Source organism: Blennius ocellaris (genome assembly GCF_963422515.1).
Source record: "Blennius ocellaris genome assembly, chromosome: 13".
NCBI lineage: Eukaryota > Metazoa > Chordata > Actinopteri > Blenniiformes > Blenniidae > Blennius > Blennius ocellaris.
In genome coordinates, this window is record NC_137662.1 from 4,790,854 (window position 1) to 4,862,942 (window position 72,089).

General features: G+C 41.3%; 3 protein-coding genes across 3 annotated transcripts; 2 read left to right on the forward strand and 1 right to left on the reverse strand.

Moving 5' to 3' along the window:
* Nucleotides 1-754: 754 nt before the first annotated feature.
* nphp1 (nephronophthisis 1) lies at nucleotides 755-7,283 on the reverse strand. The gene is made up of 20 exons (XM_080507679.1): nucleotides 7,151-7,283; nucleotides 6,729-6,790; nucleotides 6,526-6,586; nucleotides 6,160-6,293; nucleotides 5,507-5,714; nucleotides 4,520-4,621; nucleotides 4,305-4,402; nucleotides 4,176-4,221; nucleotides 4,004-4,091; nucleotides 3,350-3,444; nucleotides 3,121-3,249; nucleotides 2,897-2,971; nucleotides 2,710-2,820; nucleotides 2,545-2,627; nucleotides 2,224-2,300; nucleotides 2,030-2,129; nucleotides 1,727-1,839; nucleotides 1,573-1,646; nucleotides 1,337-1,381; nucleotides 755-1,068 (listed from the first exon to the last, which is right to left on the reverse strand). Exons 1-20 carry the CDS (start codon nucleotides 7,214-7,216, stop codon nucleotides 790-792), a joined length of 2,046 nt encoding a protein of 681 aa, XP_080363805.1. The 5' UTR covers nucleotides 7,217-7,283; the 3' UTR covers nucleotides 755-789.
* Nucleotides 7,284-8,850: 1,567 nt separating this feature from the next.
* Nucleotides 8,851-11,213, forward strand: LOC308138424 (C-signal; the record flags this gene model as incomplete). Its single annotated transcript, XM_080507525.1, has 4 exons — nucleotides 8,851-9,177; nucleotides 9,861-10,038; nucleotides 10,572-10,666; nucleotides 10,786-11,213. The coding sequence occupies 4 exons, from the start codon at nucleotides 8,851-8,853 to the stop codon at nucleotides 10,975-10,977; spliced, it is 792 nt and encodes a 263-aa protein (XP_080363651.1). The 3' UTR covers nucleotides 10,978-11,213.
* A 2,012-nt stretch (nucleotides 11,214-13,225) lies between these two features.
* pank1a (pantothenate kinase 1a) lies at nucleotides 13,226-27,816 on the forward strand. The gene is made up of 8 exons (XM_080507952.1): nucleotides 13,226-13,585; nucleotides 21,693-21,839; nucleotides 21,929-22,134; nucleotides 23,278-23,531; nucleotides 25,265-25,441; nucleotides 26,045-26,168; nucleotides 27,282-27,407; nucleotides 27,597-27,816. The coding sequence occupies exons 1-8, from the start codon at nucleotides 13,306-13,308 to the stop codon at nucleotides 27,654-27,656; spliced, it is 1,374 nt and encodes a 457-aa protein (XP_080364078.1). The 5' UTR covers nucleotides 13,226-13,305; the 3' UTR covers nucleotides 27,657-27,816.
* Nucleotides 27,817-72,089: the final 44,273 nt, after the last annotated feature.

The following is a 72,089-nucleotide window of genomic DNA, read 5'->3' on the forward strand; positions in this document are numbered from 1 at the left end:
TTGAAAATACAACAAAATGTATGGTGTTTGGAGGGGCTGCCAATAACGATGAAGAAAAACTGAAATCGAAAGAGTATCTGACACAAAGTGTCGATGAGGAATGTAACTTGCATAAAGTGAGAACTAATCCATGATATACAGCAGATTGTTCGTAAGCTGCGCATGTTCTAGTTTATTCATTCAGCCAATTCCTTTTCTTTGTCATTTAAAGTGAACACTATTTTGATTGTGTTTGCATTTTATATGTGTTGAACTACGACCAGAATTAAACCATTCATTCATGTATTCTTTCAAAACAGTTGTTGGGGGGGAGGGGGGGTTCCTGTGTAGCATTTGCATGTTGTCTATGCAAGCAATCTTGCAATCAATTCATGTAATAAAGAAAATGCTTAGCAGTGAACAGCCATCAGCCACAATCAGTGCATTTGTAAACATATAGTAAACAAATATGTTCCGTTTACTTCGCTTGAGTTTTTTTTTTTGCCAAACCGGTGTCGTTTAGTTTCCCAATGCAAAAGAGAGTATTTATTAATATTTTTTATTTTGATGCAGTGTTGTTGATTACAATGTGGAATGTAAGGAAAGCAGTGAGACGTGTTCTTTACATGCCTGTGAGTTACTGTGTTGAATCACTTCAGCCTCAGTTGGATGAAATGTTTCAGAATGACCAACAATTTGTACAAAATTATTTTATTTAGAGCACACGGTTCTTATAATTCTATCAAACAAAAAAAACAAAAAAAGTAGTGTAAAAAATATCAAAGCTCCCTCAAATGGCTTCTGTTTCTGTCACCGCCCCGTACTGACAAGGTCAAAGGTCAACTCGGTCACGTCGAAAGCCAGATGCGAGTGTGCGGGGCTGACGAAGACGTCCAGACCTCCCATCTGTCCCGCGGTGTGCTGCTGGCTCTTCAGAGTGTCCAGGGTGGCGTAGATGACCCGGGCCCGCTGCTCCTCGGAGGGCGGGTCGGCCCAGCGGTGGCCGGGCAGCGACGGCGAGTGCAGGAGGAAATACACCGAGGACATGTAGACTTTAGCAAACTGGTGTTTCAAAAAGGACGAGTCTCTCTGTGAACAGAGGGGAGAGGAACTGTCCATAATCACATCTACCGGTACTCATTTTTTTAACTCTTACGAGAGGAGCTACATCTCTTTGTCCAGACTGACAGCGCCCTCTACAGGTGCGTCTTGCTATTACAGCGACATCAGTTTTCATCAACAACACTGACTCTACTAAAAGATACTACTTATTTATAGTCTCTTTTCTAACCACTTAATTACAGTGAAATAAATAGAATAGGATCAAAATGTTTCACATTATGACACACAAGCACACCTTCTGTGCTCGGCTCATCTTGGCCTTGGCGTCCATCCAGGCACTCTGAAAGAGAAGTCATGATTTTAGATTTGACACAATCACTATGTGATGTAAGTCTAATCAGTTTAATGGATTCTGCATTTAAGATTTCTCTTTTCAACAATTGATTTTAATTTTTCTTTCTCATATACTCAGTCATTGTTTTAGCATTGGAACAAACAACATTACAATATATTAGATTTCAAGTTTCTGACTCTGAGTGCATCCAGGAGGTCTGTTTGTTCCAGCAGCACAGGGAAGGTTGAAAGGATCGGGCTGCAAATTAGATCTGAAATAGAGAAAAATGCAAGAATATACTCTTGTTTTTGTTGTTGTTGTTGTTGCTGTGAACATGTTAGAGTCTGTTACCTGCATTCTGCATCGTGGGCCTGTCCATCAGCAGCGTATCAGCCAGCAGCTGCCTGTGGAAGGCCAGCAGATGGACGCTACTCTGACAGTGTAATAGAGTATCTGGAAGAAGACTGGGGATGAAAAGATACTGGTTTTGTACATCTGAGGCTGGGACGTCAACGCAGGGGCCTTATGTTTGGCACCCCTGATCTAAGGTGATCCATCCATGTATTCAAATACACCTAATGAGGAATATTTGCACTAAATTATTTGATAAAATACACTGTGTTTAAGGTACAAGGCATATTTTTTCTGGCTCACTTAAGCTGCGTTCTGGTCTGGTTGTTGGCGGTTTTCAGCTTTACAATCAGTTTCGGCTGCCGCCTGGCCTGGAGCATCTGCTGGAGAACACCGCCTGGAGCTGGGAGGAAACAGACACACTGATTATAACACAATTCTACCTCATTTTACCCTCACATGAATGTTTTGATATTAGGTTTGTCCCATTTTCTTACATCCTCTGGTAATTGTTGGCTCCACTGGTACATCCTCCTCATAGGGAGTCCCACCGTTCACTGGGACCTCGTACGTCCTAGACACAGAAAGCATTTTTCAACACTGAGCAGCTGAAAAAGTCAAGTTCAAATTCAGTGTGAGGATGAAGCATTTCAGAATATCTTTCACAAGTAATACACAAGTATCCTTTTGTGATTTATTTGTGGATATAAATAGGAGTGAGGTTATTTTGGGTTGGGTTTTTTATTTTTTAAATAAAAGATTCTGATTTCGGTGCATGGAAACGTTAATTGCAAATGTAGTTGTATTTGTGTATTTACCTGTTTGGAAGTGGATTTCCTGCTTCATCGGTCAGTTTTAGGAAAGCCCAGCCACAACTCAAGTCTCCTCTCTCACCTGTGGACTGAAACAAACACGCATGCTCATTAAGTTCACATGACAGCAGAAAAACCTTTCCATCTCTCTTTAGTGTTACATGTACATACATTTCTTATAAAAGTGACTCCAAGTTCAAAGAGGACGCCGAGGTTGGGAGAGACAGAGTTGCAGCGTAGGAAACAGTCTCCATTCATTAACGTGGGCAGGATGCCGGTCATCTGGAACAAATGGAATTAGGATTTGCTGAATATCAGATGAGGTTTTGTTTAACGGTGACGTGAACGTTTCCGATACCCTTGGAGAGAAGCTCCAGGTCTTTGGGCTCTTGGAGTTGTAGGCTGCTCTCACAGTGTGGATGTTGCTTAAAATCTAGATCACAAGCAAAGCAACTATCAAACACAGCTGTGGTTTTCAGATTTCAGAATGGACAACAATTATTATCTGTAGTGGAAAAAAAAAAAAGAAGAAGATTTTAGAATTCAGGGCTGAACAGGCCACAGAGGTGTAACTCCTGATACCTGAGTGCCATCGAAGGCACAGAGTCGAACGTGTCGGCTCAGGACCTGAACTCCGACCCCCGGAGTGGGAATCATCCGGCAGTTCCATAAAGTGAAGCAAACACACGTCTTGACCTGCCGTGCACGGACCTGCATGCAAGAGAACTCTCGCGTGAGCAAAAACATTTTAACTCAACAAAGCCTACTGGAGGCCCAACGTCACGTCTGAGTAATGTTTAGGAAGACTCACCCTGCCAGTGTCAACGTCAAGGAAGAGATCCTTAAAGGAAAGCTGTGACTGACTGAGCTCCGGTTGAATGTAGTGACTCCCTCTGTATTTTACACCTAGAATAACAAAGTCAGTAACAGATATGCTCTTTAATTACAGAGCATTTGTGAGGTACAGACCTAGGAGTACCACAAAACAAAAAAAAACAAAGAGAAGCAAAACCATAAAAGAAAAGGGACATGATCTACAAAAAGACATAAACAAGTGCAAAGGGACACAAAACAACCGTGAAGGGATGAAAAAATTGCATTGAGAAAAATCTTACTTTGGTATTTTGTCACTTGAGGGTCATCGTTCACTTTAAAGCTCAGAATATATCTTTTGAGACAAATACTTCAATCTATTATCTATTGATCGGTCAACCATGAAGCATCTCTCATGTTTGGAGAAGCTCTCATTCAGCTCTTATATTTCATACACAAAAAGCAGAAACTGGCAAAGTGTTGTGAATTGTTATGAGGCTAAAAACGATAAACACCACTGGGATTCATTCGGCAGTATCCAGCAAGTAAAACTTTGCCACTGCTGCTTTGCCAGGCTTGTGGCAGACTTTAATAAGTATGAATGGTTGTGTTTTGGGTTTGAAATGAACTAATACGTTTCCCCCGTACTGACCTTCCTCCACCAGAAGTTTATTGAGAGTTGATGGTCTGAATCCGGAAGGGATGGCCCCCATGGCTGACAGCACATCGGTCGCATCAATCTAAAACAATACAGAAGTCGACATCATGCACAGTTCAAAATTGTACATTTAAAATACTTCAAACAGTAGAAAATGTAGTCCAACCTCAGTCAAGGCCTTTCTGACAGTCGACCAGTTTGCATGTGAAGCGCTGACGGAGAAAAAGAAGCAACGTGGGTTTACAAATATTGACATTCATATGTTAGAGGTGGTTGACGGTTCAAAACCCTGCACCTCTTCTTCTCTTGTTCATGGGTCACTTCTTCATCCGATTCCTCGTCATCGTCACTTTCATCGTCTTCATTTTCACTGTCTTCAACGCCAGAGCCGGTCTAACACATCACAGGTGTATTCGCTGAACGTCTTACAGCCGTTATGAGTACGGCTGGCCTCCTGTGAGGGCAGCTGCTCATACTGACAAGCTGAATATTGGAATGCAGCGTTTGTACCTGCAGGAAGGTTTTTGGAACAACTCCTCTGTTGCCTTTGCTGTCTTGAGCGAGCCACCATCCATCTGACGTCTTCCTGATGATGCTCACGGCCTCCCCCTGCTGAAACGCCACGACAAGGGAAACGTTAGGGAACTTCATTAAAACTGCTCACATGGCAAACCCACAGACGAGTTCCGCTCACTCAATTCATTTACATGGTGAAAAAACTACATTAAAAAAGATTTTAATGAATGAATGAATGAATAAATAAAATTTAAAAACCGCAGTTGTATTACATTCTTTTGACAAGGGGGTTCTAACACTACATTTTTGAAGCAGCTTGGCAACAGTTTGTATTTAATGCCCCCTGAATTGTGAAACACTTCCACAAAAAAACAAAAAAACAAACAAAATTGTACTTAATATAATTAAACAATCTACTGCAATCTGCTTGTGATGACTTCCTCATATTAAGATGTGTTTCTTACATTTCAACCGCACCATTAGCACATATGTAAAGAATGAGGTATTAGGGGCAGATGTTGATATAGAATGTACCAGTAAGCCTATAGTCACCAGAAAGGCACTCTCTCGTTACTTGGAACAGCTCGTGACTCCGTCTTGAGCCTCAGTTTTGTTTTAAATTTGACATTTTAAGACAGAAGGAGGAAAGTGTGCATGCTCCAACAAGTCTCACCTGCTCATGGCTTCATAAATGTCCAAAATCATATAAGATGAATGTTATTTTGTGTGTGACACGGACAGTGCTTTTCTTTTTTTAACCTTTTGCATCTCTTACAATAATATGGTATTTACAAGAAGTGGGTCCAGATGAACGGATACAAAGGATTTTTAACGTAATTGAGGCGGTTACGACAGTTAGTCAACACGGGCTTCACTCAACCTTTAAAAAAAACCTTTGTGAAATTAGCAGTTCTGTCAGTACAGCCAAACACACAATTCCAGTATGCTTTCAATTCGTCTCAGAATGAAGAACTATTGTACCCGAACAGAGAGATCGCCCTCCTCCTCTCCTTTAAAGTCACTCAGGACGGTGTAGATGCGGCAGTTTGAATGAAATGGCGGCTTCATTGCTCTCTTCTCCTTTTCAACATCATCGTCTTCACTACTGTCTTCGTCACTGCTATCTTCATCATCATCCTCATCATCCTCATCGACAACTGCATTCTCACCGTCGTCCTTTGAAACATCACTGTGAAGCAAGTATTGGAAATGTTAAAAGCTATTTGAAGTTTTAAATAAGGTTGCAAACCTTTTCTTCCCCCCACAATCTAATAAAAACATTTCAAAGTAGCACTTCTATTTGCTGATGAGAACAAAAAGTACATTTTATCTTTTTTATGCTTTACATTGGGAAATGTTGATGTGAGATGGAACAACTGAACCACTTTGTTTTGGAAGATCAGGCTGTTTATGGATCGCAAAAGTACGAAGCCCCAGACATTACGTCTGACATAATGTTACACTGAGGCCACAAATTGACTGGTATCCAATTAGTATTTTAATGGTCACATATGCTTTATGGCCGATGTCACATGTGGGGCTTTGTACAGTAGAGTCTTAATATCTTAAATACTCATACATGACCCATGTCAGCTTTTTTTTCTTTCTCTGTGATGTCCATGGAAATCACTGACCCTGTGGAGGTGCTCGGTCCTGGTGGTGAAAGCTCCAGAGAGAGGCTGTTCAAACGCTCCAAGATGCTTTGCAGTCGTGTTTCTTCTTCCCGTTTCCTCTGATCATAGTTGCCCACTGGAGCCAGCTCGTCTGCCTATTGAAAATCAAGCAACAAGCATTAGGAGTTATGTGTTTTTCCAACTAGTTCATGGGTTTTAATGGTGGGAAATGAAAAGCACTGACTCAAAATCTCAACCACTGAAACTGTACAGGATCATGAGATGTTCACTTTTAAAACATAGTCAAGTTATTTTGAGATTGTATTAAATATTATTTCTGGGCGGAACTGAACTGGTTTGCACAGATTGAATGCATACGTCACCAACCTTTGTGAGTTTCTTCAGCAAATGTTGTGTCTTCTCCACCAACATCTGCAGTTCTTGACATCTTTAGCAGAGGAGACATTCAGACTTTTAGACATTATGTTATCGAGGGACTGAAGCCCACTAAATCACAACAGGTGAAATGCAGGCTGAGGAAAACAAGCGAAGCCCTGATGAGGAGGAGTTTATAAATCACAATCATTTACTTTCTCGATGCATCTTCAATAGTTGTGACTTGATTCTTTACATCCTTCACGAGGCTGTCAACCTGCACCAGAAGAACAATAACAGGAAACATCACCAATGCAAAGAAGACATACACAGCTGATTATTTTCCGCATGTAATAAAATTATGTAACTTGTGTTGATTATTTCCAGTTTATCACCACAGACAGAATCTCTCTGCAACTGTTCACGGATAATGTAGCGAGAGCAATACACAACTAAAGACGGCTCATATTACACAATATATCGACTAGAGTTCAAGCCTTCATTTTACTGCGTTGATAAAGAGATCTGACAGTGTTTCCGCTTCATCACATTAAGTTATCCGATCACAGTTAATCGAGACATTAACTTTCCATCAGCTGTGATTCACGTTACGTACAAGCGCGATCCTCTAACAAACCTGCTTTTCAATGTTGTCCACTTCCCGCTGTGCGAGCTGCAGCGGGCCTCTTCTTTTCAGCGGCATTTATTCTCTGTTTATTCTCTGCTTTGAGTCATAAAGTCCATGCGTTAGCTGTTAGCTTCGTGCTTAGCCTGCGAGCTGACGCTATACGTCCACTGGTTGCTTGGCAACCGACTTCTTCCGCGGATGAAGTGTACTGCCTGAACCCTTCAAATATTCACATTCGTCATTTTGAATGCGTTTCAAATCATTTAGGGAAACATTATAATATACATATTAATATAATAAATGATAAAGGAACAGCAGCAAATATCTAACAATCTTTTCCTTGTAAACAATGGTAGTTTTATTGCGCGACTGCCCCCTGTTGGTCTGGAAGAGGAACCTAAATTTAAATACTATTTCTAATTGTTAAACGTGTAACTAAATCGTTCAAACCTTGCTACAGTTTTATGGAGTTACTCCTGATGGTTTTTCTTTTTATATTTTTTGTAAGGCAAATTTTATGATCAAGCCATATTTTTTATTGCATACATAATATTATAATAGCATGATATTGTTGTTGATCCTGTACTCCTCAGTGGACTTCAAGATAATAGTTAATCTATAAAAGCACTGCAAACTGGGGATCCTGCTTTTTACAGACTCAAATCCCATCAATTACTGTATTTGAGTTTGAAAAACAGAAAATGAATCATGAAACACTGATACTATTTTCTATATTGTCGACTGACTAGACTTCACCCCAGTCATGTTTCAATACAAACTCCATAACTGAAAAGTTGATAAACAAATGTGCAGATGCCAGACTATTCTATTTTTTTCTATAGAAAAGTAATGTTTTTGTATAATATGGCATCATACGTTATTGTTCATCTTACATATACTTGATATATTACGCCCAACTCTCATACAGTTACAAATATGTACATTACCCCGGCATGACATAAACAGACGTTTTAAGAGTTACTCAGGTGGAACATGTTCACTGCAGGGTCTCTATACTTAATGCTTTCACTCATGTTCATATTTCATTTGTTAATTTCCAATGATATATGACTTTAAACGTTCCTGTTGTGATGTGATATTGCTGTATTGTGTTTTGGATTTTAGCATTTTATTTTATTTGTTGCATGTTGTTGGACAACGCTTTGGTACACTGTTTTGTTTGTTTGTTTGTTTGTCTGTCTGTTTGTTTGTTTGTTTGCGGGGGGTTGTGCTACAGGAATAGACTTTATTGCCATTTGTTATTTTGGGAACTTTGACTCACATTGTTCCTGTACACCAATGAATCCCAGAAAAAGAAAATGTGTTGAGCAACGCTTTAAAAGAGTATCCCACTGGAATTGATCAAATGTGTTCTTCCAGACTACTCCAATGCGGTTTAAAAGTGGTGTAATTACACATTTGAACCAGCAGAGGACAGACTTTGATTGTTATTAAATATGTTACCTTCATGGTTCCTCGTTTTTGCTTCCACTTACAATATTATCTTTAAGATTTGATAACACAATCTTCCCTTTTAGGTTATTTGCGGCCTTGGATTTAATAATGAAGACCTTTTTATTTAATAAACGCAACAATAGAAATAATATATCAACATGTATATTTTTCCAATTTTAAAAGTACCATTTTCCATCCCTTCGTGTGTGAACCTGAAGGCACCACGGCTCCTGCTGGTTATGTCACTTGGCAGCATGGCGGCGCCCGTCGCTCTGATCCAAGGAGCCAGCAGAGGACTGGGGCTGGAGTTCTGCAGGCACATATTGAAGAATAAAGGCCTCGCTTCTGTAATAGCGACATGCAGGAACCCGGACGGTGCGGCCGAGCTGCGGGGCCTGTCCGGCCAGCACCCGGGCAGAGTCACGATCCTCAGCCTGGACGTGAACCGGGAGGAGGACATCCGCGGAGCCGCGCAGCGGGTGAAGGAGAGCTTCGGCCGGCTGGATCTGATCGTGAACGCCTCGGCGATGCTTCACCCCTCTGGTAAAGGAGAAACCAGCCTAAGGGACGTTTCTTCGCAGGTAAAGACGACTTATGGCAGTTTAGTTCATATTTCATATTGCTTCATATTTAAAGTTTAGTATTAAATTCACCTGTAACCTTGGTACTGTCAGATCATTCAAATAAATTAAACATGTACACCAAATTAACACGTTTGAAACCCTCATAAAGGTTTTCCATATTAACAGTAATAGCACAATATTGTGCTGTTATTGCAAGGACTTAAATCCATTGTCAATGTTCATGGGTAAAAATAAAATCCCTCGTATTTCCACCCATGTGCACCTTTATGGAACCTGAACCATTTGATTAGTTAGTGCAGATCGGTGTCAAATATTCCATATATTAAAAATGCAAAGCAGTCTATCCATACTGGCTTATCATGTGCAAGGTTTTGGGGAGCAGGAGCCCAACCCAACTAACTATGGGCAAGGTCAGGGGGGACCCTGGACAGATCAGCAGTCTGTCACAGGGACAGACTAACACATCTTGGGGCAAGTTAGGGTCATCAATTGGACTATGGGAAACCCCCACACACATGGGGAGAACATGCAGTCCTCATGTCATCATAATTTCAGTTACTTGGTTATATTCCCCTTGTTTTGCTTGTGATATTCACATAACATCAATTTAAACGTCAGAAATACGTCTCCAGAAAACACATGTACAGTGTTCCATACATTTGATTTATTTTCTGTTTCAGGGCATCATTTCCACCTTAACAACCAACACAGTGGGTCCCCTGGTCATGGCTAAATACTTTGCGCCACTCCTGCAAAAGGGCAGCGGGGGTTTTGGTCAGCATCCTGCGGACAAAGCCAAGCAGCACAGCGGCATCATCGTCAACATCACAGCCAAAGTGGGATCCATTGGAGATAACGGTATCTCAATAAACACTCTGCATACAGACGATGTTTGTTGGCTTCACCACTGCTGCTTTGGGGACAAGCCGCTTGAATTATTTCAGTCAAATACAGCAGATGGATTGAAAAGATTTAGATAAATGTAACTATTTTTACATGAGAAATCATTTATGGGTTATAAAGAACTCTGCTCTGACATGTAGGGACCACAAAAACAGAGCCATACTCAGTGATGGCCAGCCCATACACCTTGTCCACATAGCACAGCCCACAGATCGGAGGGACTTAAAGAAAGAATAAACTTGGTGAAGAAAAGAGTTAATGTAGCACATACACACATGCGTGGAGTGACAGGGATGATCCAAGCATCATAGAAAATCCCTTTGCAGTTCAAATCTATCCCAGCATATCTAAAAAAATAATAGGTCAGGGCCCATGTGGATTCACAAATATTTCTTATCAAATAGAAACATTGAAAGCACAACCTATTAAAGTACAGCAAAGCGGTGTCAAACTTGGTGCTTAAAACCAACCTCACCCTCTCCCCTCAGGTCTCGGCGGCTGGTACAGCTACCGAATGTCTAAGGCAGCTCTCAACATGGCCACCAGGAATTTGTCAATAGAGCTGAGCCGCAGTCGACCCAAGGTGAGTGCAAACGCTGGGGGGAGGGGGATCTATTGCAGTGCTTGTTGTGAAACTGATGGACAGCGTGCTTCCAGATGCCTTTTAACCCACAGCTTGTCGTCGTCTACGCTTCTTTCCAGGTGGTGTGCGTGTCTTTACATCCCGGAACCGTCGACACGGACCTCTCGCGGCCTTATCATAGAAATGTGCCTAAAGACAAACTGTTCAGTGCCGAGCACTCGGTGAACTGTCTCATGAACGTCATCAACACACTGAGCGTCGAGAAGACTGGGAAGGCGTACAACTGGGACGGGTCCGAGCTGCCCTGGTAGAGTCGGTATGACAGGATGGGTTTTATCACTGGTGTTCTTCAAAGTGGATCTCAGAAGTGATCAGGGCTGAGGCTTCTGGCTGATTCAAAATAGGTTTGCATATTTTACTACCTCAAAGCCAGCAACAGTGTCAGCATTTCTTTTAACACTTTGCTGATAACACGCTTGTCGAAAGGCCTTAAGATTTATTACTCTGTAACTGTATTCTTCATGCATTGTGGTACAGTCACACTTCATTTTGGTAATAATGACAGTCTGTATTATATTGAATAAAAGTCTTGAATTCATCAAAGTGTGTGTGTGTGTGTGTGTGTGTGTGTTGACCATGATTAAACCTATACTTTTTAACCAGAGAAGTATATTTCTAAAAAGGCATATTTTAAGGTTTCAATGCAAATATTAAAAAGAAAGAACATCATCATGGTAGCATTTATTATTTTTGGAGCGTCTTTGGTGGCTGTGGCTAAGTGGGAGAGCCACAGTGTGTTCCATTCATAAAAGCAATAGATTACACTGCCAACCACATTACCGAAGCATGTTAGAGGTGATTTAGTCAAAATTCAAGTCAAGTCAAAACGTTACAGGACCATTATTTCTGTCTTTAGATAATAACAATCATACGTAATTGTATATATTCAACAAGAGTTACATTCCGCCATTTAAACTGTGGGGGAAAAAATGGTATAGATTGCTGCACATTTTCTATGAGTTTCTATGTTGCAATTGACATAGAAGAAAACATTGAGCGAATGGTGAGACTGAACTCCTGCTATGGGATTTGCAGTGTTAAACTGATTCCAATCAAGTCTGTGTTATAATGTTCATTTATTAAACTTCAAATGTAATAGAGGCCCACTTTAATTCCATCTTCCATGTGGATCAATTACAAAACTGCCAAAATTATCCAATGTTTTGATGAGAGGATAACAACATTTCACTTAATTGACTTCAGCTGTATTGCTTTGGTCACATGCTTCTAAATCAGTTTTTCTCATGTAAGATGATGGACTTCATCCTCAGGATGCCAAAACAAATTCGTTGTGTTTTCACTGACATTTCAGAATGTTATACCATGTTTTTCTTCTTCGTCAACCCACTACATTTATGATTTGGACATTCGTATTCATTGAAAAACCATTTAATTTCTATCGTTCTCCTTTCTTTTATAATGTTAATAAGCACAATATAGTTCTAGCTTTAGGATTCCATGACACGGAGGGTGAAAGAAGAAAATGTCCCATTGTTTTTGCTTTATCTAGCCGAACATGTTGCTTGACCTTTGTATCTCGACTAAAGTATGCCTGTTTATCAGTATCGGGTCTCTTTTGTATTCAGTTCTTTGTTACTGCCGTTGATTGTGATATAGTTTAACTCACCACTAACAATTCTTCATATCATCGTGTCAAAGGTTGAACACAATATATACACCACTCCTCATATATGCATATAGTTTTTAATTTATTCCTTTTATTTCACATTTATGTGTCAACGTTGTTCTCAACCGACTAACATATTTTCTTTCTATTGTGGCCAGTGCGATTAATGCAGTGGGTCAGTGTCCCCAAAAGGTGTTCCTATCTAACAAAACAAAATAAACAAACAAAAATATACATGTTTTGACATTTGATCGGGTTACTACAGTTCATTTCGCTGTCTGATTTATCGACTGCATGTGAGCTTTGTGCGCACATCTCGCAGAGGACTGCGGGGAACTGGAGGGGGTGACAGCGGTGCGCGTGCAGGCAGCGACGCTTATAAATAAAGGGCCCGCAGCTGCACACGGAGCGCGGCCGCAACAGCAGCGGGGGGGCGGGTGAGCCACAGCGCTTCACTGGAGCTCTGCAGGCGACTCTCAACTGACCCTTTCTTCTGTGTCTTTTGTGTCGAATTACGGCGAGAGAGGCAGAGGAAAACCGGTCGGAGGAGGTGAACGGGTTCGGGCCTGAACTGGAGGAGCTGCTGTGACGTAGCCGTCCACACGCATACACAGACACAGAAACATACACACACACACACACACAACGGCTACCGCTACCAGGACTCAATGTGGGGAAATGACCGAGAGTGACCTCAACGGAAACGCCGGCTTTTAGCGACTGTTTATGTTTTCGTTTTCCCACCCACGCACACGCGGAGATGAGCGCTAAATTCTAGCGTGCAATTTTACCTTTAAATACGGGACATCGAGGCGTCAGCCGCGCGCACAGTTCTCTCAGTAGCTTGCAAGCGGGGCTAATAGTAGCCCAGCTAAGCTAAAGCTGCCGGCGTTCACGTTTCGTTTGCCCGCAGATGCTAAGCTAAGCTAAGGCTAATTGCTATCTGTTCGCCATGGATCAAGCCAAGTCGATGGTCGACAAGAAAGGAGCGGTGGGGCCGTTTCACGTCAACAACGGGCAGAGCCAGAGGGGGTTTCACGGTCATGTCGTCGTGGCCGCAAACGGCAGCTGCTGCAGCGGCGGAACCAACAGCAGCGGAGGCGGCGGTGGTGGAACCACTTTCGACGGCATGCATCACCTGCACCGCGGGGATGATGCGGAGTGCAACGGGTCTCCGGCGAAGAGGTGCCGGCTACGGAGGAGGACGGAGTCGGTGAGGCGGCACAGACCCCGTAAGTGCTTTTACCCGCAGCTGTTATCCAGCTACTTACAATTTATTGCGAGAACATCATGCACGGTTGCGATAGTGTGACAGACCGGTGTTCCGGATTAGCTGGTTTCCCTGTTAACTGGTGACAGCCTTCTTTCAGCGGAGCTGCAAACCACAGCAGGTGTTAAATAGACTGATTTAAGCACTTTCATATTTATTGCAACAGGTTTTTCCAGGGCAGCTACGTATTTCTGCATTTTATTTTATTCTATTATATCTGTTGTTACTAGCAGCAACAAGGGACGCGAAAGGAAGTCTGTCACCAGCGACCAGTAAAACGGGTGCATCCGAAACACCGTGTGACCGCGACACTGTCCAACCCCACTTTGCAGAACCACATCGTGTTGAAACCGTGTTCTGCAGTTTATAGAGTAACCTTCGTGTCAGATGACATTCTTGTCTTCCTCCTCCTCCTGATTGTCTCAGGCTGATCTGTCCAGTCGGTCGTCAGGGAGACCCCGTCTCTGTGTTGCATGAACCCTCAGGTTGCATTTGGAGCGCTCTGATTGGTCGCTGCACGGTGGTGAAAAAGCTCCTGATAAGTGGGCTTGGCTTGTCTCAGCCAATCACGAGCCGACTGGATGTTCCGTGGTCACGCCCTCTTATTTACCCAGTATTTGTGATGAAGTGACTGGAGCTGCTCATACTGCTTAACTTTTCGGCTTTTACACAGTATGTGTGAACGTGTCGTTTCCCCAAGTGTCTAGAATCATCCAAAAACTTCAAATCTTTATCTGCATCTGAGTTAGCTTTTTTTTTTTTTACAGTTTAGCATTTGTTGTTGATACTCTGCTTCACAATGAAGCTTATCACTGAAAAGAAACCCGGTAAGTGTAATTTTGGTCGCTTTCAAGTGAATTGCATTGCAACACATGAAGAAAGGAAGTAAGTTTAAGTTTCCATTCATATCTTTTATCAGTAAATGTAAGTATATTTTTTCCAACAGTGACTGAAACAAATGTGTCACTTTTGCAGATAAGGTGTGTACTCTGTGTGAACACAGCTGATTGCAGGGCAATTGTTAAGTCTAAGCCTCCAGAGTTTGTTGTGGTTAAATGTTTCCTACTCTGTGGAGGTATTTGCACAGATTGGCTGCATGTTTAGCCGCCTTGTTTCGAGGTTAACCCAACAACATTCCTGCCACCTTTTTAGTCATTCCATTAGGGCGGGTTCAGAAGAAATGAGAATGGTATGCATTCCGATTTCTGCTGACGAGGAATTTGTTTTTGTCATGCTGTTTCAAACCAGACTATTGTTGGTAAATATTGTTGGATTGAATCATTTACACCATGTCGTAGAATAACCTAAGCATTTCTTTCTGTGTGACTTCTAATCTTTAAGTCTTTTACACTTGGTTGTAAGTTAATTTGTTGCTCTTTATTATAGCTTTATGCTTGCGTTGCTTTCACTAAGTCAATTTGTGTCTAAAACGTGATACTTGTGTAACACTACCGGTAGTTAAACTGCTGCCTTTTGCCTTAGCTGTTCTGTCGTCTAACAGTATGCCAATAGGGAGGGGAAACAGTATTTAGCCACATGCAAGCTCTGTTATAAATAATATAATCAGACTTTTGCAGAGCAAAAGCAATCACTAAAATGTTCCCCACAGCTATTTAATGATCAGTGTTTTGTTTTTTCTTGCTTCTCTCCACAGTGGTTATTGATCTAAGAAAGAAAAAAAATCACACCTCCACAGTACACTGTGAACCCAGATTACATAATTAAAGGACCAACTCCTCTGTCAACTTTGAAATCTTTTCTGCTTTCTGGCTGAATTATCTCTGGATGGATGCCAGGTGTCTTGATAAACTTAGATGGCCCTCTGAGCTTTTTCCTCTTTACGGACTGACTGATCCTGGAATGTATCTCCTCTCGGAGATTTGATTTTTCAGCATTGTCCCAGAATATTTGCTTTGTACTCTGTGCTTGAGGTTGTTCAGGATCGGGGTTACTTTTGGGTAAAGTTGGCCTTTGTACCCTTTGTTTGCACCAGAAGCAGCCAAGCTGTGGTTCCTCATTGGTTCGTTTCTGAAGTCTTCCTCGTGCTTTTTGTGCAAGATGACTTTTAATTCACCACATTATCCTCTATCGACCCCATATAAACTTTGATATGTCATATTTCACAACAAAAACAAGACTTTTGTATCGGCATGATGTGCAGAAGAATTTGTCATTTATTAGCACACCAGGTGTGTCTGCATGATTCGTTCTCTCCCAGGTAGCTGTTCAAGACCAGTGCATGTGTGTCCATGTTTTCAGTGGGTCATAAAAATGTGATAAAGACATGTTTCTTCCCCCGTCACATTAATATACAAATGCGTAGCTCTGCAGTGTTGGGCGCCGTGCGATCGTCAGTTCACACAATTAGGAGGACTTTCGGCATGACTGGAAAGTATTGTCGGGTAGAAATGTAGTCTGCTCTTTGGATGGGAATTGCACATTGTTTAAACTCTACGCAGAGTTTTTGACATAGATGTGGGTGACTTGATATTGGCATGAGCTTGTTTGTTGAAAACTGTCAGACTGCGTTAGTTTGTGTCAGGATATCGGACGTAGGATATCATTTGGGTCTGACTGTTTTTACTTGGATAGTAAGGAGATAGTGTGGATAAAAAATAGATAAATGTTCTGTTCTTCACATGGAGAAATTTCATGGGAACATGCTTTGCGACAGTGCTTTGGCTCCTGATAAAGGAGTGCAAACATTGGCTCTATAGCTAAGGTTTGAAGTTTTGCTATTGAGTCTTAAGTAGTTGCCAAATTGAAAACACAATAACAACTGAACTTGGGTGGAGACGTTTACCACGTCCTTCCATGACCTTACAGCTTCTCTGTCAGTGCTCTGTTAGTAAAAGGATAACTCCAATAAAGGAATAAAGGTTTTTCAAGGTCGGCCACAGGTTGAGTAAATATTGCACACCATTTATTGTTGAGGAAGCGGAAAAAGACATCCTCGCAAGTTTCAGTGTGGGTGGAAGAAGAGGGGATGCTGTGTCAGAGGTCATGCAAATTGAAACAAGGGGCGGTGTCTCACCTATAACACACCCAGAAACCAGCCAAAGACAGGTCTGACCAGATTTCCATATGTCAACATGGTTTTGAGAATATGTAGTGTTATTGTTATTATAGGTGACTTACTGCTGGCGGTATTTTGATTCGTTGGTGCTTTATTTCTTACAGTGGCATGAAATCACAAAACGTCATGTACATGATACTACATTAAAACTAATGTCCTTGTGATCATAACTTGTTTATCAACAATACTTGGGAGCCAAAGGAGCTTTGAATAGAGATTAAAACTGTCTAAATGTTTGTAATGTCTCAGCCATGTTCCATTGTATCCACTCCTTGAACACGCAGTGCGCTGGTCTTATCACGCAGCAGAAACAGGACAGATGTTATAGAGCTGTCCTGCACTTTTTCTTTTGACAAGCGTATGCACTAAGTCCTGCTGTGATACCGGAGGTGAAAGTTCAGGCAGCTCTAATCAAAGCACGAGCGGCTGTAATGATTCTCAAAGTTTCTCAGCAACTGTAGTGGACCAACACGTTGGTGTACATGCAGCGAGGGACGGGTATGCCTTAGTCCTGAAACCTTTCACCCAGATGGACACAAATCACTTCTCGTGTCCTACCAGGGCTCCTTGTAGCACCGACCTTTGATGTGTTGCAGCATGGTTGTGTCATATTTGCATCTGCGTGTTTCCAAAATAGAAACGCTGCAGAGAGAGGGCTCCTTTGATGACTCGGGAGTGTAGTTGTCGAAGAGGTGCACAAAGCGGCAATGACTGAATGAAAAGTGGGGATAGTAGGTATGTCTTTACAGACAATTTGTTTGTGGATGAAATATAAAGTCAGATTTCAGATTTTCATTCATATGGACCCAAATGTGGGGTGGCGTTTACATGACACTGTTTTCAAATGAAAACGCAAGACCTTCGTTGTGTCAGTTTACACAACAACGGTGTTTGGAACCTCTAAAGCACAACTTTTTGAAAATGGCTTAAAATGGTGGAATCTTCCTTGTGAATGAACATGGTTTTCAAAACATTGCTGTCCGGGGCCGGGTCACGGAGGCAGCAATCTAAGCAGGGTTGCCCAGACTTCTCTCGCCCCAGACACTTCCTCCTGCTCTTCCAGTGGGAGCTCAAGGCGTTCCCAGGCCAGCCGAGAGACATAGTCCCTCCAGCGTGTCCTCGGTCTGCCCCGAGGCCTCCTACCGTGTAAACTAAACACTACTGTATAAACCTGAAACTTTTCTGAAACAAAAAAAAAAAAAAGATGCATTTTCACTTGGACACATTTAAATAAGGTCTCAGTCAACGACCAAGACAATCACACAAACAAGTCAGCTGCTGTCCATTATTCTTTTTCACAATCACCCCCCCCCCTCTTGTAAAGAAATGAATACACAGTAAGTTAATATACTTGCTAAGCGAGTCTCAGCCTCTGGAGCCCCTTGCCTGATGGGAAATCTGCACTGCTGAGAACCAAAACAAATTAGTCATCATTAGGGAAATGTATTTTTTACGAAGTGGAAACATTTGGCCCACTGTAGTGGACTTGTCTTGAGTCGGGACGGCCTCAGTAATTCACAATTGATGTTGGTTGGCCATTGCAGGATTGTCACCAGGTTACAGGAGAATTACCTTTGCATTGTTCTGTGATGAGCAAAATGCAGCGCGCCTTGAGTAGTCTAACAAAAAGAGGGGAAATGAATGTCAATGTGAGTTTTCAACACCATCAGGGACTGTAAAGTCACATTAACTGAAGGTACTCGAGAAAGTTATACCAGTATTAGGGAATGCTTCGTGTTTTATATCTTATTCCCTGTTCTGTTCTCGCACTCCCTGACGACAGCATTTCCACTTGTTCAGCTAAATGAAACCAAGTGGCTTGTCTGGTTTTATCTCCACATTGTCTTCCAGTTTGTAGGTATGCTATGTATGAGCACGTGTCTATTTGCACGTGTCGAGGTGTACCTGGCAATCCTGGAAGATGGAATTACTGAAAGATTTTAGGGGGAACCAACTTGTTTTTCAGCTTAATGGACTTTGATTCCTGGTAATCTGAAGATGACACGCCTGGCTTGAAGAATAAAGACTGTGAGCTTCTTTATTGTGTATATGTATCTACTGTTGTAGAACGATGAAAGGCCACAACCAGTTGTTTTCATGCTCGTTGTTATAGTTGGTTTCCTCTGAGTTCCGAGCTTCATCACAGTAGTTTGAAGAGGCGCAGCCGGTTCTCTGGAGCACACCATGTAAAATCAATGCTGTCAGTCTGTGTTTACAGACAGTGGAGCAGGTCAGTAAGTGGAAGAAAAGGCTAACAAAAAGTTGACCACACATAAAAATGAGGTGATGGGTCACTTTAGCTGAAGGTAATGCTGACCATGACCTGGTGGAGCCATCGGTGGTCTGATTTAGAAAACTGATTTAACTGATTGTTAACTGACAGACGTAATTCCGATGTCCCAAATAAGATTTACTCCAAACGCATATAAAGTTCAGTTAGTCACTTGACACTTGTAACAGTCACGAATATGCCACTGTGACAGTTCCAGTCAGCAGAGGAAACTGTAAAAGCACAAAATACACGCCCACAAGTGGTTTTAGTTTTACTGAGGCCTGGATTCTTAAATGTGTTTGCTCTGATGGGAACTTTGGTTGCAGCATTCCCTGCAGATGTCTGTTGTGAAAGAGTCTCATCATCTCCTGATCACCAGGCCACACGGCCAGGACATTGACTTGGGAGGGAGAGGGTTAAATGCAGATTTACTATGTAGAGTTTATTCATGATTGGCTATTCTTTGTTGTGTTGCAGATATTTTTCTTTTTTTGGGGGGGGGGTCTTCATCATTATAATGTAAATAAAGTTGATTGGCCGAGTAGCTGTATTGAAATGTGGAGGAAACCTCTGAACCTCCAACCAACGTTTGATGGACTTGAAATTGAAACACTTCACAGCATGACTCCTTTTCTCACTGCTGCTTCTATGTATTGAATTTAAACGTCTATTACTTTATCATCAGCGTGTTGCAACGATGGCGTAAATGAATAATATAGCATCTTATTACGAGGTAGCAAAGTGCTTAGTTGGCAGTCCTTACACGGTGAGTGCAGTTCAAAGGTCGGAGCTCTTCACGTATTTCCTATGGTGGCTAGATATATAATATTTATCAATTACTGAAGAAGTTGCACGAATGTATCCAGTGTGTTTTGAATCCTTCCATCGTTGCTGATCCAAACTGCTGAAACGCTGATTCTCAACCCAGCAACACATATTTAAGTGAACACGTCTCGAGCAGCAACACAGACTTTCTATTGTTCTAAACAACGCAGCACATGTTGAAGCTGATGTGTTCATGTGCTTCTCTAAAAGCTACCTGTGGTGACCTCGCTGTGCTGCCATGCTTTCAGGCCACACCATGCTTTCACTGAACGTTGAACCAGAACTTTGGTATTTGATGAGCTGCCAATGCAAACATGAGTGGATAAGTGCATCTAAAAATAGCAATATATGATCTGCAGAGCCCGGGATGGGGAACAAAAAAAGCCCAAACACAATTTGGAAACAAAAAGGCAGCAGCATAATAATGGGTGGTCATGTTGCTTAAGGTGTGGATAAATCTGTTGACATGTGCTCAGTTTTCTCAAATGAATTCTTCGTATCAAATATATTTCCATACTTCTATTTAAAACATAAGTGCAATTTAATCTGCTGATGACTCTTGCATCCAATTTATTTCTTTAGTCTGATTTATAGTTTCACTCATATTCTTTTTGATGCTGACAGTTTATTTCTTTATTTGAGCTCTAATAATGTATTAAGTTCCCTGTAATGAAGCGAAATACTGGAGATGGTGTATTGCATCGGAGAGTTGAATATATTTTTGCAGCGCACATAAGCATCCGTCCATATCCCTCCTCCTATGAGCGTATCGGTAGATCTCACTGTGATTGAATTAAATTGATCGAGAGGCGAGCCGCTGAAGACGAGGAGGAAAATAGGACATCGAGGGAGTAAGAAAACAGAATCGTGTGAACAGAGGGAGGTGGAGGTGGGGGGAGGGGAGGGACGAAGAGGGGGAGAAAGAAAGATGGATGTGTGAGACTGATGGAGGCTGAGGGATGGAGAAAATAGGAGGTTGAAGAGCGTGTGTGTGTCGGTGGTGGTGGTGGGGGGGGTCTCCATGGCAACCTTCGCTGTTGCCAAGCCTGGCTAACATTTTGATTCATTCATTCATTCCAACTCTAATCAGACCGTTATCCAGCCCTGAACTTGTGGTTTAAAGCAACACTACAGTGGTAGTATTGGATTCAGCCTGATCTTGGCCTGGTTTATTTGGGTAAATGAAGAGCACCTGCTCATCATACTGTATCATATGAAGACCTTCATCTGCTGCTGTGTTTAAATATTCCTCCTCAAGCGTTTTTGAGTGACTGAATATACAATTTTATGGTGAAAGTAGGTAAATATACCAGCAGCACATCAAAAAATGGTGATTGAAATCCAATCAAGACTGTTATTTTGTCTCATTCTGTTAAAAGATTAAAATCCCCACCTTTCTTTTTTGTTTTGGTTGATTGACATGTTTCACATTTTTTGGGGGGGGTTTTCTGGAGTAATTGTTGAAGCTTCTGAGATATTCACTTGAATTTAATTGATTTGTTGTTTTTCTGCTGCTTTGTTTGGGTGTAATTTTAAAGAAAACTGGACAATTGTTTTTGCTTTATGGATTATTTGATTAAAATAAGCCACCTAAATATGACAACCATTTTAGTGTGTCTTGTGAAAAGGGAGTTCAGCATGTTGTCACGATGAAGCCTAAAAAACTCTTTTTAGTTGTTTTAAATTAAAAAAATGTTTATTGTTGTAATCAATAACATCAACCATAATGTGTCTTAAGCCACACCGATATTATAAGGTGCTATTAATTGGAAATGTGTATTAAAGGCTTCCCTTTCTGTAATATGTAAGCTGTGTATTTATATTTAAAGATATTTAGATTTTGTTTTTGAAAACCAAAATAATCATACTTTTTTTTTAAATTCCTGCTTCCCCCAGCATTTCCCTGGTTCGGGATGGACATTGGTGGGACCTTGGTTAAGCTAGTGTACTTTGAGCCAGTGGATATAACTGCAGAAGAAGAACAGGAAGAAGTGGAAAACCTCAAGTCCATTCGCCGCTACCTCACCTCAAACGTGGCCTATGGTATGCCTCCCGATTCCGAGTCTTCAGCTTTAATCGGAGAGGTGCTGGTACTTTAATAAACTTGGAACGTTCCTCCTCCCCCTGCTCAGGTAAAACGGGCGTTCGTGACGTCCACCTGGAGCTGAGGAACATGACCATGTGCGGCAGGACGGGAAACCTGCACTTCATCCGCTTCCCGACGCAGGCCATGCCCCGCTTCATCCAGATGGGCCGCGACAAGAACTTCTCCAGTCTGCACACGACGCTGTGTGCCACCGGCGGAGGGGCGTACAAGTTCGAAGACGACTTCAGGACGGTGAGCGCAAGCGGTCGTGTGTTCAAGATCCGTTGGAGATGCAAAGCTCAGGACGTGGATACAGAAGAATTCTCATCAAATTCATTCATTTTTCTAAAGTAATAAATTGTTGTCGTAATGCCACGTCTACAAGACGGCCTTTTCAAAGTGAAAACGTAAAAGTTTCACTATGTTGCGGGCGTCCGTTTACATGACGAGGCTCCAAGCCATTGAAAATGCAACTTTTTGAAAATGGCTCCTAAGGTACAACCTTTTAAAAACGCTGCTACTGTGCATGCACACCACAGCCGTAGTTCTTCTGCACATGTGCCAGTCGATGGACAATAATAATAATGGCGGACTCTGGAGTGTCATGACAACGTCGATATTCTCCTAGGACTTTGGTAGTTTTATAGTTTTCTGTCACATAATAACAATAGCTTTGTGGTTTGTCCAGACAAATGTCTGTGCACTCGCCATTCGTACTGTTTATCGCGTATTGTTCTCTCAGCCACATGTGTGCGTGCTTTCATTACAAACAACAGCATCAATTTATGTTCTGACAATAGAGCTCCATTATTTTTCTGTGTAAACAGACATTGTTTTGAAACCGTTGATGTGTAAACATGAAACTTTTCTGAAAGGAAAATGCAAAAACAATGCGTTGAAACCTTGTGTAAACGGAGCCTAAATCAAGATTCTAAAAAAGGTAGAACTACCAATAAAGTTACTACTACTACTAATTACTTTTCAATATATCTGTAAACTGAACTGCTGGAGAGACAATAAATCCATGTTGGACTCTAGACAATGACAACAATTTGTTGAAGATAAATTAATGTCAATATGACGTGCTCTTGATTTCTCACCAGTCCATTTGAATATTTAAGCAGATTTGTCTTTTGACCCGAGTCAGCCACTTCTCCTTTCTGGCGATCCCCTAATCTTTAACATAGTCAATGTGCTTTCTGATTACCTAATGGGTCAAGAGTTACCAGAGTTCTGTGACCCCGTCTGTCTGCAGTGCAGCAGGGTCGCTGCACTCGCTCCCGCCACCAGTTCCGAGGTCTTCAGAGGACCCTCTGAAAACCGCTCTTCTAGGGATTGTTTATTTTCTTTGAATGACTGTCTTGTCAACATGCTGAATGTGCTCCCGTTCTGCAGATGGCCGACCTGGAGCTGCTAAAGCTGGACGAGCTGGACTGCTTGATCAACGGGCTTTTGTTCATGGACCGCGTGGGCTTTAACGGTCACCCAGAGTGCTACTACTTCCAGAACCCGTCAGACACGCAGAGCTGCGTGAAGAAGCCCTGCACCCTCGACAACCTGTTCCCCATGCTGCTGGTCAACATCGGCTCCGGGGTCTCCATACTGACCGTGTATTCCGAGAACAACTACAAGCGGGTGACTGGCACCAGGTGAGGCCGATCGGTATCTGTTTATCGGCACGAGGCTCGGCAGCTCAATCAATGGAAGGTTAATTTTGTTCGTGATGACTCACCCAGATCACAAAAGGAAGGGAAATAGAAAGTTAATTATCGGAAAATCCTAAGTAATGAGGTAAATTTAATGACTCCTTGCATTTTCTGGATTTGAAAAGCAAGGTTTCCACGCCAGGGTGGGGGCACTTGATTAGAGCGATCCTGCCTTTTGGCCAAACAAGTGACCGGCACAGAGAGTGGACATCGTACATGAGCCAAAAAATTACCAGCCGATGCAGAGGGCAGGAAGTCACACATTATTGAAAGGTTTTCTCTTTCCAACAGTGGGTGGGAAAAAATTAAGAGGGACTGGATATACGATGTATACGATCTCCGAAATATCCTTTTTTTGCATGTTCTCCAGTGAAGTAAAGGGAAAAGTCAACCAGCGCACGAACTTAAACAGATTGGATGAAAACGGTTCAGCTCATGCCATTTAAAGTTGCATTTAAACATCCCACCAGCAGCAGCCTAAAATACAAAGATAAATATTCATTTGTTTCCTGCTTGTGTCAAAATCACAATACATGAGGAGTTTATTGGGAGGGGAGGGGAGGTTACTACTTACACCCTCACTAAACAGGTAAACAACTCGGCCTCACTCAACTAGAAATTCCCATTTTCTCATGTTAACAAACTCGGTACATAACAACTTTACAGTTTCACTGTCTCATATTCTAATTCAAAAATACCATTAAATACAAAATATTTCTCCTCTTAAACTAAAGAAGCTTAAGTAAAAATGTTACAAGACTTCCTGTCTTTTGGTCAAATTAAAATAACCACATGAAAAGAAGCAGCGATACGGACGAAGAGATTTCACAAAAATGTTGACGGTGCAAGCGACAAGTCTAATCTTTGTCCTGTTCCACCGAGTCAATGTTTTGCTTGAAGGAATGTGTGCAAAAGGTGAAGGTGGCTAAATGCCTTTTTATAGCCGTGTAGATGTGGTAGGTGAGGCAGCAGTTTGCGTTCCATCATAACATCTATTATCAACCCCTGTACTTTAGTGCTCATGTAATCCTAGAATCAAGCGTGATTAGAGGGAAAAGTAAAAAGTAAAAAATGGAGTCATATTCATATGAATTATACAAATTATGCTACAGCTATATTCTATAAGACCATTGACTTTATGTTTAATCTCATTCAGCCTTATCGGTATGCTTTACATTCCAGATTTTGGTGAAACTGATTTGGTGACACTATTCTACCTTGTTACTTGTTGTCATTAAATTTCAAGCCATTTTATGCATCTCTGTTGTTTGAGTTTAGGTTATTTGTATTGTTATGTAAGTAGTATGTATGGTAATGGTTGAGTAACAAACCTGGAAGTGGATTCAAGTCACTGTAACTTCCCCGAACTTGAAGATAAAGACATGACGAAAACGAATAAGGAGATCAACTTAATCAAAATAAACATAGAAATAGTGGCAAGTTATTCATGTGTTTGCAGTTTTACACTAGTATGCAGTACTAGTATAATCCCATGCTCAAGAAAGGCCCTTAAAGCCCAATGTAGAGTGCAACCTGGATGTGCTAACCACTTCTTTATGTCAATTGTAAATATTTGAAATTAATTTACATTCATAGTTGCTGCTTCGTAAAACAGACTCTGTCGGCACGTGGACCCGTTTTCCCCCCCGTCATGTCAGCGCCATTACTTTTTTCAGTCTGGGAGGCGGCACATTCCTGGGCCTCTGCTGTCTGCTGACGGGCTGCGAGACGTTCGAGGAGGCGCTGGAGATGGCCAGCAAGGGCGACTCCACCAACGTGGACAAACTGGTGAAAGACATCTACGGCGGGGACTACGAGCGATTCGGCCTGCAGGGCTCCATCGTCGCTTCCAGGTGAAAACAAACGCAAACAAGAGCTGGGATAATAATCTGTCAGTCAGGAGACAAACAAGAGGAACCCGATGTTAGTACAATGACTTGCAGCCAGCAGGTTCTTCAGGGTTGACTTCTGTCAATCATTAAATTGGCTTGTGACATAACTGAAGCTCCCGGATGTTTTTCAGGCCTGAACCATTCAGAACTGTATCGCTTCACTTTCACCGGCTCACTTTTTGTGGAAATACAGACATTTTCCTCATGTGTACTCTGCACCACAAGAAATAAAAGCTTGAATTTAAAGGTTCTTTTGGCACGATTTTACTGGTTCCGGCCCACTCGAGATGAAATTGGGTTGTATGTGTCCCCTGAATTAAATAGTGCTTGACACTTACTCAGCATATATACAGAGCAAACCTGCCACTCTGGATTCAAAAGCTGACCCACGAAAGATTCTTCCTCAGTCATTTGTTTATCATCAGATACAGCTCCAGCCAGCGTTGGTCTGCTGTCACTTCTGAAGACTGCACGACTGTCTGTCTGTTTGTCTGTCTGTTTGTTTGTCTTTAAGCTGTTGGAAGGTCACCTGGCTTCTCAAACATACAAACGTTTGTTTTCCAGCTTCGGTCACATGATGAGCAAAGAGAAGAGAGACAGCATCAGCAAGGAAGACCTGGCCAGAGCCACTCTCGTCACCATCACAAACAATATAGGATCCATAGCTGGCATGTGTGCTGTCAACGAGGTACACACACACACATACACGCACACACACAGAGAGTCATATCAGTTATGTAATATGAACACATGAATAAGTGAAGCTTATTGTACCCATTGGCACTCAGTGATTTAGAAATACTAAATAAGTAACCAGGCTTTAACGACTTCATGTCAATAATCTTCTTTCACGGACCAAACCGTTTCTTTTGCAACTCACTATGACTTAACTTATCAACCCCACAAAAACACTCACGATTTCTGTATTGTGGCTGGTTTATTCACAAGTATTTCATGATTTTTGTTGTCCTGTACTTTGGCAAAAACCTACAAGTTCCCTTTATTTCTAATTAATCACCGTAATGTTCAGAAAACTCATCATCCATTCCATCTCATAGAAACCAACCTGAACGTCTCGCTAGTTTCTCACGAGTCAAACCCGGAGCTGCAGTTGGCAGACTCCTCGGTAGCAGCAGGCGTCAGCCCGGAGTGTTTCTGCGTGCTGTGAGCTTCTTTACAGTGTTGCCTTGTGGCATGGCGATCAAGCAGCATTGTACAGGGCTATCACGGCATGCAGAGCTGCAGCGAATCGCACAGGGGCCACATGAAGAAGGAAAAGATGCAGAATCATTCAGACATTTCTAGAAAAAGAGGATTTAAACATTACCACTCTTAAAGCAAATCCTGTGAGGGTGGACTGACCTGTTCTATGGACTCTTAGTACAAGTAGACTGCTTTAGCAAGAAGAACCTGTAATAAAAACTAGTATCTCAGCTCCACAGTGCCCTCCTGTGGCGGGAGACATGCAAGCACTACTTTTCCCAAAGGCTTTTTAAAATGTTGCGTTTGGATTGTTAGCAACGCATGTTCTCCATTCCATAACTTACATGAAGCGCAATTTAAAACAAAACAAAACAGTTTTTAGACAGAAATTTTGGTTTAAAATGTTAGTTTGTGAAAGATAATCCAACTCTTACAGTTTTGGTTGTTTTTTGGCCTTTTGTAATCAGGTGAGAGATATTTAGAAAGTCTGACCCCCCCAAAAGAAAATCTAAACATATAAATTGCTGCAATAAATCAAATTTGATCAATTGTGTGTCTTGATCTCAACGATTTCTTTTTTTTCCTCCCCTCACGTCAGAGAATCGAGCGTGTTGTGTTTGTTGGGAACTTCCTCCGCATCAACACCGTCTCCACAAAGCTGCTAGCCTACGCCATGGACTACTGGTCCAAAGGACAGTTAAGAGCCCTTTTCCTGGAGCACGAGGTGAGTGCCGATCAACTGTAGAACACGTTATTAAGATCTTATCAATGAAATGGAATCCTCTGTGGCAAATCCAAACTATTTGGCCTCGCGGCACTGTTTTTGTTCTGGTTATACACACATCCTCACTTCAGTGAAAGTCCAGGGCTTGTTTGTGACATGTGCACTCATGCGTTTGTCCGCTCGCTGCAGGGTTACTTCGGAGCGGTGGGGGCGCTGATGGAGCTGCTGAAGACGACGGAGGACCCGTGAAGGTGCTGAGAAGGTCCCGTTCACAGAGGAACACTAAGAGAGGGATACAGGAACTGAGAAAAGCCATTTTAATAGTAATTTAACATTTGTAAATAAAGATAACCTCTAACCCCCCCCCCCTCCTATATTTCCCCAAAGCCCTCCCCCCCCCCCCGCTATCATAGAGGTTTTAATATTGTAATCTTTAATTTATAGTTTCTTGTGATCAGGCCCGTTGATTCTTGCCTGTGTCAGGACAGTCACAAAGTTTTATCATGCTTTTTTTTTTTTTTTTTTTTTTTTTTTTCTTTGTTTTTGTGAAAAGCTACTGTAGCATTACGTCCTGGGGACAGTAGTGCGTCGGGTGGCTTGTTGTGCAACAGTGTTGACAGCAAAGAAGGCCCTCCTCAATGAGAATCATCCTTTGAAATGTAGGAGTTTTTGCGGTTTGTTGCACAAAAAGTCCCCTCCTCCTTTTCCCCCCACAGTCTTCTGAGGAGTGCACTGAAGCCAAACCCTTTTTGAGATTCATATAACGCTTCTTTCCGTCTCCCGATCGGAAGAGGGAAAACCTTTCTTTTTGTCTTTCGAACTGAACGACACATTGCCTTTGCTGTACGTTCGTCTGTCCTCCATCTGCCTGCATTTTTATTCGTCTCTTTACCGCCTCCGTGTCCTCGCGCATGAAACGTGCTGCTCGCAGTGTTTTATTAGACGGAACCAGGACATTGTCCTCCCAGACTCGGTCTGGCTCAGCAACTCCTGCTTGTGATGAGGGGCAGACTTTTCTCTCTGGTCGTTCTTCTTGCTCTCCCCCCTCCTCCGCCGCCTGTCCGTGTCTTATCTGCAGGACCCGTAGGACGTTTTCCTCTCCTTTTGGCTTCTGATGTTCCCGGCGCTGCCTTGATTGGTTTTAATGAGGTGTTTACATGTGCTCGGAATGAATTCAACAAAAAATGGAGACGATAAGTCAGTTTTTATTGGTCTGACGGCATGTTATCGTAGACTTTTACTGTAAACACTTTCAAAATCAAGGTTTTGCACAAACGGCCCTTCATAATAGTGGCAGGGAAGATTTTCTACTTCCTGTTTGTTCTGAACACCCTAAAATGTTCTTTAAATTTTTTTGACTTTTAGATGTTAGTGAAACCATTTAGATTAAAACCTACGATCTGGTTGAAGCTGCACGCCTCATCTTGTAAGAAATGTTTGTTCTTGGCAGCGACTAACTCCGAGCTTTAAAATTGCTTGGTAATCCCTGGACTGTCGAGTCGCCTCAATAGAACTTTAGATTGTGGAGGAACATGGACCACCAAGCGTTATTTCTTCCTGCAGTTTCTCCTCCCAGCCTGGACGTTTCCCGCCTTTCATTTCACTTCTGTCTTCAAAGCAGCTGAACCATAACGATGGACACTGTCCACCGTCGACATGCCTTTACTCTCCCGCAGAGAAACTGCTCTTTCCCCTGTGACGTGTCGTAAAATCCACCTTAAACGAAACAGAACTCATCAAGCGACAACACATTTGTCACTTTATTAACTTTTAAACAACCACGTGAGTCTAATCAGATTCTGTTGAACGAGTGGTCTGAGCGTAATTGCGTCACACACTCTGATTCACACTAAGACCGTCTTTCCTTGGAAATGGAGAGATCTGGTGGCAGAACTGAAATGTAATATAGAAGAATGTTTTATAGTGTAAAAAGCAAAGGTGTCAAACTATATTTAAATTCACAGCCCAGTTTGTTCTTGATCCTCAGCCACCAAAATGTTGACCTATAAATTATTTTATTATATGTAGAATTAAGCTTCTTCTTTCAGTTTTAGTATAAAGAAGTTCTGTCAATGTTCACATTTGATCTGCTTTCAAAAACCTGTTGTTCTCCCAGGGTGTGGCTTCTTGATCCTTCATGGTTCAGCAGGAAGGTTTTCTCAAATGGACCCTGGCAAAGCTTCCGTACTAATTCAACACTACTTTTAGCGCTGCATTAATATATTCACTGTTTGTATCTGGAGGCAAACACAGCAGTGAGTTCTGTGCAGTTGCGGAGTTCCTCCAGACTGGATAGAGAGCCTCTTTGGTGCATGTTTGACACCCTTGACTAAAAAGCTGAACACGGCTGTGCTTTGTAGCTTCTGTGGCAAAAAAAACGCCAACCCCTGGCCCGAGGAAGACCGATGGTCACTAGTTTTAAAGGCCGCCGTGGAGACTCAATAGGGATAGGAGCAGATTGTAACCACTAGATGGCTCCAAATCCTAAACACTGATCCTTGTAAACAACGCAACACTTCATGAAAAGAGTGTTTGCAATCAGTCGTGCAAAGTTTCTCTGCAAACTGTGGTCACTTTCTGTTTTCTGGTCCTGTTTGTTTGTTTGTTTGTTTGTTTGTTTTTTTGCCTTGCTCCAGCTCATGTTGGGATGATAACAGTGACCTCAACCTGTCAGGTGCCACTCTGCTTTATGAAGAGACGAGTCTGGGTGGCGTGGTGCCGCCCCCCCCCCCCCCCTCCTTCTAGTCTGAACCCGCCAGCCGGGTGCCTTCACAGCATGTCAGCCTGGTCACACCGTGTTTGTGTCCTTCACGTTCCTTCTGCGCTTCCCTTGTTTTGTTTTTATTATTGTTGTTGTTGTTTTGCATGCATTGGGTTTTCCTGTGTTGCTTCCTGCACTAAGTTTCTTTGTTTCTCCCCACTAAGATTGGCTCCTGGAAGAAAGATTTGCGATTCATTGAAAACGACAATTTCTTTTATATATCTGAGTTTGTTTTTTTGGGGAACATTTTCGAAGACGTGTGTCGTTTTATTTTTATCCTATTTCTGTGGCCAGTACTAATAATCTGAGGTCCTGTGTTGTTTTCCCCACTCGGTTTTTGAAATGCTGTTATATCTTTGTTTGATTTGTGTGTTTTTTGTTTTTTTTTTAAATACAGTTGGCACAATAGAACCAGTATGATTGTTTGTGCTCTGTCAGACTGCGGGAATCCGCTCAAACATGGGCCGCGCTGCATGCCGTACCTCTCAGACGCATGTCGTTGTCCTGCGGATCGTGTTTCCAGACAGGTTTGCCTACATTTATGTGTGCTTGTGGAGACCGGTGGCTGTATGTTTTTACATTATGTGTAATGTGCTCTCTGTCACTACTGTCTCTTAATGAAAAGTATCTGCAGAATACATGCAGTACGCCGTTTGTATGCTTATTTCAATGTATTCCGGTTTCATGGTGACTTTATCCATACTCTACAAACAGTTCAAACCTGTGTCACAGGCCGTCATTGGAATAATTCTGTTGATTATTGAAGTAGCTTTTGGGACTGAACTGCTAAGGTGGATACATACTCTGCAAAATGAACCGCATGTTTGCATTTTCTATTGTGGAGTATGTATAGACCTTTTCATAGGCTGCAAACTATCATAATAGCACTAAAAACCACACTTTGTTCAATTGGGCACGACCACCTGTGGTGTGAAAGGTATTTTTCTGGAACTACAACTTGTGTACAATGTGAATCAGCCTTTTTAAGCAAAGCCTCTTTAAAGCAACTTTTTGTTTCTGTTTTCCCGAGTCAGTCCCTCTGCTCTCAGAGCGAGCTGAGTTTGGGATTTTTTAATATATATATATATATTTCTTTTTTGTTTCCGACTGGGACCATCTGTACTCGGATCAGTCTGTGTTTCTCGGTACTGTGAGCAGCTCCAACGGGTGAAATCTAACCAACAAGCTATGCAGTAACACAACCCATCAGTCTTTTACCACCTCTTGTCTAAACCTACCAGAGTTCAATCGACTTGTTTGTGAATACTTTTGTAAAGAATATGCAACCCTGTAGAGCCCCACCCCCCACCCCCGAAGTTTCAGTCCTGCTGATTTTGTTGCAACACTATTGAAGGCAGATGCTTGTGACGGGATGTTTCCGACTGAATTATGCACCGAACACAAATGTGACATGTGTGTAACTGAGCTGCTGGTACACCACCGTGCAGGAGAATTCTTACAGAGTGTAAATGTTTGGGAGCAGATCACCAGGCTACCCAACAGCTCACCGTGACGTAACGTTTCCTGATAAGCTCCCGCTTGTCGAGTGTTTTTCGCCCAACTTGTCCTCAAAGGTTCCTAATCTGGTGGAACATCCTGCTGCTGGAACACATCTGACCTTTGACCCGTCTTCTGAAATGCTTGACTGGCAGGAGGGACCTTTTCATCCTTGTGTATTTGATTGTACAGAGATTTTGTAAATGATAATAATATTAATGATGATAATATGATTATATTCGACACCAGCAATCTGTCTGAAGTGGTTTCAGCTGCCCGGGGCCAAGTTTTCCTCGAATGACTCGGCCGTGTTCGGTCTCCGACGCAGACGGAAGACGCATTGAGACAAACCACTTTTCATATTTAGAGTTGTGATAGACGGTATCAGTTAATAGTCTGTTTTAACCTGCGCCTAGTTCATGATGAGGATGACATTGTTTTAGATGTGTTCTTTTTCTTCTGTGATCAAATTTACTGGATATTAAAAAAATTACATTTTGGTTTGATAAGATAAACACTTTTCTCTCTAAATGGAAAGCTGCAGGAGTTGAATCAGACCTTTGCTCGTGGCTGTTTTGATGCTCTTGGTGGCCACAGTCGAGGTGCGTGTTTTCTGTCTGCTGGTTCTCCGTGCCGGTCGTTCATCCCTGTGATCTGGATCCAAGGGAAGTCTTGGCTCACCCGGTGCTGGTCGTTCGCATCAGGGCTGCTGCTTTTAACTCCGGTTTGAATAAAAGAAAGGGTTGGGGGTAGGAAAAAAAAAAAAAAAAAGGTTCCCTGCCTTGTGCAACGTGTATGTACTGAAGTGAAGAGATTTCTTTTTCTTTTCTAAAAAGGAATTAAACTAAAACTGGATTAAAGATGTGTCCTGGCTCGTTTTTATGCAAAATGAAATATAAGAAAAAATATTTTTTGGAGGAAAATGCTTATTTCAAAGGCACAATTTGTAAGATGACTGTGATACCACTAATGTCTATTGGGTAGCAGCATCATTTTGATTTTGATTGATGTTTTTCTACTCTCAATCTTGAATTGACTCATAACACCATCTTGTGGTAGAAATTAGTATGACAAGGAGATGCAAATTTTTTCATGGCAAAACTTACTTAGGCTGCCTTTTTCATTAAAAAAAAAAAAAAAAACCAAACTGATCATTTGTTCAGGATCATTTGATGGTTGGAGATCAATTTGGGGGTTGTAGTAAAGTTCCAGCTCTGAGGCCGGCCACACTGCTCCCCTCCAGCTGATCGCACCATGAAGGTGCAATAAGGTGAGCTGGTTGTTTTCACTGACCGCTGATTTAAGTGCCATTTTCATACTCATTTTCATTTTATGCAGCAATGCTGACATGTTTCCTTTCACGGAGGGATTTCTAAGAAGCACTGAAAAATGTAGTTCATTGTGGAACAATTGTAATATTTTGTGGCTGAAGAACACACACGTCTTCTCTCTGCATCCTCAACAGTGACTCACTTGTGTGCGTTGAATTTGTTTTATCTCCATCTTCAAGCCTAAAGTCTCGTCTTTTCATGTTATTGGTTAGATAGAAACTTTGTCTGTTCTATGGTCAAAACAGACATTTGTCTTTGACACAGCTTCTCACCAAGTTCAGTTTGATTTGTTCAAAGAAGCAAATCATTTGATGAATCCATTGTAAAGGAATCACACAGAAAATAATAGTGAATTGAATTACAGCTACTCTGAAAAAGAAGAAAAAAAATGTTTTGTGCAAGACGTTTAGAGTCAAATAACTTTAGAGGTCATTAGATTCTGGGTGTTGGACATATGGCATTCAGACAGTCCAAACCAATTCGGGGATGACATTAAAACATGAGGAAAAACCTTTTAATACATGTTTCCAATGTAACTGCATTGTTAAAGAGTAGCAGACGTGACACAACATTAAGACTTGATGCAGTTCAGCAATGAAGTGGTGAAAACTTGCTCTCTTGTTTTGTTTAGCTCATAAATGACACATTTACAATCATTAAATCCATTAAATATGTTGCTGCACATGATTCTGAAGAGAGACTGGATTTGAGGTCTTTCAGCAGATTTGCCCATTTTTTAAAATACAAGCCGCAGATGGACGACACAGCTTTTGAACGTTGCACTGTTTTGCACTATAAAGGTATTGGCAATGGAACAATGTGGCTATTGCACCAAATGTTGTCTATATATATATAGTATTTTGTATCACTGCTATTTGGGTTGCATGCAGTTTCTGCACTGATTGTTGAGGGTGACACATCTGTACTAGATTAAAAAATATATATATATATATATATATAGGTCAATAAATTAATCAGAATCTAAATAACCGTATTTAATAGTGGAGATTCGAGTCGTAAGGTTATTTACATATATAATTGGAGGAGGAAAGTAAGAGTGCATTAAAAGTGTGTGTGTGTGTGTGTGTGTGTGTGTGTGTGTGTGTGTGTGTGTGTGTGTGTGTGTGTGTGTGTGTGTGTGTGTGTGTGTGTGTGTGTGTGTGTGTGTGTGTGTGTGACAGAGAGAGAGCGAGTCAGAAGTTTCCACTGTGTAGGTGTATGCGTGGGAGGCAGGTGGAGGAAGGGTTTCCTCTGAGGTTGGCATCCCCAAAACACCGACAAGAAGGGGACTTCCTCATATCATCACGCGCGACCAAAAAGAAAAGCCTTTTAGTTTCTTGATGCTGTGAATTAATTTACCAGATTAAAGCAAGTTAACAGATTGAAAACTGTGCATATCATTTCTACAGTCTTTCAATCATCATGACGCTGAGCTCACCCTGAAGTCACTGACCGGTGGCCCACAAGGGGGAGACAAAGCTGCTGTGATGGGCATTTGTTTTGTTTTTGTTGATTTTTGATGGTTGTTTTTTTTTATTCTAAGGATCCCTATTAGTCTCTGCCAATGCAGAGACCATTCTCCCTGGGGTCCATTCACAAAAAGAAAAAAGAAAAGAACATTTACAGGATTCAAATATAACTTTCAACAAAAACAATTAGAACATCAACAAAGCACATTCAGTCTACTCCAACAAAACAAAAACTAGACAATTCAACAACCACCAGAGCTACACATAATTCAACATTATTTTTCCATTGATCACAGATTTAGGTTAGTTTTCAAAACCGGTTAGTTTTAAAAACAGCATGAGTGGTATTTGAACTCATTTGAGGAGGCAGCATGTTCCAGTATGAGCTGGCTCGATATATCGAAGTATTTTTGAGAGCAGTAGTTCTTGGTAAAGGCAAATAAAACATAGTATTATTTGTATACAGTAACTATGACACTGTAGTTTAACAAACAGGCTGTAAGGTTTGTGGGAAGTCCAGATTTTATGCAAAGACAAAACAGAGCTACACGCCAATCTGTGATTTTATGCCATCTGAAGTTTGTTGAGATCTTTCTTAGTGAGACAATAGTCCAGATGACATAAAACTAAAGACTGCAGTATGAGTTTTCTGCTTTCTAATGACATAAAATGGACATTGCTTCTAATCAGTGAGATGTTTCTACTCATTTTAGTCACAATATGGTTTATATGCCTTTTCCATGACTTAGTTTGATCTGATGTGACCCCCACGGGACTTTGTTGTGTGACATTAATGCTTTAATACAGGGGGAATCAAAAACATTTGAGTTCAGGGGCCACATAAAGCCCAATTTTATCATGAGTGGGCCAGACCCGTGAAATAGTGTCATAATCAACTTTAAATTTAAACTTTAAAGGTTTTGTTTGTTGTGGCGCAGCAAATACGTGATGAAAATGTTGATATTTTCACAAAAAAAAAAGAGCATGAGACTCTTAACCTCAGGGTCGTGGGTTCGAGCCCCACGTTGGGCTTTATTTTCTTATTCTACTAACTGTGTGCACTTTCCTTGCCTATTCCACTAACAGTTTGCACATTCCTCTCCTTTCCTCATGTGTCCTCAAGAGCTGTATGCAACAAGTACATTTCTCCACTGTGAGATTAATAAAGGCGATCTTATCTTATCTTATCTTATCTTATCTTATCTTATCTTAAAAACGAATGACTACAATCTCAAAACATAAAGACAATTTTAATGAAATATTCTTGTGCAAAATCCCCCCCCCCCCCCAACAAAAAAAAAATCTCCTCAAGCTGTTAATTATATCATGCTGTTTTGTTTATTTTTGTGTTTGTTTGTTTTGTTTTTACAAACTCTCCCTGACGGCATGGTTTTGAGATTACGTACTGCTAGTTCGGTACCTGTCACGGCAGAATCATTGATAACCCAGCCCCGGCCTCAGTGTTGCGTTGCTGGACCGGGTTGGAACCGCATGCAGACCACTTTAAGGCCCCAGGCCTTATGTTTGACACACAATTTTCAGTGATGATTTCTTGTGATTCAAAGTGCAATAATCATCAATAGCGTTCAGGTTGTTTTCTCAAAAAATTCTTGACATACACACACACACAGCCTCTGCCGGATCAAAGTGTGCCGACCTTTAAAGGAATAACTGGACAGTTATCGCTGGACGGCACGGATTGTTAAAAGATCGTCATGTTGTGCTCATCAAACAGACTTTGTTTAACTGCAGAAACAGACTGCGGCTGTCAGGGGGCGAGTGATCTCCTGCGAGACACCTGTGTTGTTGGTTTACACAAGATAAACTCTGATAAACTTCAGTCATGCTGCAGAGCCAGGTGCAGAATGCCACTGTGTGTGTGTGTGTGTGTGTGTGTGTGTGTGTGTGTGTGTGTGTGTGTGTGTGTGTGTGTGTGTGTGTGTGTGTGTGTGTGTGTGTGTGTGTGTGTGTGTGTGTGTGTGTGTTACCACATCACTTGCACACGATTCTCTGTGGGAAGACAAACACTGTACAAAACACAAGACACTCCCGAGGAAACGCAGATGAAAAAGACACGCAGACGTTTCCACACACTGTCACATCGCACGTGCCTCCTCATGAAAGACGTATCTCGTTTGTGTTGCAGACCTTTTTGTTGTATCTCAGCTGTCTTGTTTCCTTAAAAAAAAGGGGGGGAAAGAACTACTGTAATCCCTTCAGATTAACGAGGTGATTCACGATGGTGCAGTCAGTCACAGATGCATCCATACATACATATACGAATTGAAAACTGCATCTAAAATGTGATGAATTGTGGTGTTTTTTTGTGGTGTCCAGATCCACCTGCGCCAGTGTAGTTCTTACCTCAAAGCAACAACAGCCCCGGGTTGAATTTATTTGGGTTTCGATGTCTTTCTATGTGGAGTTTGCATGTTCTCTCATGACCCAGTTTCCTCTCACTGTTTGAAAAAACATGCATTTAGTTGGTAATTGGTGATTCTACAAAGTGTAAAAAATAAAAAAAGCAGAGAAAGAACACGGAAATTGTGAATTCCAGTTGCGCGAGACTAGAAAACAAGGGATTTTATTCAGAACGCTATACACTGCTGTGTGTGGCCTTCTGATCCAGCAATGACATTGACACACTTTAAAAGGGACTCTTACTAATGTGCTGATAAATTACTCAATAGACGACACAGTTAAATGAAGTGTCAATTCGCTGGATCAGTTTGTTCACAAAAGAGGGTTGTGTTGAGGACTGCTGAAAAAAACGGCAGTGTCATGCTAAAGACTGGATTGTGTTTGCAGAACAGCATCACACACTGGAAAAAGAAAATAGAAAAAGTCGGACCAACTTAATTGAATTGCTTCAAATAGTAACACCAGGATATAAAGGTCTTTGAACTTAAAATAATTCATAGCTTTAAGTTTGAAATGAATCTAATTCATTAACTTAAGTTTGACGAACTTGATTCATTTAGGTGTTACAAATTGAAGTAATTAGTCACGTTGGTCCCAGTTGTTTCTTTGTTCAGTGCACACTGAACATTAATGCACCGTATTTACACATATTCTTCTGTCTTCTACACGGATTGTGTCCAACTTGTCCAGCTGCCTGTGCACGACGTTCAAAACGCTGAATTCCAGGGAGTTCAGTCGAAATAGAGTGATGATTAAATGAACTCGTGAATAAACGTGTGTGAATTGGCGTTTCCCTTCCTGCACTCGGTGTTTTATGTTTGCTTCTTTTTCTTGCTCGAGCGTCGTCAAATCCTGCCGAGGTAAAGAGACGCCACACTTCTTTGCACATTTAACACCTTTAACCTTTCCCGAGCCGTTGTCTCCAACCTCCCTCCCACACACACACACACACACACACACACACACACACACACGCACACACACACACACACACAGCTGCTCGAGAGCAATGCACAAATGAAGAAGTGACACACAGCTAAGCGAGAAAAGCGTGAGGGAGACGCAGAGGTGGTAGAGGCAACAAACACGGATGAAGAAGTAAACAGAAACACAAAAGTTCAAGTTCTACCGCTTTGACGCGGAAGATTTCTTTGTGTTGCAGCATGACGCCGTTCCTCACCTGCTGAGTTGTGCTCGCCACAGGGGCTTTCCACAGAAATCTACAAATCCAAGAAGTTGTACCTCACAGACGATCGGGGACGGTTTGAAATTCACCAGCATGTGCATGAGGTCTCCCTGACATTCCTCGTTCATTCTCATATTTATGTTCTTTATAATCACACAGTTGATGTTGCTGATGCCACTTCAGCAAAGTTTTTCATGACTGCACTTTGTTATATTATTGCTCTTCACGTGAGTGCGTGTAAATGTTACACGTGAGTGTCTTCTTCTTGTTTTTAATCAATGCTGAACAATTAACAGCTGAAAACAACGGCAACTTTAAATCCTTGTGATTTTGTATCAAAAAGAGGAAGCAAAAACAAATTTCAATCATTTTCCAGATAAGAAGCAGGTTGCATGTTATTTTGTTGATTACCTTTAAATGTACTACAAAAAGCCAAACGCTGCATATCGAGACAAACTTTACCGTCCCGTAATCGTCACACTAAAACATGGCACCGCCATTTTACCTTTCCAACTTTGCAGGGAAAGTGCTCCTCGTTACTTGTGGTGTGTATTCCATGATGCCAGTGCAACACACACATACACAGTGTAGGGATTTCTTACCTCATAAGGATCACTGGGTACCATTTAATGTTGTGCGGTCCACCCACAGGGTACCATCTATGTTGTGTTTGGCTATCGATAATGATTAATAATTATGTTATTGAACATTTAATCTGATATGTATCAGATTACCTCGGAGCAAAGGAGTCGTCAGATGGTGTTCAGTTACTGTGTGATGTTGTCTTTGATGTGACGTGTAGGATTGTGAGTTAGGCAAAGATTAGCATGAAGACCCTGTGTCTGTGGCAAAGGTAACATTGGTTTACATGTTGATAACTGCTCCTAATATCATTTTCTATAGAACTCAATCACTGTAATAGAATCAACACATCTTCATAAAGTTAAATAGTTCTATCATAGCATCAGGTTTAACTAATCTCGGGCAATGCCCAGTTGTTGTTACCACTTCCTTGGTGTCTTTGAAGGAGTTTGATTGTTGTCCAGGCTGGAGGGAAGCTGCTGGCGTCTCTTGTAGCTTGATATCATATGGCTTTTATTCTATCAAAGAATGGTCTTCTTTGAACACATGACGCCCCCCCCCACCCGAAACTTCTGCATTGCTGTGTGCTTTGCAAGCACATCCCAGCTCGCATGACTAGCTGCTGGAGTTCAAACTGATTTTGGGAATGGGGAAGAAAGGTGTTTGTTTTCTTTTGCATGTGTGTGTCTGCAGTGTCCTTTCCTTTCCTTTCCTTGGAAATGAACCAGCTTGTGAGATTCCAACACCAGTGTGTAATGCTTTAACCTCAATGCTTTTTTTTCTCATTATTTCTGAGCATTTTGTGGTGGAGGGTGTGTGAACATAGTTTTCCACTCATGCTCCGCGTTGCAGGCCTGCGGAGGAAACTCAGAGTTCTTCTTTTGAGTCAGCCCACTGTTCTCTATGGAAACTTCACACAACAAGCACACACACACACACACACACACACACACACACACACACACACACACACACACACACACACACACACACACACACACACACACACACACACACAGACACACACACACAGACACACACACACACACACACACACACACACAAACATATAAAGGCGTTAACGTGCACCTTTGTCAGTTTCGATATAATTAGAACTGATTACGAATCTAAATACCTGTGGCGTTATATCAAGAATCTGAATTTCTTTGTGTTGTTGTTGATGTTAGTGTCATTAAATGTGTAAAATGGCAAAATGAGTTCAGACATCTGCATTTTTTTTTAACTTACAGTAAAATTGAAGTGAAATGTCTTGCATCAGGTCAGCAACCGCTTATCAGAACAGATCTGAGAGACTCACTGTTTGCTTCCTTGTGTGTGTGTGTGTGTGTGTGTGTGTGTGTGTGTGTGTGTGTGTGTGTGTGTGTGTGTGTGTGTGCGTGCGTGCGTGCGTGCGTGCGTGTGTGCGCGCGTGCGTGCGTGTGTGTGTGTGCGTGTGTGTGTGCGTGTGTGTGTGTGTGTGTGTGTGTGTGTGTGTGCGTGCGTGTGTGAATTTTGCAGCGCTGATGTTTTACAATGGAGCTGCATGTTGAAGTGTGCGTTTGCATGCCAGTACGTATGCAGAGGTGTGTGGTTGGAACGAAGCCTCACGTTGCTTGTCGGCGGCACCGTGAGCATCAGCTCTTGTCTGATGCGGACCGATATCTGTTTTCACTCCTGGTGAAAATGTACAGGCGATATGATGATGATGTAGTGATTTGCATTTACATTGCTGGGCCGGTTCGTGTCTTTTTTCCTGAAGTGCCTCTATCAAGCAATTGATATTCAGTGATTATAACATTAGATTACACAACATGAATAGATCCAATAAATTACATTGCGAGCAATGTTTTAATGATGGCTTGAAATTGGCTATATTTAAGATTTTAACCTGCACACCTGGAGTCTAAGGGCCATTTGAATTTAGAGTCCCAGTATGTAAATATTCTATATATGAAATCTAGAAACATCAATACACCATATTTGACCTTTCTAGCCTAGTTCATATTGTTGGAATTGATATTAAGCGTTTCCTGATATTGATGACATTTTACAGATTACATTGTGATGGTTGGCATGCTCTCAGCAGGGGGAAACACCGAGTGCACGATCTCCTGTTTCTGCTTCTTTCATGTGAAATCTGCATATCCTGTGACTTGAAATATCATATTTTGAGTAGTTGTTTTTTTTCTCAAGTTTCACTTGAGTTGTGTTTAGGTTTCTTCCCATTTATATATAGAGTGTGTGTGAGAGGGTGCATGTGAGCTGCAACAACGAACATAAGCATCAAAGTGTAAGGAATTGAATGTCATTATTTCATGTGTTTCTCATGAGTTTAAAACAACTTTGACTATCATGTCATGATTTAATGTTCACTCATTTATTGCCCAACAACAAGAGATACTATTGCTGATTAACCTGAAACCTGGTTTGAATTAGGGTTTCCTTTCATTCAGTGCACTCACGCCATCTCTACATTGCATGCAAGCAGCACGCTATGTATATTTCAATTTTCAACTTGGTGTGTGTGTGTGTGTGTGTGTGTGTGTGTGTGTGTGTGTGTGTGTGTGTGTGTGTGTGTGTGTGTGTGTGTGTGTGTGTGTGTTTCCATTCTTTGATTTGACCCCACATGGCAGTTCAGACCAACACAAACACGGTGAGACCCTCAATTAGAGAGACCATGTCTCTTTTTCCATTTCCTCTCTTCACTCAGAGTAGCTGGTTAACTCACAAACCACACGTCTCTCTTTTCCAATAACAATCTTCACTTCTTGCACAAGGCAGCTCTCACCGAATTTTGCAATTTCAGAATTTCTTTTAATCGTTGGCCTCCGTCGCTCACTGCGGGAGATGAAGCAGATAAGTTGGCAACTGTGAATGAAAAAGCCAGAGGAAATTTAAACATGAAAAGAAAAAAACAACAACTTTAAAACACGAAATCAATAAGAAAAGCTAATTCCTGAAACTCGTTCTCCATGAAGAGCTTGGTCTCAGGCGCTTACCGTTATATAAAAGCTTCATTAAATGCATTGAGATTCAAAGTAAATTTATTTGCTGTTTGTGAAATTTAAACACTGTTTACATCTGACCTTTGACACAGTTCCTGAAATTTAAGGTAATTGACCAAGATAAATGTTATCCCAGCATGCCTTCAATCAGGGGGGGCAAAACTGGCCCACAAGAGGCTCTAATCTGGCCAAACCAACAAGTTAATTGTAAAAATATTAAAGAAAACATTGATTTGTTTCAACTAACTTCCTAAAAGAAGCAAACACACAAACAAACTTTAACAGCTGTGTTAAATCGTTCTAATTTCTCATAGTCATCATGTTAAAATGGAAATTAAATGAAGTCGTACACAATCTTAGCAGGTCATTTATATAGTATCTGACTTTTCACATTATTCTATATTTCCTGCAGTCATACAGATTCTCTACAGATTCCAATGCGTTTTATTCTGTCAAATATACAAAAATAAAGAAAATGAATTTGTTATAGACGATATATGAAAGAAAGTCGGGGTTCATGAAGACGAGAGGCTGCAGTATTGAAAGGACGCAGCAACACAAGTAAGAGTTTAAACAACAAAGTATCAATCTGAACAAGATAACTTTAGAACTTCAGCTCAACAAAAAGGGCTGGAGGCTCTGGCCAATGGGAACAAATGAAGCGAGACACTGGATAAATCGTGAAATGCACTCGTCTGTTATGTGACGTTCTTGTGTCTGGTCTGCTGGTAAACCCTGTTTAAAAACGAGAAATGTACCATTTATAAATCTTGATCCGCTGCGTAAGCTCCATAACAGAAACTGAACCTCTCGCTGTTCGTTGTTTCTTCTCACAATACTTCTTTCACTGCAAAGCTTCCTTGTCTTCACATCTTCATTAGTATCCATGGTGCATTCACCTGCTCTTTTCAGAGATGACGAAAATGTGAAATCAGTGGTTGTTTTCAAGTTTCTTAATGTGTTGGGACGTTAAAGTTGACAATTCTTTTGAGGTTTTTTTTTTCATTAGAACGCAACAACGCTGCAGCTTACAGATGTTAAAACTCCCGATTGGCGACATGTGGCGTCTCTGTGTGTGGTTGTATGTACAGGGGTGTGTTTGGTCACAGCAAAGTGAGAACAACTGTACCACTAGAGTGCACAAACACACACACACACACACACACACACACACACACACACACACACACACACACACACACACACACACACACACACACACACACACACACACACACACACACACACACACACACACACGCCGCTCAAAACGGTGTGTGTCAGTCAGCAAGACGGTGCTAAAAGGAAGTAAATAGAAGGAAAGATGAGCAGGGGAAAACATAGAAGGGCCCGTTTATAATTCAGATTAACGTCCTTCATCGCTGTGCAGGGAATTCATCGCAAATCAGTCGACAAAGCAATCCACTGTGGTGTTTCTTTTCAGGCTCATCACAGTTCTCAGTACTCTTACAGTAATGAATCGTGCAGTAATGGATTACCACTCTGTTTCTATTTAAAGCCGGAGATCTGCCACAGATTCAGTCTGTTGAGCAACATGCGCCTGGTAAGATGCAGTAAGTCTTAGATTAATATATTAAAACAATATGTGACAGCCATATTAGAGATACTCCAAATATTAACAATACTGCCACCAATATTAAAGTATCAGGGGTTTACATGCTTTGGAAAACCAGAACCGTAATGGAATGATTTCACAGGTTTAACGTTCACTTTAGTTGTGTTTCACAGAGGGAAATAATGACTCAATTAAAGCATGGACAGTGTATATCAAGGGTTAATCTGCTGGTGACTGAGTAATATCTAATGAACTGTTGGCGTCATGAGTCTTCAGGGGTGTCTTTCAGATGGCAAAGTAGATTTTGTGGAGGTATTTAGATAAGAACGTTGTTTATCTTTAAACAAATAGAGGGGGTTAAAAAAAAAAGATTGTACTGCAATTTACTGTATTGACTGTTTACATTGCTTACACTGTATATAAAAAGCACTTTTCTCAAAGAGTTAGTTACATTCTGAGCATCTTTAATTGCTTAGTCAGCAGCAGGTATGTGATTCACTTACGACTTCCCATAAGTGCTTTTCTTGCAAGTTGTTTATTTGTCAACTTAAATCCTTGAACTTCACCAATCAACTGTGAATACCAAACACACTAACGTAAAAGGAATTATTACAAACTTAAGAAAACATGTCCACCATCCGAAGTAACTCTGAACTTGTGCAAAATACACACAAATCAGATACTGTACCTCATTGGCTGCAACAAAAAGAAGACCGGCCTCAGATCCTCTGCAGGTGCATACTGATAGCAGTAACTATATATGCATGTAGGTCACGCTTTGTAAATAAATGTAGATATAAAGCAGGAATGTCTTCTGATAGCATCATCAATTTATAGCTCAAATGGATTGAATAATTCTTCAAAGTGTGTATTTACTCCATAACAAAGTATTACCCGACTGATATAAATCAGGTAAATCACCTGTAAATAACTTGATTATAGCACAAGTTCCCAAAAACTATTCTATAATTACAGGAGTGTGAGTATTTGTAATCCCTCTTTTTCACATGTAATCTTTAAAGATGTTTTGTTCATTGTGTTGCTGTGTTGCAGTTCTGAACCGTCCGTCTCACTGACGGATGTTTTGTGTTACATGTTGAATGAATATGTGTATATATATTATATGCGCAAATGCGGAACTCCTTCTTTAAAAGCGAATTTCCTTCAGGGCAAAATAAATCAATTTATCTTCATAAAAGCAATTGGACTTGGCATATTTTCCCGCCTGATTTAGTTTCTTGTCATCATGTTTTTATTGAGGTTTGTTTCAGGCTTTTAGAATAGCGATGATTTAATGATTGTTTATAAGAAATGCAAGAAAAAGTTTTCTTTAACTGTTTTTTTTTCTGTTCACCTTTTGGAGAGTTGTGACTGTTATTTCTAGGCTTATTGGTATTTCCCTACTCTTGCATTTCCTCCTTTACGTTGGCTGCAACTTGGTCTCAATAGCAACTCACGATCAATTCTAAGCCGCATGTTAGCAAATAGATTGATGTGCTATTGACATGTTTGCAGTTTGGTGCAATGCAGGTCGACATGTAGCACACGTTTTGTTTTTTTTAATATTAAAGCGACATTGGTGGTGGCAATTCTTTCTAATAATTAGAAATTTTACTCGTAATTGAGCACGCCGAGGCACGGGGCTACTGAAAACAACAATAACAACAACAAAGAAAACCCCAGACTGCGCTGAAATGTGAGTGTGCGTGGCAGGGTGGTGTTTGACACGTAGCTGTGAGCTCTCCCAGCATGGTGTTAGGTCTTCAGAGTCACAGTGCTATTGTGTTGTGACCTCTCACATTACAACCAGCCAGTGGTCAATATTACCGACACACACTCACACACACACTCACAGTGTTGGTCCAGGTGGTCAGTATTGTCTCATTTGGGGGGGGGGGGGGGGGGTGGGGGTCGTCACGCCTCACTGCATGGGAACTGGTTGGCTTTCCATTAGCTGTCAATAACCATTAGGTAATGTCTGTGAGATGGCTGCGCATGCACAAACACACTAAATGAAACCAAATGACGTTTGAATGTTAAGAAATACAACATTTGTCTCCCTGCATCTATCAAAGAAAGGGATTTATCTTTCTGTATCTTGTAGCTGGTAACAGATTTAATGGAAATGTAAGTCTTATTTAAGGGTTTTGAGGCTCATGGTCACAAAGTGCTGAGTTCCTGCTGGATTATTGTCTCAGATAAGCTGCTCGAGGTTGAGATTGTGGGACATTATTCATTGGACTCCACTCTGTCACTCGTGTATTCACCCTTGTACAAATACTAATATTAAATAGAAACAAATTTGGAGACTCTAGATTTTGACGTTGTGTAAAAACATACATATTGCTATATAGGTTTTTTTTTAACTTTTTTTTTTATTTTAACATTTCACTGTATTTTGTACCAGAGGGTTTCATTGAAATTGGCTTTATGATGAGATCAAAATCCTTTTTGGGAATCGTTTTTTTGGTTTGTGTGACAGTATAAACATTTTGATCACATATACTCCCCACCACAAAAGAGTAACGTTTTGAAGTTCATATTTAAAAATTATTATGTCAGTATTTTACTAGTTTGGCCGACTCAAGATGAAATTCCGCTGTATCCTGATCTGAAATGTGTTTGACAGCCTTGGTTTAGCATCATTATAATGAGGACAAACACTGGATTTATGATTCTCACCTTCATACATAAACAAGAGTCTTCAAAAGCTTGCACGACTATTTATTTATTATTTGGCATGTGTTAAGCTTCTGCAACCCAAATCAGATGGACATCACCTCTCTGGTTGCTTTAGTTCTGCTTGATGTTTCTTCCATCTCTTTATACCTGTTTATGTAGTATTAATGTATTTCATTTCAGTGCAAAGCTTTAGCTGTAACTTAATTGAAATTAAACATGTAATTCCAGCTTTGCTTTAAAAAAAAATTCCCCTTTAATTTAAATCATCACGCTAATGTGTTTAAGCACTAATGCTTAAATATCTCTCAGGGGAATTTAATATGGCTCAGCTACCCGACGCATTCTTTTATTTTTCACACATCGGGTTGGAGGAGCTTAAGTGAAGCCTCTCCTGTGGCGACAATACTCGTAAAGTAAGTGCTAAAGTCTTTATTGCCAACATTACCTGCTGCTGCCATGGCTGTAACTGTGACCTCTCATGTTCAGCCAGTAAAAACACTGGAGGATTTTATGGACAACCTGGGAAATATTCATCACTTCCGTTCTGAATTTATCCTCCTGGCGTGCAGACGGTGACTACCTACAGCCATCGGCTTGTTTGCACAGCAGCACAAGATTGCCGGGTTTGGTCTGCAGTCTAATTTACGGCCCTTCATGCTCTATTGTGGATAACGGCATCTACTGTCGCGAGGAATCCGTAACTGCCCTTCAATCCCCCGGGGGCGCCTGGATGGTGCCATAAAACTCCGTCAGGTTCCGATTATTCCAGTGGTGTCCCGCTTCAACAATCATTTGCCTGTTTAAACAAATTTGCTGAGGAGAGCCAGGCCGACCACAAACGTCACAGTGAAGCGGGAAGCATTTTAATGCACTTGTGTATGAAAGCGACCATGCAGAACACCCCCACTGTCACCACTTTTTTCAGTAACTATTAATCTAACGTGTTACTATTTCCAAACCACTAATCAGATTAAAGTTACTTATCCAAGTCACTGTGCGTTGCTATTGTAGTGTCCAATAAGACGAGTTTCTTGTCTGCAAAGCAGAAAAGTAACTGTGGCAACACTGCTTCTGGAAACGCTTGGTCCCCATCCCCTTGTCGGTGGCAGGAACGGTGCTACTGCACATTGTGCACCACCACCGTAGTAAACAGTTCTTCTGCACATGCTCAGTAGATGGATAATAACAACAATGGCGGCCTCCCACGTTCGAATCCCAGTTCATATTCTCCTGTGACTTGGTAGTTTTGTAGTTTACAGTCAATCCAACATCGTCATCCATCCACTTGTCTGTGTGCTCATTAAAGTTTGTCGGCATTGTCCTCTGCACTTCTGTTTGGTTTCATTACAAAAATAAACAACAGCACCAGCTATTGACCCAACGTGGAAACGACATCATTTTCAGTATTTGTGAACCGTTTTCAAAACACTGCCATGTTAATGCAAAACTTTTCTGAAACAAAAGCACAAAAATAATGGGGTTTCACTTGAAACGTTGCTTAACTTTAAAGTTTGTCTTTGTTGTGGCACCGAAGTTAAAAAAAACCAAACAGAATTCTCCAAGAGCTGTTGCATTTTGCAACTTTTATAAACTCACCAAACATGGCTCTCTGCTTCATACGTCATCATTACCATCGTTTACTTTCGCATCTATTTCTCACAGTGAATACAAATATGGGGGAGAAAAAAGGAGAGGAATGAAAAATAAAAAGTTTTATTATAATCTCTATGACCATAAAACCAGAAAAATTGTGCCAATATATGAAAAAAATATCAGTTTGAATTAAATCAGATTAATTGTACATTTTAATATAAGTCTTTTTTGTCAGTTTTACATTTTTAAACACATGATGTTTATCTATAGATGGGACAGTGTGTTTATTAAGACACATTATGAAAATACTACATCTTGGAATCCTTCAGAAGCTCCTCTAATCTAGTTTTCGGTGGCTGCCTTAAGGGCAGTTAAGTTAACCGTCTTCAGGTTTTCCTAAACTTTCAGCCACCTCACAGACAAAAGCCTGAAAAACAATACAAAGAGAAAGAAAACCCCCAGAAAACTGATTATTTAGAGGCATTCACATACATTTTCCCACACTCCGGGAAATTGATTGATATTGATCACATGTAAATGGTATTGATTGTCTCACTCTGTCTGGTCTGCATTGATTTCCTCTCTCTCTCTCTCTCTCTCTCTCTCTCTCTCTCTCTCTCTCTCTCTCTCTCTCTCTCTCTCTCTCTCTGTGTGTGTGTGTGTGGCGCAACATGATTTCAGCCCTTTCCTGCACAAAAGGTTCAACCAACCTCCTAATTTCCATGTTCCACTTCCAAGACAGAAGTGACTTCATAGATTCACTTCTTCAGAAATCTCTCTAAATAACAATTTACACCTTCAACATGGTTTTGAAGATGATTCACAAGTCCATGATAACTTCCATGTCATGTTGCGAGTGCGTGCGTCAGTTTCTTTCAAATTAGGAGTGTTTCAGCATCAACTGCTGTCCTCTTTGGTTTTGTGCTCGAAGGGAAACGCTTGTTTAAAGGAAGTTTGTTTGGGTAGTTTCAGTTCATGGTGGGCTTTTGGTAAAGCATAGTGTGAAAAATAATGATGCACAACCTCAGATGTGTCACCTCTGTTATTAATATATATTACAACTGTATTCATTTTTTCTTGGAAAAACTAAGACAATGTCATTACAATACCTCTCAACACTGAGTTATAGTTATCACTAGTTTCAATCATGTTTTGGGGAGTATTTCTCATTTGGTGAGGGTGTATTGACGTTTGGTAATGTGTGCATTTTCTCATGTTTCCTCCAAGCTAATGATAGTAAATTGTTGGATGGGGCAGAAAATGTTATTGCACAGTTGTGCTAAATGTTGAAATAGGCGGTGCATGTTTGTGGAATCAGCGAAGCTCAGGAGAACACAACACTTCTGCTTTATACTTCTCATAATACAGAGACGCAGCAGCATTTCAATCCTTTGCTTTGATAAAAATGTATGTAATTCTGAACATGTAATGTGCATTAAAAATATACAGTATTAACAACTCTCTTTTCAAAAATGCAATTATTACATGTATTAGTGTCAAAGTTTACTGAATACAGTTTCCCATAAATATATAAACTTCTAAGTAATACAGGACCAGTTTGTTTAAATAAAACAATGTTTCTTTGTACTTCTTTCAACCCATCTCTCACAAAGAATAAAACAAAAACGTTTGAACTTGTGATTTTTTTTTTAAGTTTGTAAAGTTTGAAGTTCCTGAACGCATGCATAACAGTGAGAGAGGATTTTGGGGGGGGGGGGATATTTCACTGTATTTTGCATGATTAAAATTGGCTTTACATTGAGATTGTTGTCATTTTCAGTAGTAATTGTTTGGTTTTGCTCAAATATAGACATTTTTATCTGGTACACTCTGAACCACAACAAAGGAAAAGTCCAAAGTTTGAAATTAAATGCTATTATGGCACTATTTTATGGGTCTTGCCCACTAAAAAAAAAAACTGGTCGGTATGTGAGCCGTGGACTAAAACGTGTGTGACACGCCTTGCATTAGAGATTAAATTACGAGACTTGAATATATAGTAGATTGCAATAAAGCCGAACAGATATTTGCTGATGAGTTTCAGAGAATTATTGTGCAAAAAAAAATAAAACAACCCATAAACTGCAGTGACCTTTGGGTGCAGGGAATTCATGAATGTGTGAATAAAAAAAGAAAATGCATTAGTTTTATTCAATGTCTTCCATGAAGTGTGTGATTCGAACATAGAGATATAATTGAAACAGTAAAAAAATGTGTTTTCGACCTTTTGGATGCCAGAACGTTGAGTAATTTACAGGAAGAAATGATCTGATTGGACGTCGCTTGGTGGCGCTGGTGTGATCGAGTGCGACTGAAAGGCTCATCTCAAGAACTCCTCCCACACAGACTATAAAGGAGCGTTTCTGACACAGCTCTCACACAGAAGACAGTCAGGCAGACAGAAGAGCACAGAAGAGCACAGAACAGTTTGTTCACCTTCTCTGCGGCGGATTATCCAACATAATCAAAAAAAAAATTTTTTTTCAACCACAAGTACGCAAAATCTAGAATTGATTTGATTTGTGTTATCTTTCTTTACTGTCATTTTTTTTTTTTTTTTACTCCTGGGACTTAATTCTTTACTCACATTGCACCTGTGGATCATAACGACCCTCGCATATTGATAATATTTTTAACTTTTCTTTTTGATAAAGCCAAATTGAGCTGTTGTGGGAGCGCACAGTTATGGTCCGTCTCTGACATGCAGCGTCAGTCCAGGTGAGTTTGGACACGGTGAGCAGCGGCGTGCGTGTTGTTTTATTCTTATTCTTATTTGGATAATTGGAATACTTCATACGCAAATGAAATGCAGTTTCGCTGCGTCGCGTGTCCCGGCAAGTGCGCAGCCACGCCGCAAACCACCGCACTTATAGCTGTGCATTGATATTATTTTAAATATTTTGTTTCTACTACTGTTCACTTTTTAATGGCATGATCAGTCGGTGTAAGTCACTAAAGAAGATGGATCCGTGCGTAATTTAAATAACGACTCGGAATTAATAATTATACTTGTAAATCCGAGTTTTAAAGCTTCATTTCCCTGTTGAAATTGTGCGTCGTTTATAACTTTAGGCGAATCTCGGGGTGCGCTTCTGCAGCGACCCTCTCGCTTCGCCGCCGGTGCATTTGACTCTGCGGCAGATGTGGCGCTTCAGGTGAGGGCAGATGGCGTATCTCCCGGGAGGAAAAGTGTTTGCAGTAAATCACATGTGATTTGTCGTAGCGTCTAGGCTGCAGAGGATAACCTGCGTTTTATTTTACTTAGTAGACTTTGCACCTTCCCGAATTTAATAGCCACCCAATCTTTGAGTGAATAACACATTTTATTCAACTAAATGTTGGGATCTTTTTCATAAACTCATCGCCTTGTGTTGTTGTGATCGAGGTCACGGAGTTCATTCTTGGTGTTGGATGTCAGTTTAATAGTTGGGGGTGAGACTTGTGACTCCGTAGTTATTCCACTTGTTATTACTAATTACTGTAATGAGTAATGACAATCTCGTCTTTATCGCCGAGACCCTGGAGATGTCAACGTGCACGCGCACCACTTCGTTTCGAAGGTGAAAGCTATACAAATACAGAAGGCAATCCACAAGGCGCGCATCTTCCAAGTGACAGCTGCTGAACTATTTTAACACTTTTCTTAAACCGTGTCGAACTTCTGCGACACGTTTCCACGTGACGGCGAATCTGTCCTGCTGTGTCCCGCTTTGACACAGACAGCTATAAACTCGCTGTGGGGAAAGTTAAGTCTGCCGGATTTTGTAGAAACAATTTTCACCGCGACACCTCAACAGAAGCAGTGTTTTGTTTATTTTGACATCAGCGTTGCGCGTTTACTTTCTTTCGCGCCTGATGCTTTTCCGTCCTGGCGCTGCGGCCGCCTGCCTCCCGGTGTGTAGTCTGTCTGTCTGTCTGTCTTTTTTTTTTTTTTTTACGCGTCTATCTCTCTTAACTACACCGGGTGGGGGGAAGCTCCCGCTGTGGACAGTCATCCCATCCACTTCTATCGCGGTTGTTGTCCTTGTGCGTAAAAATGCGTAAAAGGCAAACAAGATGATGAAGACACGCCACTAAAGTAGCATGAACTTGAATTTGTCGACAAGAAGACGCTTCGCCAGACTATCACGACGTTTTGGCACCGGGTCGAGTAATTACCGCTGGGAATCCGTGCACTGGGGAAGCTGTACTTTAGTCTGGACAAACAGGAAGCGCGGCGACAAAGTTTGGTTTTGATGGTTAAAATGCAAAAGTGTTCCGAATTGGATTTTCCATACGATCATTTCTGTTAAATAAATCACACACATACTATTTTATCCGACTGGAGTACGTGAAATCCAAAATCTTTAAATGTGCTAGATAAAAACGAGGTCATTGACTATACTCGTCTCACAGACTGCTTGGCTGTGACGCAGTTACCTGGAAACTTACTCCAGCAGCTTCCTACGTGCCGGGTTATGTGTTTTGTTTCCTATAAATCAAGCGCAAAGCTGCAGCACTCTGCAATTTGTGTCAAACAACGTAGACGCACCAGGTGGCCAGCTCGGACAGGAAACCCGGGCTGCAGCCTCAACGGGAACACGGAGCGCACATAAACTCCTCCACTATCGCCACATCTCTGGATATAGGTTAGTGGGTGAAAGCAAACTGAGATGAAATTGCATTCTTTACATGCACGTTACTGGCACACGTTTGATCAAATAAACTGGATCAATGTGAAACGATGTAAATCCCCAAATTTGTAATGAAAATTAGAGGTCCGGTCTTGAGCTGCGTCGCGGTACCGCACGTGCGCAAGCGTCAGGTGAAAGCCAGAGCTGACGGTGCCGCTCCGTTCGTCCAACAGACCACCGAACCCGTCCGATCATGGCTCGTCCGCAGTGAAGGAGACAGACGACAGCGAAAGAGATCCACAACCCGTCGGTGCCGCTGGAGCGTTCGCGCAAACGTCCCGTACAAACAACGGCTGCAACCCCATCTCCACTGGAGGAGGAGAAGGGGTAGTAGGCGGAGGAAGAGGGGGAGCAGGAGGAGGAGGAGGAGGAGGAGAACCCGACTCGTGGTGCAGCAAAACCCATGCCAACCCAATCGTGCCGCAGAAGAGATCAAACTCGCCCTCCTGTCGCCCCTCCAGTGAATATATCTCCGACTGCGACTCTCTGCCGAGCGCCTCGACTCTGGTCGTGGCTGACAAGTCCACGCAGACCCCGAGCTTCACCGGACAGGTGATGACACACGCCCTGCAGAGCATGGCGCAGACGGAGGAGCAGGAGCAGGCGCAGGGCGGAGGACCCGGGACGCACCAGCAGCACGGTGAGTTCACGCAGCCGCTTTGCATACGGCGAGCAGGCAGAAACCGTTTCAAACACTTTACAATGATGATTCATACAGTGCTGATAAATTGCGCAAACAAAACAATGAAAGATGTACCTTTGCTTCAGGAAATAATGACTTTCTTTGACATCATTGGTACATGTAGGGTGCTAATCTAAGACTGCATGTGTTGTGCAAAGATAAGGATTCATTTCAATACTCCCATCCAATTTAGGGTACCGGGAACTGAAGATGTTCCCATTTGATTATGGGCAAAGATCATGGCAGCTTTCTGTAAACACATACATATCTTCAGTCACACCTAAATTGGAGACACCAGTTGACCTTTAACTTGTGGGAGTCAGACCAGACTACACAGAGAAACAGGGAGAGCAACCAACAACTCCACACAGACAGAGCTCCAAGATATTCTCACTGTGTGGCAAGAGGCAAGTGGCTAACCACTCCACCACCAAGCAGCCCTTCCTAATCATGATGCCAGCAAAAACATCCCCTCTGCTAGTTTCCATCATTGAGGAGTGACGGTTTCAAGTACTTCTCACACTTAAGTCTACAGACTGAATGAATGCACACGCAGAATTAATGCTTTTAAAGTAATGTGGCTGTGTTGTGTGAGAGTTATTGCCCTGACTCAGCCAATACAAGCTACTCTGGATGTTTTCACTATGAAGTTGGACTGCTGCTGTTGCTGCCGCCGCTTCTGCTGCTTCTGCTGCTTCTGCTGCTGCTGCTGCTGCTGCTGCTGCTGCTGCTGCTGGGTGTGATAGAAAACATGAAACCAGATAAGAGTCTAACACAATCTCCCTGAAGCTCCCATTATCAAAGAATAGTGTGTTTGGGCTGGAGGTGGTGTTGAGTGTTAATAATAGTAAAAACTGAACAAAACACACTGAGAATGTTGTTTGGTGTTTTTTTTATTTTTTATTTTGCCCCCGCTTTTTTATCTCCCTTCACATAGTTCTCACTACTACTGTTTATTCTGAAGTAGCAGCTATTCACCCAGATGAGTAAGATGGTATCATGCTTGTTTTCACATTATTTATATGACTAACACTTCTCTTAGGGACGGGGCCGATTGATTCAGTATCGGTATCGGTTCCGATATGAACATTTATTGATCAGAAATTTCCGATCCAACCTGTGGAGATTTCCAATCCATGAAGCCTTGTCTGCTTTTACTAAAATGAGTCCACGTGTGTTTCCCTGATGCTGCTCTGCTCGCTGCGAAATGTGGAATGGATTTCCTGAACAGAGGCGGGTCACAATGAGATGTGGAGTAATGAGTCAGGAAATCCTTTTCACAGTGTGTAGCCAACTTAGCATGCAAGGGAAGTAGCGACTTTTCATGACATGTTGCTGTTTGGATGTCCTCCTCCACGCTAAACTCCCTGAAAATAGCCCCAATCATTTGTGTTGCATTAGAGCTGGAGACACTGCAGTTTGTGCTGCATTGATAAAGAATTTCTCTTGGGATTAATATAGTGATTCTGAGGTTTTAAAGATAGAACTAGTTTAAGGTGAGATGATGACGTCACGCAGACCCCCACATTGTCCAAAGTGAAGAAATTAGTTTGTACTGCTTCCTATCTGACCTTATGCTAACCTCAAGTTGTCTTTTGAGAGAATACATGCATACATTCCTACATTTCATAATTTACTGTCGAGAGGAGTTTATTATTGCCTCATATAAAAGCAACAATTGTAATAATAATAATAATAATAATAATAATAATATTAAAGCAAATAAAGCTCTGGTATCAGAATAATATTGGTATTGGCAGATATCCAAATTCAGGTATCGGATTAGATCGGAAGTGAAAAAACCTGGATCGGTGCTTCCTTAACTTCTGCACATCTGCTGCATCAACCGCTGGAAGGAAATCCAGCCAGTTCAGCAAGAAATGTGAGACAGATCTATTTCTGTAGATTTTCTTTCTTTTTTTAACAATTACTCCACTTCCTGTTGAGTGACTTTTACTGTCATTCCAGCCAAAAAATGTCACAGGGTGAATTAAAACATTACACGCAAAAAGAAACGCTGACAACGCAGTATTTATGAAATGGAGTATAATGATAATTTTTGCTATACAATCGAGACAGTCTCACAGCCATCAATAAGCATCTAGGGGTAAAGACAACTGCATGATGTGGTTATTACAGGGCTGAACTGTTGGATTTGTGAGACTTATTAGATTTAATGGTGTTGGATCGGTGCCTTCAGGTCACAGCTTTTAAGAAATCTTGCTGAGTCAAGCTAACAGGAAGGAAAGCTGCTGTTGACTTCTTTTTGACTTCTGGCTACGCCAACCAGAGCCAAGAAGCACTGTTGTGTGTGTGTGTGTGTGTGCATGCGTGTGTGTGTGTGTGTGCGTGCGTGCGTGCGTGCGTGCGTGCGTGTGTGTGTGTGTGTGTGTGTAGTTGCAGGTGGGGAATAAAATGGAAAAAACCTAATTTTGTGTTTATAATTAAGTTTTGAAGCTTGTCCCACAAAATGGTTGGCAGATAAATCTTGTAAAAGTTTATATTAGTTAGCTGAACATGCTTTATGAGGTCATCGTCTTTGGAAAAACAGGAGTCCCTGATCACAAGTTCACAGCTGAAAATTTGTAGAAAGAAAGAAGCCCCTTTATTAATCACGTGCACACATCAGAGCAATGAGATCATTTAACCCATTCGGTGTGTAAGGCAGGTGGACAAGCAGAAACCTTCACTTTATATTCTTGGAATCTATTGCGATTTCAGGGATTTCATTTGGCAATCTTCCATTTACTAGATAGTTTCACTATCTCGTTTAATTGATTACAATAATTCATGAAAATTCAAAAAAGTAATAATTTTTTTTTGCAGAAGCACACACCATTCTACATTGCTGTTGGTTTTTTTTGTGTTTTTTTTTTAAGCAGAAAATAAGTTTTCAGTTTTTTTTTTACAAGTGATTGCATGAGTATTTCTTGAGAGGAAGTAGCATTAAAACAGACTTTCTGGCCGTGGCTCTATCCATAAAAATCATATGAAAGCCCCAATGACTTCAACAATCACACAATAGAATTGGTTGTGACATCCTGCAGCAACTCAGTCGCCCCATTAATCTGGTTCTTTTTATGCAAACTGACAAATTGAAACACGATGATTTGAAGTTGTGGTGATGATGAAGCTGAGCTGTGGAGAGAAGGCCTCTGTTTCTCGGTTTCAGGACCAGCTGGAGAGATTATATTGCTGGGTTGGCATGGCTGTGGTTTGGGATTGCCCCAGAGAAGTTTGGGGGGGGGGGGCTGGTTGTTTGTAGTACACAATGATGTTTAGGCTTCTCTAATCTCCAAATTGCTACCATAAGTGGATTTAAAGTGAGTTCAGGTGGTTTGAAATGGAGGCTCACTTTAACACCCCATGCATTAACCAGTATAAACTGCTTTTACGCCTTTACTGTCCAGGCCACAAATCACTTTAAAGGCATGATAGAAACTCTGTGACCTGACCTTTGACCCCAGATTAATTCCAAAGACTGGTTTTAACGTTTCATGGCACAGCCAATTGCATATACATTTTTTAATAACCTGCACAACACGAGTTGTTTTTAAATGTGCTATATAAATATACTTTGATTTGAAGTCAAAACGTTACCAAAACGGCCTTTTATTGCTGCACTTCAAGCGATTTTAGCCTCGATTAATAAGTACACCAACTAAACATTAGGAAAGCATTTGTTTATGGACATTTTATTGAAACAGTAGTTTGTGTTTTTGAAACCTTCTGAAGAGTTTGGTTTGATGTGTCTGCCTCTGGATTTTGATTCATGCCGTGTCGTCATGATGCAGGTCTGTGACACAAGCGATGCGTGTGTGTGTGTGTGTGTGTGTGTGTGTGTGTGTGTGTGTTTTTTATTGCATTATTACATATTCTGTTGTGTAATAAGTGATTTGAACTGCAGACTTAAAAAGAATAAACAGTTTTACAGCTGAACCTTAAACCTGTAACTCCATCACTGACTTGTACTATCATGTTATCGGAACACAAATTCAACTTCCTCGTTGAAACAATGGGGTCTCGGACATAAATGAACCAACTGACTCACTGACGTTTCAGTGCAGGCTTCGGGTTTGTTGCGACCTCGAGCTGCTCCCACCGACCAACCCTCAATCAAGTGACATCTCATGAGACAACTGGTCAGGTTTCACTCAGGCCTCTCCGAAACCACAATGGGTGTACAGTTATATAACCATATGTTACACAAATACCTACGACTGATTGAGTAACTGAAGAGTCCAGCCATACGTGGGCATTTCAAGTAGTCCTTTTTTTAGTTTGCATGTTCTCTCAATCCAGCGCCTTCTGTTCTATGAACTTGTCCACACTGTCCGCTGCCTTTCACCCACGGTTGGCTGGCTACACTCGAGCCCCCCTGCAACCCTTTTCTGGATGAAGTGGCTATTTAAATTGGATGAATGTCAGCTGAGAAGCTCGAGAAGATTGCCACTGTTTTGCCACTTTACACGTTACAACAGGTATTAAGTGCTCAGTGCATGTTTGACGATGGAGCCACTAAAGTGTTTTCTGGAGTTTCATCAGCTCTTACAGCCTGGATCTGGATTGTTTTTTTGTTTTTTTCCTGTTTATTTTTAATACAGAACAACAGGAAAGTGTTTCACCTCCAGCAACTGTGACTTAAAATAGTGCTCCAATGGGCTTCTTAACCTCGGCACTTCTTAAAGACTCTTTCTTTCAGCTGTGACGCTGTCAGCTAAAGTTGCCTATCCTGTTGCTCGGTAACAAACTAAACTGTGCCACGAGGTGGAAATCTGGCAGCAAGAACAACAACTAGCATAGTAAATCCCCTCTCAGTGTTTGTGCTGGGGGGCTTCAAAGAACATCCACTATCTAATAATACAGTTTTCTGGTGCAGAAACACAGAGCAATGCATGTTACGACTCTGTGGGTATTTTCAAATCCGACCCTGTCAACTCTCTGCCTTCAACCACAAACAAAATTGTGTTTTTGTGAGTGAAAGAGTCATTGCAGGAAAACATCCGTAAGCCTCGGCACAGTGTAAGCTCTAAATGGAGGGCTCGGCTTTTTATAATAGCAGTGATTTACCTCACTGATTGCCTTGTGTCTCTTTTATTCTCTTCTGCTGAATGCAGACAGACAAGATAGGAGTCAAAACAGCGTGTGTGTGTGTGTGTGTGTGTGTGTGTGTGTGTGTGTGTGTGTGTGTGTGTGTGTGTGTGTGTGTGTGTGTGTGTGTGTGTGTGTGTGTGTGTGTGTGTGTGTGTCATTCATTAAGTGCAGCAACGGTGTGTGTGTGTGTGCCAGTCAAAATAGCCCAGCAGGCCTTTTGTATCATGCAGACAGAAACTCTTTGCTCTATCTCATGGATGTAATGGACTGATTGAGATACAGAGGTCAGATAAAGACACGCACACACACACATGCATGCATACACATGCACACACACACACACACACACACACGGGGAATACACGTTGAATTTCTTTAAATTCCCTCGGTGTAAAGTCAACTTTAACTGATCTAACTTATATCATTCAATGTGTCTTGACCTCAAAAATACATTAGTTTCCCTTATGGGGAGCTCAAATTGTAACACGATGAGCGAGAGTGTATTCACGTTGATATCTACCAATTAGTATAAAAAAAACCCACGCACACACAAACACTACAACATGTCATACATTGTCCCGAATGCAAAAAAAAGAAAAGAAACAGTGTCAGGTTAGGTTTCAGGATTTGTTATCTGTTGGAGTGTTTGACAGCATGATGGAAGTTTAAGGAGCTTTATTTTATTGTCCTGTCACTGATGTTTATCTCCCTCTTTCTCCTCCTGAAGCAGAAACCTTTCACTCCCAGTGGCATTACATTTCCTGAACTTCACATTTCTTTGATGCACTTTTATTCCTCTGTTTAATTATGATCAAACCTCAAGGCTGCTTGCACAAAGATAGATTGTGCCTGAGGCTATTATCCAACAAATAAAACGTAGACCTGAATCCATGCCGTACAGAGCAGTTTGAATTGATTCATTACGTATATGAGATAAATTCCAACTCTTTTGAGCCAGGATGTGACTGTTTCCCAACCACAAACGGTGTCAGGTGACAACTCATGAGGCAGGTTCTCATCATTAGGTCATCCACTTACACAATGAAAACTGTGTATATGATCATGTAACATGTTTTCTTTGAGGTCATTCTCAAAAAGCCACCACAGTTATGGAAATAACCCATGTGCATGTCCGTGACCCTGCGTTCAACTTCCTAAATATCTTAAGTGTCCATTATTTTACGTGCAAAAAAAAAAGAAGAAAGAAAATCAGAAGAAACTAACCACCATGTCACCCAAAGAAGATTTTAATGTGACAAATATCCAGATGTTGTAACATCATTGCAGGCTGATTGCTGCATCGATCTCCTCGATATCAGAGGATATGAGAAACATGAAGTCTGGGTTTCATAACGCCGTGCGTGACTCATAAGAGAGGATCCATATTAGACCTGAGCCTTTCATTGTCATACTGTAGTTCAGACTGAAAATACAACAGATTAACCACGAAGAGCACGCACGCACACACACACGCACGCAGTATTTGCTCTTGCAATCAGCTGCTAGTCAGCAACTTCTGTCATGATTATGTCACACTTTTTTTTTAAACAGTCATTCCTTAAATATTTTTCCCTTGAGCAAATGTTCACAATTCAACCATATGCATGGCTTTGTAGTTTTTGCTGTTTTTCCTCCAATGTTACTTTGAATAAGTTGTCTGAGCTGCATCTCTTATGCAGACGTTTGTTCTGTCATTGTGACTTTTTATAACAATGAAAAGACCTGTTATTTTTGGGGGGGATTGTCTTCTGTGTTTTTGGTGATCTGTTGATGTGTTTTTAGCCAACATACATCCAGTGCTCAGCTCTAATAGACATGAACATGTGAGCTGAGTGAATAAAACACACGTGAAGGTTTGCTTTTGTCACACGTATTCATTGTTTGCCTTCACGCCTCATGCCTTCAATTTGCCTCACTTCTTTTTTGTAGTCTAAAAAGTAGGTTTCAAAAACAGCTGAGGTTGTCATGAATGTTCCATAAATATTTTACGTGGTTTAACAGTCAATCTGAATTTCAAGCAGCTCAGATTTGACTGCGTCTAACTTTAAAACCGCACAGAAAGCGGCGAGTCCTGGTTTAACGGATCAGCAATATGATGTGCTGCAGGTCGTTCACGTGGTCATGCTCACCAGGTCGATGTGTTGTTCCTTTCCTTTTTGTTGCAGGGCACGCTCCAAACCCTCTTAGCACGCGGCGGAGAAACGGCACGGCGGACATGCAGGCGGTGCAATTGGGACAAGCGCTTCGGCTTATTGGAGACAAATACAATGATCTGGTGCTCAAGGTCAGTGACACTCGACAGTCTGTGTGTGGATGAGCATTCATTACTTTTACGGGACTGTCATCTAGTTTTAAAGTGCATTCACGTCTATTAGTGCAGATTGTTATGTGTGCATGTTCCTCGTTCACGTCTACTTTTGGTTATTTCGTCCAATTGCGTGAATTGTAAGTATTAGCTATTGAAGCAACAGGAGGTCTCATGACTGTGTTACAAACTGGCGTTTTTAAACTATGACGTCTGGCTGCAGAGCGTCCACCTCGCTGTACAACAGCTTCACAAACCTTCACAAACCTTCGCGTCGATACTTTGCGGTGTTTTGAGCGTAAAATCCGTCCAAACAGCGACATGTTGTCATGAAACGTCTGAAAGCACAGATAGCACGAGTTCCCTCGCATGCTAAGCTGACTGCAAACTGTGGAAAGGATTTCCTGACTCATTGCTCCGCGTCTCATTGAGACCCGCCTCCGTTCGGGAAATCCATTCCACATTTTGCAGCGAGCAGAGCAGCGGCAGGGAAACACACGTGGACTCATTTCAGCAGGAACACAGACGATGCCGCATGGATCGAAACCTCCGCAGGTTGGATCGGAAATTTCCGATCCGTGAATTACGTTCAAATCGGAGCAGATACTGCTACTGGATCGAGTCGGCCCCATCCCTTATTTTAATATTTTCTTGACTTCTATTGCTGTTTCGAACCATTCTGTCCCCCTTGTGTGCTCGTCAAATCCTGAATGAAGCGTGAGTCATCCAGCTTTGGTTCCCTCGATATAAAATTGCCATCAGACCTTTCACTACAGAGACAGGTTGTGAAGTTATTTAGCCGCAGTAAGACTTTATTTCCTCTCGGATTTTTTATTTTTTTTTTAATCCTTGGCAACATTTCTGCATGTTGCATCATCCTGGCTTTATTTACTCCGCTATCAAAGAGCTGACTGGAGCTTTGGGAAGGCGGGGAGGAAGAGGGGAGGAAATGTGTGCTAGTTTGAATTCACTTTAATCACAGCAGACAAATGGGCTGGAAAAGACGTGAAGAAAAGGCATGACAGGAGTATTATGGCCCAGTGAGGAGTGTAAAACGCTCTCTCTCGCTGTCAGGAACCTGACTACAAGGAGCTCAGTGCATCAGAAATATGCTTCTCCGACTCTCATTTATGCACAGACAGAAAACTAAACCACAGACCTTTTTCTTTTTCAAATTCGTCGATGTTGCAGATGCATCATTTCCTCACAGGTCTTCAACTGTGTTTGGAATGTTATGTGATAAATTCTGTCCGGGTGGATTTGAAAAAAAAAAAAATGCATAATACAATAGCTATAGGCGAAGTTTTTAGTTTTTTAGTTTTTAGTTTTTTGGGACATTCCTTTCTATTTTCCACCCGAACGCATCACTAAAATTGGCTTTATGTTAATATTCTAGTCATTTTCTATAGTAATTGTTTGATTTTTGAAAATATATACATATTTACAATTTATATTGTGCACCACAACAAAGAAAAGCTTTTAAGCTTAAATTTTAAAGATTATAATGGCACTGTTTTACCACTCAAGACAACATTGGCCTGTTTGAGACCCCTCAACCAAAATGTGTGTTGTCTAAAATATCTTTTCGGAAATTACTGAAGCAACACTAACAGGCCCATGACGTAGTTGGAGAAAATGCAGTTGTACCAGACTTTTACACCCGGTGCTGTATTGCGGCGCCACTGTCACAGCAATTGGAACAGTCTATTTACTCATTGTGGGTATTTCTTTAATAAACATTGGCTGTTACTCACAATTTAGTATCAATCTCGTCCTGATCATGTGTCAAGTGTCTCCCAAAGGTTTTGGAACATCTTTCATGGTGTGTGAATGTGTGCACTGCTCAATGTGATGCTTTAAAAAAAAGCTGTATGAGTAAAGAGTTCTTGAAAATTCTTCCCATTTAAACAATGACTGATATCGTACCATATCATGACTTATGACGAGTGACTTCCCTCTTGCTTTCAAAGACAAGCATTACAACAACAACCAAAAAAAAATGAAAGCATTTTTGAAAGTTTAGAAATGGTTGTTTTCGACGTATCAGAGAACTGGAAGTTGAGCTGCTGCTCTCGTGTGCTTTGATCAAACATGTTGTCGGTATGAAGGTTTTACTAAGCTAGATACAGGAGGCTTACTAGATCACAGTATTACTACCCGGTACACCGACATCAGAGGGAATTTTATTTATTCCTTATGTGAAAAACAAAACCCCTCTCACGAGCCAGGATTTAATATAAGATAAGAGCCATACGAGGCCAGCCTCCTTCAGGAGATCACGGCGAGGCCGAATCACGAGGAAGCGACTTGAGTCTGTGACTCGGCGCCTTGTCACGGGCAGAAAGAGAAATAAAACTGGATTTGTGCGTCTCTGTGGCAAACTTTCTGCAAACCTGGTTGCAGCATTATTCAGAAATGAGCTTGTTTTTTTTGTTTTTTTTCTTCCTGCTGAACAATAAGGAGGCAGAGAAAAGAGGAACACGGAGACTTGTTCCCTGTTCTCGAGGCCAGGTGTGTGCGTGTGTGTGTGTGTGCGCGTACGTGCGTGCACGCGTGTGCGTGCGTAGCCTCAGATCCGCAGTGACGAGACATTTTCAGGGGGTTTTTTTTAGATCTTATTTGAGAATTTAATCAGCAGAAGAACAAATGTATGTGAGGCACACAGAGGACTAAATACATGATTTAATGAATTTTAATCCCAACATTCTCGTATGATGGATATATAAATCAGACAGTGCACCTTGCAGGGCATTAAAAACACAACTGCTAGCAGTAGAAATATTCCATATTGTCTTCCAGATGGTAAACACAGGTGACTAAATTAGTTCTTAACAATTAGATTATATCTTGTGATATATTGTAGTGAGAGGGTTGAATGTCACTAAAGTGAACTGGAAAACTATATTTGACATTCCATTTATTTAAACAAATTTTAAAGCACTTTTAAGTGTCATTTCATTAATAAGGGACACAATTAAGAAAAAATGGCATCTCTTCCATGTGTGTTTCTAGTTGCATCATGACCATAAACTAAACGGTTCAGGAGTCTGAATCAGTTCTGCTTGTAAGTGGTGAACCAAACTATATGGGTCACTTCACCACGAAGCATCCAGCTATGACCAAAAACCCTAAAGCCAGGCATGACTGTTGTGACTGTGGACTGGAGCCGTCGTATCGCCTTTCTGTGAAACTCCTGCTCCTGCTGAGTCACGCTGAGGGACTCGTCATCCAACTCCCATCTGGTGAGCCGAAATCCTCCAGAGACTCTTTGAGTGAAAGTAAATTTCAAGTAGTTTTCAAGAATGCTAGAAGTTCATTAAACCAGGCACAAATAGTGGTGGGTGAATCACATCTGGCTCTGTACAGTTTGGAAAGATTTAAAGCGTCGGCATATGTGGAATTCTTATCAAGTTTATCACCTTCTGAATTGTGGCTATAGGAACTGTGAGTTTGAGTGCAGGATGTCGTTATTCACTGAATCGGTGGTGACGCAGAAGAACGCGAGGTCTAGTTTACATGACAACGCAATGAAAACGGCAGAAACAATGTAGGAAAACATGCCAGGCCACTATCTGGTACTGTTGGTTGTTTATGTAATGAAACTACGCGCACGCACACACGCACGCAGGCACGCGTTAATAATACACTATAAACTAACTCTCGACGAGTCCCAGGAGAACTGGGAGTCACGATACTCTGGAGGAGAAGACTGTTCTTGTCCATCTACTGAGCATGTGCAGAAGGGAAAACCCCCTTGTGTTTCACAATTAAATGACGTCCTATAACATAGTTTTAAAAATATTTATGGTGAAAAAGAAAGCTTTTAACTTGGGAAAGTTACAAACTTTTTTGCCTTTTTTTTTTTTTTTTTATTAAACGGGAAGCTCCCAACTTTTGCTTTTCTTTTCTTTCTCAGTAAGGTTACAGGTTTGATTTACAGTTCAAAACACCCTTCATTGAGTGCAGCTTGGAAATTGATGCACAATTGAGTCATTCGCAGACTATGACAACAGGAAGTTATGTAAACTATAAGATGTAGAAAAATAGAGCAAGGAGACAATTTCAGAATAGAGGAAGCATGCTTGTCAGAAAGCTGAATTAGCCCAGATTGTGTTTCTATGCACAGTTTAATGTTTAAATATTCATACTTTGAAATAACGTATTGTTTAGACGTTTGTTTCTTGCCTGGCTGCTGCTTCTAACGTCAATAGATCGTGGACATTTCTTGCTTTAATCTCTCAGAAATTACCATTTGGATGACATTCATGTTTATGAAATTGTTTGAAAATGTACCTAAAAGTAAGGTGAAGAGCAAATTATTGCAAGGCAATAAAATAGACGCTGTTTTAATGAACCTCATAACAGTTCAACACCAAAGATGCAATTTATTGAGCACTTTTATTAGACTCTACAATGATTTGGAGGCACGCTGTCAGAATATTACCAGAACTGTTAAGTTGGCAAACATCAAGGGAAACATTGTTCCACTGCATTCCCTTATGACTGAGAGTGAAGTTGCATCACTTCAAGCTGGAAATGCTTTAAAATGATTCACCATACAAATAAAACCCTGCTTACTCAAACACGTCGGTGCTTCCTCTTGATTCACTTCACTTTATTATGCCAAGGTTTACCAAAGAGCATGTGAAGGATCATCTTATGCACAATTCATTCTTGATCCTTCAAACATGTTGAAGCCTCAGTGTGATATTGAATAAATTATTTGTTTATCAGCTCTCGCTCTCTCTCTCTCTCTCTCTCTTTCGCTCTCTCTGTTAAACATTCATGATTATGTGTGAGTGAGTGAGTGAGTGAGTGAGTGTGTGCGTGCGTGCATGTGTGTTGTTTACAAAGTCACATTCCTTCACAAACAAAAAGTCTTCATAAAGTTAGCCTAAGTTTAGGGTTGGTGCTATGATTAAATAATTTTTTATTTTTGTAATTAGGGGATGTCTTGAGAAAGTTAATGTGTAAAAAGCCTTGAATAAAAGTGTGTGCATGCATGTGTCTTCCTGTTCTCTATACTTGTTGGGACATTGGGAGACTGTTGAGGTTCTCATGAGGAAAAGCAATGTTTATTTAAAGAAATGAGAGCATGCTTTGAGGTTAACGTAAGGTAAAGGGTTTGGTTTTTCACTGCTGCACCTGAGTTTCTCGCTCAGTCTGCAGGAAATGAATGTATCTCAATGTGCAACGTCCTCGGAAAACCCGAAAATGCAGCCCTTTGTGTGTGTGTGTGTGTGTGCGTGTGCGCGTGCGTGTGCGTGTGCGTGTGGCAGTACGACCCAGAGTCCGTGACAGCGCAGATTCATTATGTCTCCAACCTGTGGTTAAAGAACTCTCAGGGAGCAGAGCACAAGGTCTAATTATCCCGCCAAACCACACACACATGAAGACACACACCAGCAGACAACTGCACAAACTGCAGCGCACACGCTGTCATCTTTCAGGCTTCTTGTCCTGAATACAGAAATAACTCAAGAGGAGTGTCGTCGAGCCGCTTGTAGTTTTGTTTGTGTGACTCCGAGTGTCTCTTTTCCTCTTTTGTTTTAACCGCCTAACTTCGACCGAGGTGTCGTTACCTTGTGGACTTCACATGTTTGCACTGATTTGTTGTATTGTTGGCGTGTTTAAAGCCGTGTTTCTTGGGTGTCGGCGTTAGAGATGGGGGCTTCATTTGTCATGAAAGTGCATACAGTAGATCTGCAGAGAACTGTAACGGGAGGAACTTTGATGTTCTTGTTCAAAGTCACCGAGACACCATTCACACAGTGAAGGAAGTAATTTTAGCATCTGTACAGTTTTGTTTTTCCTTTATGTCTGCTGCACAAATGAAACTGCTGTGCACCTTTAAAGCTTTGCTCATAAAACATCATCAAGATTTTCTTGTTTTGCAATTTCAGGGTTGATGAATCGTGGATTTGGTGGCATGCATAAAAACTGTACTTGGTGGGTAAGAAATGGCATTTTATGTGCAATATTTCCATTTACAGATTATGTATCAAGGAAATGACTTGACCTCTTGCTGAGACATTTTATGCATTCACTACTTGAAAAGAAATTGTTTTATCAGGATAAAAGTCATTCACTAGTGTATAAAATGACACATTTTAAGGTTTCTGTTCCTCCAGAAAAGACTTTAGAATGGGTTTGGGTTGTTGGGCTGGAAGGAGAAGAGAGGGACACAGAAGTAATGCAACAAAGCACGAGTTCATGTGTGTGCGTGTGCATGCATGCGCGTGTGTGTGTGTGTGTAGCCTTGTTTTGAGAGCTATTTTTGAGCAGCAGCATAGTAAGTTGTGGTAACCAAATAAAATCACATGAGCTTTTTGGAAGTGACTGACTCAATGTTTCCACTGTGAAAAGAGAGTGAGAGAAAGAAAAAAAGGGCAAGAAAGAAAGATGAGAAATTCAAAGTCACTCCATCGCAACGTGATCTCGTTAAACGTTGAGTCAAAGACAGAACCAGGAAAATATACGATGTAAGATGGAATTCATTTAAGCGGTTGTCTATCTTGCTTGATACGAGTCTCACGTTTAGTGACTGAACAAATGTCCTCTCAGGGTTTGACTGCAAACACAGGTGTTCTAGTCTGTCTTCACCAGGATTTTGTATTTCTTTTCTTGTAATATTTTTTCAGCACATAAGCACAAAGCATAAACATGTGTTTACTTTTTGTTGACACGTTGTCACTTTTGAACCAATCTGTCCTTTCTAAGAGAGATGCACAGAGGTGAGGCTGCGTTATGCCACAGTACTGTATTGTCTTTTGTCAGTCAGGTTCTATAATGTTTTCTCATATTGATTGGGAAGTTGGAGAAAAAAAAACTGTCAAGTTATATTTACTTACACTGAAAACATCGGCAGGCCAACAATCTGTTTTTAATTCTTCTACGGTAATTGGCTCAATGCATTCGTCATATCATGGAAGTTTTTTTTGTTCGGCTATTTTTTTACTTTTTAATAGTTTCTTACTTACTCATTTCATCCCAGCATACTATTACAGCTGATTCATGTGCAGATCTGGAAACGTACGGCGTTCACGCCTGCCAAGCTGCAGTGACAGCAGCAAAATGATTTGTGGCTGCAGGTTTTGAAATCTGACATCGGATACAAACAAGTTTTATTCGACGAGAGCTCACATGATGAAGCTATTAGAGAATTACAAGATGTTTTCCTGGTTGTCTATGTGTTTGCTTCTCCGGTATCAGATTGAAAAGTGAGAAGTTTTTCAGTAAAAAATCGGTTTTGGCTTTCCACCAACAAGTCAGCTGAGCAGGGCATCTGGTTGTGATTGCAGGGGAAATCGAACCTCTCATCCTGAATGTGAAACACAACCAATCATGCACCAGATATAAATACCTGTGCAAATAAAAAAAACAAAAAAAGACAAAACACACATAAAATCTGAACTCCTCCCATGTACACCACATATTCCTGACAATTTAAAGGTTCTTATGGCGCCATCTTACCAGTGCAGCCCATTCAAAGTGTTTGAAACCCCGGGGTTAAATCGTCCCTATCCCTATTTGAGAACTTCCTCTCGTGTTCTGTAAATCCTAATTATTAATCATCGTTCAAACAAATGCCTACAACATTTCAGGACTTATTAGCAGAATACTCCCCAGTGATGTCTGGATGTGAATAAATCATCGATTCAGATGAGTAATACTCAAACAGTCTTTCAGTGCGATTGCTTTGTCTCTTGGGAATCTGGCAGCTCCCTCCCTCCCTCCCTCCCCGTGCAGAGCCGAGTGATTCTTGACAGGGGAGCCATGAGTGGCTGGTGAGGTGAGGAAAGAACACAGCTACTCCCAAAGCTGTTTTGAGAAGAGATGAGTGTCTGATGTGCTTTTTGCAGTTTTCCCATTAATGGTCACGTCTGTGTTTCCACAACAGGAAGCTGGAATGACGACTCTAAAAGCCAAAAAATGATGCATCCTGAGATAATAAATCAGTGAGGGGTGGGGGGGTGGATAAGTAGTGCTCTTTATTGCGGTCATATTGTTAAATTTAAGAAGAAACTCTAATGTCCGAGGTCAGATGCCAAAGTTTGGCGCATGCTTGCTGCCAATCATCAGCAGGCTTGATATGTGGCGACGTTCAGTTTGCAGACATGAAGTGCCAACCCCCCCAAAAAAAAGAAAACCCCAACATGTGGAAAGTTTGCTCCTCGCTTCACTGCCAAACGCAACAGTGCTGGGACGACACTGAGCTCAGCTGGAGCGACAGAGAAATCATTTACCCTTAATCTGTTGCAGCCTCCGTCCTCGCTGAGCTGCTTCCTACCCTGCGCCTCTGCAAATGTTCATGTGAAAATGTTCATGCAGAGGCGGCAGCTTTCTTCAGAAAATAAAAATCCAAGTATCACATTTCCTGTGAGTCAAGTGGTTCTCCAGATGTGCCTTATGAAGATTAAATGAAGATTAAAGCAAAACAAGGGGAGGAAAAGAAGATGCTGGCTCTTACTTTCATTGTGCATCTTTAATGTGATGAGTTTTACAGATATTGTAGCACTGTTGTGTATAAAAAAGACAAAAACATTGCCAATGATTCATTTCCCTTAACCTTTGTGGCTTCAAGGCTCAGATGAACTTGCTCTTTGAAATCAAAACACGCAGCTGAGAAGAATTAACTATATGTTTATTTTATATGTTTAGAATTGCATGGAAGACAGAATCATGTTTTCCATATAATTACTGTATAAATAAACAATGTATTTAGCTGTTAAGTAGTAAATGAATGCATGAACAAAGTGAGTTAATGTACCCGGTGGAAAAGCCTCTGCACCTGAGTCAACAAGAGGGCAGCAGTTTGATTTTGCCTTTAACTTTAAGCCCACAGATCAAACAAGTAGAGAAATAGAAAGATAGATTTGGAGGATTTTACACAGGCTCATGTACAATGTATAACCTAGATTATGACACTCCTGCTTTAGCGTATTTTATCATGCAAAACCATAAGTGTAATGATTTTTGTCCATTATGCATTGAAGTTGGAGTCCAAATAAACGTCTTATTTTTGGAGGGTAGATTTGAAAAAAAAAAAAAAAAACAGTAATGTTCATCTTCCAGATCATTTTTCTCATTCCTTCATGAAGCTGCACCTTCTTGCAATCATTCCAGTCTTGATTAATGTGTGAAGTGTCTCCGGGTTACTTGGTGGTTTCCTCCACAACAAATGACATCCTGCCGCCATCCGATAGCTCGAGTCATTTCAGGTCAGTCTGAGCGAAACGTCTTCAGTCACCGGTGATTCCAGCTGCCTCCTCCACCATGGGCTTCCCACTCTACCACCACTCTTTATGAATCTGACACGCGCGCTGAACTCCCAGTTTTCTTTATCAGTATTCTGGCGACGCTGTGGTCGTCTGTTTGACATGAAAGCAAAATTAGAAGCAGACTGTCATTCATTTCAGGGTTAACTACTTTTCCCCTCACCTGTTTCCTCCGCTGGCGTTCGGGGTTTCTGTGGCTTCTGGCTCATTCTTTCTTTGATATACCCCTCTCACTGTCATCTGTAAGGGATTCTGTTGTTCACAGAGCAGTCTTGCCCCGGGGCAGAAAGCCAGGCCAGTCGATGTGCAGATGGTATTTGTCCATCCGGCCAGGCTGTCTTACAAGGGCTTAATGCCAAAACCGAACGTCCGTCTTCCAGCGGGATACAAACGTATTCCTACTCTTGTGAAATCCTAGGTTGTTTTTGTCAATGCCTCAGTCTGATCACAGGTTTTACTTTTTGGAGAAACAGCAGCTGAGAATGTTTTTTTTTTTTTTTTGTTCCACCTGCAGAGCAACCGTGACCGTTAATGTTTCTCACCAGTGATTTTAACCATATGTTTATATGAAACACATGTGAAAGCCTCATTGGAGAAGCTTTTGCCTACAACATGAAGCTCGTCATTTCTGGGTTGTGTTTTCTTTGTGGTCAAGCTCTCTCTTGTGCATGCCAACTCATCTGTGTTGACCAAGTGGGTTTCTTTTTGGGTAAAGCTGCTGCTGGAGTGATGGGGGAAGGCCAGCGCGGAGCTGTCGGCTAAAGGAAAGACAACACCGGTTTCAGTGTGCAGGCGGCCAAACGGACGGCTGCAGAGTGACGGGTTAAAAAAAAGAAAAAGACGAGAAAAAAACTGCAGAGATGAGCTTAATAACTCAATTAAAAAACAAATCACATTTGCTTAGAACAGTTGGATGATCTTTGTGTGTGTGTGTGTGCGTGGCTGTAATGTATACCTTTCAGAACCTCATCCTGACTGATTCTAGGAAATTGACAGGTTACATGTGGAAAGGCTGTCACCTCACCAGTAGATGAACACCAATTACTTTAAATGAACAAAATAACTTTGTCTCCATCCCAGGAAACTCGAGTCCACACAGGTAGAAAGTGACAACTCTACACCCAGGGTGTCAAACATTTGTGGGTCTTCTGTCTCAGGGCCAAGATCGTTAACCTCCAATTTGTGAACTGAAGCATTCCGCTGAGTTAACTATGCTATGACAAATGTTCATCTATATAAATCTTGACTTCGGGGGCGTGTCTGACTGGGTTGTGGTTCGTCTTGCCATCGATTCTCTTCTCGCCCTCACTGTTGAGACGTCTTCACGCAAGAGACTGAACTTGTATCTAAGCGCCATGCATGGTGAATTCATGATGGATTATGGAAGCACGTAGAGACACCCTTGAAATCTACTTTAGAACCGTGACGTCAGCGATTCTGAGCTGAGTATTTCACTTCATGCTGAATGAAATCTATCCATTACTCAAGTGCTTGACTACATCTTTTGCACTATGCACGTTGACATAGGATGGACTATTAGTGTGCACATGCACAGTATTAGTTTGTCATGTTGAGCTTCTTGCATATCATCTATATATATGCCATTCTTATACACAGTATAAATCCATTTTTGCTTCTTTCTTTGCTATATTAACATACGACATTTCCTGTGGTCTAATGTGTGAGATCATGTTACCCTGAGTAACGAAGGTTAAAATGACATACTGGTGTTAATTATACAGCATCTATATGTATATTAAGAATGCGTTAAATGAAATTAAAGGTAAAGGGTAGCTGTAAAACTTCAGAAGGCCAACCAAAAGTATAAGGAGAGGCCCAACACATTATGTAGAAACATGCATTGAAACGTCCCGTCTCACCTGGAGGCGGGGAGAGTAAAAAGAGAACGCTGACAGGATGCTGAGAGCTATACTTAAGAGCTTCCTGTGGATGTAAACATACAGTATGCGTTCCTCCCTTTGATTTGAGGACATCAAGCGTTTGTGGGGTGTTTACATGAACACTTGATATATTATATCGCGCGTTCAGAACCATCGTTGCCGTGGCAAACTAATCGTCTGGGCCGAAATGAGGACGTCTCAAGAGTTTTTCAATGATGTTGTGTTTGCGGCCTGACTTTATTGTTCTCAGGAGTGTGACATCTGATCTTCCTGTGTTTGTGTTTTTTTCCAGGGAGAACATGGCAAACACAAAACGGCGGGGATTCTGGACCTGCTGCTTCACGTCCTCCAGGAGCCCGTGGCCCTGCTCTACGTGAGCTTCCTGCTCCTCGTCATTGGGTGGATAATGTACTTGTAGGGCGGCACCAACGGCCCGGACCACTCTCAGGTTTAGACTTTATGGGGAAAAGACTCAGTAGACAGTAGCTGTAGAAGCATTTCTCTTTGACGCATGCGAAGAGAGGTGTTGTAGAATTTTTTTTTTTTTTTTTAATGGGAACCTAATTGTTTTTTTTGGTTTTTTTCTATTTTATGTTATCCTGCTTTTTATATCGATGAGAGAGAGTGTTTCATCTTTGAAAGGAAC

Coding starts and splice junctions, on each gene's coding strand:
- nphp1 (XM_080507679.1), bottom strand. CDS start 7,216: ATGCCGCTGAAAAGAAGAGGCCCGCTGCAGCTCGCACAGCGGGAAGTG. Junction 6,294..6,525: donor TGCTGAAGAAACTCACAAAG/GTTGGTGACGTA, acceptor GATTTTCAATAG/GCAGACGAGCTGGCTCCAGT. Junction 5,715..6,159: donor GGACCGAGCACCTCCACAGG/GTCAGTGATTTC, acceptor CTTGCTTCACAG/TGATGTTTCAAAGGACGACG.
- pank1a (XM_080507952.1), top strand. CDS start 13,306: ATGGATCAAGCCAAGTCGATGGTCGACAAGAAAGGAGCGGTGGGGCCG. Junction 13,586..21,692: donor GGTGAGGCGGCACAGACCCC/GTAAGTGCTTTT, acceptor TGCTTCCCCCAG/CATTTCCCTGGTTCGGGATG. Junction 21,840..21,928: donor CACCTCAAACGTGGCCTATG/GTATGCCTCCCG, acceptor CCCCCTGCTCAG/GTAAAACGGGCGTTCGTGAC.